We start from the raw sequence: 72,089 nt of genomic DNA, 5'->3' as shown, positions 1-72,089 counted from the left end.
CTGTTCAGTGTCAGACCGGTGTACAGACTTGATCCATGGCTGCAGCCAGATACACATAAAGAGATTGGCTGCAGATGCTCTCTGACTATAAGGAAAGTCGACCTGCATTTTTCTGAAAAGGGACGTTTGTCTTTGTCAGAAAACAGGGACAGCCTTGTTGTTACAGCAACTAGAGACCCAAAACAATGCGAGCGAGAGAAATGTGTGCTAAAAGCACTGAAACAGATAATTATAACAATTATTGTTATGAAATGAAATTTTAAGTAAAATATAGGATCACTGGAAGTTGTTATGGCAACTGATGTTCTGAAGGAAACGGCAGTTGTGAAAATATTCCTACTCTCGTTTTTCCTCCCCTCTTTGCTCATGTGTAGGAACTTAAATAACTCCACGCTAAAATTAGACCTTGTTAATTTTAAATAGCTGGATATATATCTTATCCTATAACTTTACTACCTAGATATATTTTCTCATTAGTAGAAAATTACAGACAAACAGCCTGTGTCTACTAAAAACCACTCACCGTTACCAAATCAGCCAATATATTCCTAATGCAATTTATCAATGGAGGGGAACTGCAATGAGCAATGTAATGCTGTAATCTATTAAATGCTGGAAATGGTTATTAAAAAAAGGAGTTGGCAAGAGGCCGGCAAATTTCCTTGCACACAATGTACTGAGCTCCTTGGGTCTTATCACCATAACCTGTAATCATTAATAACAGTATAGGTATTGGCTAATTTAACCCTTAACTGCCATGGCTGCGTTGCGAGGTGACCTTTAAACGAGAAGCGGAAACTAGAAATGTAAAGGCTTAGTTTATTTCTAAGTTCTTGTTGATATTTACGGTAGCCTACATATCTAATAGATGGTGTGCGGGCTTCGTTAATACAAGCCCCCACTTTGCATTTGAAATGCCATTGTTTGGCTTACAGCCTCCCAAATATAATTAGAAGGCAGCATAATGACTGCCATTAATGTCTCGATTATTCTGAGAACGAAAAGGGAATTTAAAAACATATAACTAAGCTGTCCCTACGTTTAAAGGAGAAATATATTTATACGATTGCCTGAATATGCTTTGTATAATGGGCTGTTGAAGATATTTTAATAAAACAAAAAACAAAACATCATTTTGGTGATTTTTCTCTTTCCTTGTTTAGTACATTCGTTAGTATTGGTCATTAGATAAGTTGACTGCTGTTAATGCTTTTGTTGGGGAGGATTTGGCCGCTGGGGAGCGTTGACCCTTTTGTGCTTTAATATACCACTTGTGCTACACTTCAGATGGAGAAGAAAGTGAATCGATCAAGGAAGACAGTAGGTAGATTTATTGGGGTGAATTTAATAAGGTGCGAGTTCTGTTTCAGATGGGATATGGGCAACGAATTAGATTCTATCTATTCTCTTCTAGAAGGTGTTAAATAATAAAGGTCCCCATACATTAGTCCGACTTGTCCTAAGGACAAGTTGGACCTGATTGTCCCTGCAGCTCCCCGGGAGGGGTCACAGGTGATTGCATTTTATCACATGCAATCGCGATTACGATTTATCACATTCAACTCCAGTGGAGCTGCAGGGGGAGGGAGCAGCGGACGCTGATGATGGGACCAGGGAGCAGGGGACAGCAGTAGGCAGGGGATGGCCACGACCAGAGAGCAGGGTGGAGGGAGCAAGGGAAGCGGTGGAGGAGGACAGGCAGGGTTAGTGGGCGCACTTAAAAAAAAAAGTGTGAATTGGAGGTCTCAGCCAATCAGTGGCTTCCCAATGATTTGTACAGGCTTTTTTTTTTCTCCTGTCTGGCCCCCTGGTTCCCTCCTCTGCCTCCCCAACCCCCTCCCACTCTCTGGTTGCCGGCATCCCCTGCCCGCTGCCGTCCCCCACACGGCTCCGTGCTGCACATAACAATCATCAAATCTAATGTGCAGCCCTTCCGACCTCCCAACTCCTATCCGATCCGATCCCATTCACCCGAATCGGGTAAAATCGTGCCCACATCGCATAGTGTACATTCTGATTGGTTTCCCATAGCAACATCTGGAATAGAACTCCCATCTTAATAAATGTATCCCATAGTTTTTCATATTCAGAGGAGATTTATTTAAAAAGCAAACCATCGCGTCTGATTGTATTTATGCCCAATATTTTAAAGGGCGATACTTTTGGTAAATGGTAATATTATCACCATTTTCAATATTGAGGGCATAATAAGCATCAGAAGCGCTTGGTTATATCCATTTCCTTTATAAATATACCCCAGGATCACAACAAAATGGTAATTGTAAAGCACAGCTGCATTGCTGTGGGTATAGAGTCCTTTCTTATGCTGGGTACACACCAGGACAAGGGTCCGATCCCATCAATCTAGATCCAATTCCAACCGATTGGATGTAGATTGTGTGGTGATTGGGCCCTTTTCTGTCCTGGTGTGGACCTATACCAATCCGATGCGCGGTCCCGTGGGTCGGTCGGTCGTTATTCAGATCCTACCTGCAGCAGGTAGGATCTGGAAACGCCCATACTACCAGGTGCGTGTCGCCATCGGATCGGACTCGCTCACGGTGCACATCGTGAGTGGGTCGTGCCCCCCCGCATCATCGTGAGCGGGTCGGAAGAAACACTGACGACCCACTCACATCGTGCATCGTGAGCGGGTCGTCCTGGTGTGTACCCCACATTATAATGTAAAAAAAACAATTATTCATCCTTTTTCCAAAATAGCAGACTATTTGTGAACCCAGATGCGATACCATTCACGTTTATATTTTCTAGGCTATTTTATATAGTGAAAAGTAGGACTAACACCTAAATCCAATGTACTTATAAAGTGGGAAAACTGCCATTCTGACAACAACTGGATATGAAAGTGGTTAATGGCAAAACACATCTCCTATTAATAACTGTGGCCGCCAGTGCAGTTACGCATAGAGACAGAAAACAAATGATAGCACAATAGCGTGTTGACATTTGAACCTACTCCCAATACCCACAGAATATGTGCAAAGAGGTAATTTCTAACATTAAATAGGCCCCAGTGTTAGATAATCAATAATATAAACCCTCACATTCATCAAGCAGGCGTCATCTTAAAGGTTCACATAGCGGCTATTAATGACATAATGTATGAAATAGATACCGCTTATAAGGGCAAAAGCATGGGCAACGTTAATTCTATGTGACAAGCCAACTAGCTGACATTTTTATGTCCATGATCTTTAGTATTAGACAGGTCACCGTTTCTGCACAGACAATATATCACCACAGCTTTACATACACTATATGGAATACCCAAGGATGGGATGGATGGTGGCAGTCAGTATACTGTTGCCGGCATCCTGATAGAGGTCCAGTAAGTATGTTTAACCTCCCACATTCTTCCACCCCTATTCCTTCCTTCCTACAACCTAACATTAAAACCCCATCCTCACAGCCTAATTCTAACACTCCCCATTAGTGCCTAACCCTAACCTTTGTACGCCACAGCCACCCGACCCATAGCCTAGCCACCCGACCCATAGCCTAACCATAACCCCCCTTCTAAGTGCCTAACCCTAAACCTCCCTCTTCACAGCCTAAGCTTTGCCCCACCCTCACATCCTAACCCTAGTGCCTCACCCAAACAAAAAGTGAATTGTTACTTTCCACTATAGATTGCATCGGTTCGATGCAGTGGCGGTTTTTACATATGGGCTGCAGCCCCCCCCCCCAGGTAAAATCCGCCACTGTAGTGAAGCCAGATGCAGTCTGTGAGACTGCACTGGCTTCAATGTGACTGGAAGTGACTTCCTATTGGAAGTTCAACCTGCCAGTCACCAAGGCAGTGCCATTGGGAGGTGTTTACTTCCTCCGGGATGCCTCTCTATGGGCTGCAGTGCAAAATCTGGAGATTGTGCATACACAGTACCCCCCGATGCCTGTCATCTATATTATACAGGCACCGGGACCGTGATTTCCCTTCTATGGCCAAAGCAGCCAATAGAAGATGGCCACATGCGCAGTACAGAGGTATAGTACAGGTGCCGCTCTGTGTAGCAGGGACAAGGAGGAGGAGGAGCAGTGGCAGCAGCAGCAGGGGAGGGAGGGGTGTGTTTGCAGCATGTCCAGCAGTAGCCCCCCTCTTGCTATAAAGGTACGAGCTGCTACTTGTTCAATGTGATATATACTGTAGCTTTGATGAGTAGCAATTCATGTATACTTACCCTTCTGGCAATGCAATCCTGTATCCAGGGATCCAGTGGTGCTGTCTCCTTCAGCAGGTCTTCTAAGAAGCATGGAACTGTGCATGCATCGGCGCCTAACATCATGGTCAGATGCAGTGGCTGTTTGGAGCTCATGTGGCACAGCAAAAACGGCATGCCAGGCAGAGAACAGGGAAGCATTGAGCTTCCTGGACGTTTTCACACTGATGTTGGTTGTAGAACAGCATTACGGTCTGTGGATGCATACATATATAGGTGACATCATGCAGCTTGAACTTGATAAACAAATATATACAGTACCCCAAGGATTGGGAAAAGTTTATAAAATCTGTGAAGTGAATATGTTTGCTGAACATTATAATTGCAACCCTTCATTTTAGATATAAAACAGGCCAAATTATAGTCCGCAGTCAAACACTCCCTATCAGCTGAGCAGTGAGTACCCAGCATGTCCCCTGTGAGAGGAAAGACCATCTCTAGTGGCCCCTCCATGGAATTAGGAGGGTGACATAAGATGCGACCTCCCGATCATGACTGGGTTATAATCAGTATATAGGTTAATGCACCTACATTGGTACGACATTTACTCCTATATACTGTACAATTGCTGGCCCGTTCACCTGATTTTAGGTGATTGGGCCATGGATTGTATAGATGCCTACCCAGCTTAGCAAAGGGAAGGATCAAATCCAATATCATGCGATCAAGCAACCCATCCTAGTGGGACATACATTTGTAGAAGAACAGTGCACACAAATTTGGCAGGACCATGGACCAATCAGAATATACAGTACACACTATAACATAGAAATACTGTACTAGCCTGGAGCAGACAGCTGGGATGTTTGTTTTCATTGTACAGCTATAGAATTATTTTACAAATAGGGGAGAATTGCCTGTTTCTGAGCCATGTTTTAAGGGGTATGGATCATTAGGTCTACAACTAGAAGGTCAACAAGCATTGGGTCAACACCATTAGGTTGACATGCTGAAAGATCGACATGCTGAGCACTCCGCTATATACATCGTAGCAGTCCCACACCAAGAAAAGCCCCCTGGCCACGCAAACAGTACAGACATGCCTGTGTTGTCCAGACAGCACCCCTGCAATGCTCCATCGATGCCCCCACAATGCTGAGTCCCCGCTCCCATCATCCATAAGACTGCGGTCGCATTTTCCTTACTGCAAGTAGTGCAGTATAAGTGGCACACACTGGCACATTCACAGATTGCAGAAAATCCCTTTAAAATAAACATTACATTAAGTCTCATTTCCTACATGGCCAAGATGCCTTTAAATTGTGAAGCAGAAAGAAACAAGCAAAAATGCTGGTACCAGAGCAGCAATCTGCAGGGCGGCAAGTACAAGTACTGGGAGTGATTAAAACATTCCAGCTGTGAAACTGGAACAAACTGATGTCCCATATTTATTAAGGGAAATGGTCCCATTGGGGCGAAATATTTTTGTGTTTTGATAAATAATAGTGTGGTTGTTTGCCAAAACTAATTTCGAAGTAACAGCAAAAGAATTACATTGGAAGATCCATTATGTGCATCTGTTATCTGCTGCAACGTCTTCCCGAATCTATTTTCTGAGCAGCAAAGGAAGGCAGAGAGAAGGAACGGGCACTTGAGAACAAACACTTCAAAAGCTGAAATATTGGAGCAACTGCTCGTCTAGCTCTGCGGCGATTTATGTATTTGTGTATGGTGCAGGGCATTATGTGCCATTCACACATAATTTAAGTGATGACTACTGTACCATCTATACATCTGATGGGACTCCTTATTGGCAGTTCATATATACAGCGTACAAAAATATTTTTCACTGCACATTTGTAAATAGGCCACAGTAAAGCACTGGGTAAATAAAAATAGCTTTCCATTTCTCTTTCCAATTGTTCTGTCCCCATCTCATAAACAGCCACAATGTGTAAGTATGTAGCAGAGAAAACTACTACTGTTACAGAATCCATTATTGCCACAATTTAACAAAAAATATATACTTCCAAGACCATTTAGTTCTTTTCAGCTGCCCCATTGATACTGTATAGGCAGCACAGGCAGAACTCTGTGAGGCAATGGAGTCGTATGCCACCGGGCTCCTGCTCCCAAGGGGGCACCTCTGTTCCCCTGAAAATTTTAATCAAACAATTGAAAGCTATTTATATTGCTTCTGTGGCTGAATTCTGAAATACATATATGCTCTCTCTCTCTCTCTCTCTCTAGATATATATATATATATATATATATATATATATCTAGAGAGAGAGAGAGAGAGAGAGAGAGAGAGTGTAGGGGGGAGGGGGGGCTAAAATATACATCTTGCCTCCAGGCAACTGAGACAAACTTACACCACTGAACTTGTGTGTGGTTGGCCCTGGTGCACAAATATAATTTCTGTCCCCCCTCCTTCACTACAACCTAAGTTCAGAATATGCCACACTGTAGTTGGTGGCAGCAGTGGGATCTTTAGTCCTCGGGGACACCAGTGGTAGTTCAGCCTCTCTGTATGGGTGCTGTAAGCAGTGCCTGATTATCCAATAGGCTACATCCTAGCCTAGGGAGCCAGGACTGGGGGGGTTGCCTTGCAGGTAACAGCCGAGGAATAAAAGTAAGGCCTAAGTTATTCCATGCTTGTTAGCTATCACCCATCCCGATGTACTGTGTGTGTGTGTGTGGGGGTGGGGGGGGGGGTAAAGCTCTGAATGTGACTGTCAGATAGCTGTGCCAATGTAACTTACTGATGAAACCATTACTTTATGTACATTGTGCTACAGCGCCAGCTGGGCACTCTCTTAACCTTTTATCAGGGCCAGGCTGTAAGCGTTAACTTATCCCAGGCCAGCCTCCGTAGATAGGTAGCTAGCTCACATTAGCAAAGTCGAATTGGAAGCCCAGGTTTGATTGTAAATAATGAAAATAGATGAAAGTGAGTCCCACATCAGTTTTTGGGAAATAGCTGCAAATATGTAGGGGACAATTTATTCAAACTATTTATACTTTGTATATTATTTTAGTATTAGAGTGAAAACTGCTCCAATCCCATTTTTGTTCAGTGATGTGCAGGTTTGGATTCAATCAGATCTCAAAACAGAATCTTATTGGCTATCTGTCACATGTTTTGGCTCCAACATGTGACAGCCTGATAGCCAATAAGATCCCGTTTTGAGTTCTGGGTAAATCTGAACCTGCACATCTCTAGTTATTGTAACTGCTACTAATTTATCATTTTACTGCTACCACATAACTGTTATCTCTGTTATCACTTTACTGCTATCACTGCTAACACTTTACTGCTATTTCTCACAGTGCCATAACTATGGAGGGTGCAGGGGATACAGCTGCCATGGGACCCCAAGCCCCAGCAGGTAAACCACTGCACACTTTTTCCCCCTATATATTGTTTAATATTGCCGCACTGTGCACTCCTCCCCCTCCATTCAGTGGCTACCAGCGCAGATCAGAAGGTGCCAGCGCACAGGACACCCACTACCATCACTGTTGTAGCCAGGGCATAGGAGGCCAGCCAGTGCCGGGGCACAGGACACCAGCCACTAAAAGCACCGGAGCTGGCACAAGGGCACAGGAGGCCTGTCCACCCTTTCCAACCTTTGCTCTCCATCCCCACCTCTCCCCTTGCTATGCCTGCCCTCACCCTTTTGAGAGGGAAGCTTGCATACTAAAGTGAAGCTTGATTACTTAAGTGACTTGTGAGTTGGAAACTGAAGCAGGTGAGTTAGAATACTGAAAAAGGTGAGTTTGAACACAGTCTAAATTTTCATATTCTGTTTTATTGTAATATATTCATCTTCTTTCTGGCCTTTTGTAACCTGTTGCTCAATTTTGACATTTAATTCATTTTATCTATATTTCTCCAACATTGTATTTCATTTTACTCATTCACTATTATTTTCTCTTATCTTTGCCACACATTTATTGCACTCTGTTTCCCTCTTCACGCCTGCTCACATTTGCCTCACTTCTGACCTTCTCTGTTCCCTTCATCCTCTCACTTGTTGTTGTTTCATACTTAATTGGATTACTCAATCAACCTCATTTTACCCACTTGTCTCCTCTGACAGTAGTTCCTTGCCTGTTACTTTCTCTCTCACTCTGTTTTCTACCACATCCTCGCAAATCTACTACAGACGCTGTCTGTCCTCCCAAATCCCTCTGTCTGCTTTCACTAACCTACCCTCTCACCTTCGGTTCCTCATGGCTGTTAATCTCTCAACTTCACTTTCTCCAACTGCTCCTCCCCCCTCCCATCCCATACCTATCCTGACCACTCGCCCCCGCACCCCCACCCTCCCAATGACCCCCCCTCGCTTCTGCAATCCCAAAAACCTTATCCACATAAATACACAACCCACCCCCCCTCTTTCCTGTGCACTATGGAACGCCAGATCCATCTGCAACAAACTCCTTGCCATCCATGACCTATTAATCTCTAGAGCATTCCACCTCCTTGCTATCACCGAGACCTGGCTCACCACCTCTGATTCTGTCTCTCCAGCTGCTCTCTCCCACGGTGGCCTCTCTTTCTCTCACACTCCCAGGCCTGACGGTCGCCAAGGTGGCAGTGTGGGTTTTCTCCTCTCAGCCTCATGCACCCACAGTGTCATTCACCCTGAACCCTCTCTCCTTTTCTCCTCCTTTGAGTCTCACTCTATCCGTCTATACTACCCCTACCACCTCCGTGTCGCTGCAATCTACCGCCCCCCTGGCCCTATCTCCCAATTTCTTGACAACTTCGCCGCCTGGCTTCCACACTTCCTCTCCTCTGACCTGCCATCTGTCATTCTTGGTGACTTTAACATCCCCTTGGATAACCCCGCTGATCCTGGCACCTCCAAACTCCTCCCTCTCTGCTCCTCTCTTGGCCTATCTCAGTGAACAACCTCTCCCACCCACATCCAAGGACACTCCCTCGATCTCGTCTTCTCTCGCTCTTGTTCCCTTACTGACTACACTATCTCGGCTTTTCCTCTTTCTGACCATCACCTCATCTCCTTCTCCCTCACTGCTTCCCCCTCTCCCACCCCCCCTCCCAAGCGCATTGTCTCACGGCATAACGTCAACACACTTGATCTTGCTGCCTTCTCAAACACGCTGTGTCCTCTTCTCGCCCCAATCGCCCTCATGTCCTGCCCGAACCTCGCTGCCTCCCTCTATAATGACACCCTATCTTCGGCATTGGACTCTGCCTGCCCTCCCTCCTCTATCCCCCTTCGATGCTCCAACCCCCAACCGTGGCACTCGCCTATCACCCGATTCCTTAAAAAGTGCTCTCGCACTGCTGAGCGCTTCTGGAAGAAATCACGCTCCCTTGCGGATTATCTCCATTTCAAATTCATTCTTTCCTCCTTCAGCTCTGCCCTTGCTCTGGCCAAGGAATCCTACTTTAAGTCCCTCATCCTTTCCCAATCATCCAATCCCCGCAGGCTCTTCGCCACCTTCAACTCCTTGCTCACCCCCCCTCCTCCAGCTCTTCCGTCCTCCATCGTAGCCGCTGATTTTGCTACCTACTTTTCAACCAAAATCTCCTCTCTCAGGACTGCCATTACTGCTGCCATGACCTCACCCTCTACCTCCTCCCCTCCTACATCTCCACTCCCCTCCTTCCAACCCCTGTCCTCATTTTACCCCACCACTGCTGCTGAAGTCCACTCTATCCTTCAATCCGCTTCTCCCTCCACCTGCCCGCTCGATCCTATCCCCTCCAATATTATCCGTCGTCTCAGTCCGTCAGTCTGCTCTCACCTGGCTCACCTCTTTAATCTTTCCCTATCCTCTGGGATCTTCCCTTCCTCCTTCAAACATGCTCTTGTCTCCCCAATTCTCAAAAAAACAAATCTGGACCCCAACTCTCCATCCAACTACAGGCCCATCTCCCTCCTCCCTTTTGCCTCCAAACTCCTAGAACGTCTGACCTATAATCGTCTCCTAAGCCACCTTACTGCTAACTCCATTCTAGACCCCCTCCAATCCGGGTTCCGCCCTTTACACTCCACTGAAACTGCCCTGACCAAAGTCACTAACGATCTACTATCGGCTAAATCCAAAGGCCTCTTCTCTATCCTCATCCAGCTTGATCTGTCGGCTGCCTTTGACACTGTTGACCACCCTCTCCTGCTCAACACCCTCCGCTCCTTTGGCATCACTGGCACGGTCTTCTCCTGGTTCACCTTATACCTCTCCGATCGCTCCTTCTCCGTCTCCACTCCGAGCTCCTCCTCTCCTACTACCCCACAGCCAGTCGGTGTTCCCCAAGGGTCAGTCCTTGGCCCTCTCCTCTTCTCCCTCTACACCACCTCTTTGGGCACCCTCATCAGCTCCTATGGTTTTCATTACCACCTTTATGCTGATGATACCCTAATCTATCTCTCCTCCCCCGACTTATCCCCATCACTCCTGTCCAAGGTCTCCGAGTGCCTCACGGCCATCTCAGCCTGGATGACCCAACGCTTCCTGAAACTAAACATGGCTAAAACTGAACTTCTAATCTTCCATCCCCCGAACATCCCCTCTTCTCCCACTATCTCCATCAGCATTGGTGAAACCGAGATCACGTCCACCGACCAAACGCGCTGCCTCGGTGTCATCATTGACTCCTCCCTCTCTTTCACCCCCCACATTCGTGCTCTCTCACAGTCTTGCCGCTTTCACGTACGCAACATCTCACGCATCAGACCATTCCTCTCCACTGACGCGACCAAAATTCTCATTCACTCTCTTGTCATCTCCCGCCTTGACTACTGCAACATCCTTCTCTCTGGGCTACCCCTCACCCGCCTCGCACCTCTCCAATCCATTCTTAACGCTGCTGCTAGGCTCATCTTCCTCTCCCGCCGCTCTACCTCCGCCTCCCCCCTCTGTCTATCTCTTCACTGGCTCCCCATTCCTTTCCGAGTTCTCTTTAAACTCCTCACCACCACCTACAAGGCTCTCTCCTCCTCCACAGCTCCCTACCTCTCTTCACTGATCTCTATCCACACTCCCTCCCGTCCTCTTCGCTCCATCGCTGTCCGCCGACTGACCTCTCACCTAATCACCTTCTCCCACTCCCGTGTCCAAGATTTCTCTCGCGCTGCCCCCCTGCACTGGAACAACCTCCCGCCACCCATCAGGCTATCTGATTCCCTTACCTCCTTCAAGCGCTCCCTCAAAACCCACTTTTTTCGACTAGCCTATCCCTCCTCCTAACCTCTTTTGATCCTCCTATCCTGCCTCCGTTCCCCTCCGTTCCTACTTATCCTATTGTATTTCGTTCGTCCACCCACCTATTTTTAGTATGTTAACTCTTATGAGCAGGGCCCTCCTTCCTCACGTACTCACCCTACCTCATTACCTCACCTGTGCTCCTGTCCTGTTCTTCCCTTCCTCTACTTCATCTTCAGTCTCCTTGACAATTTTGACACCTACTTCAGAACTGATGCTGATTTTAGTTCTACAAGCTATACCCCTATTTATACTGTATCTTTCAACACACCCTGTACGTTACCTTGTAATTTTTTTTTTTGCTATGTACGGCGCTGCGGACACTTTGCGGCGCCTTATAAATAAACGTACTACTACTACTACTACTACTACTACCCTTCCTTGCCTCCCCTCTCTCCCCTGACCCCCACCATCACTCCCACCCCCCACCCCCCACCCCCCCTCTCCCACTCCATCTCTCTGTCTCACTTCCCTTCCCCGTCCGATATATCCCCCCCCCCCCCCTCTCCAAATTATGATTTTTCTTTTATCAATTCTCAAGAATGGATGGTTAGGGCTGCAATGCATTCATTTACCCAGTGCCTACAATTCTGTTATGATGCTATCTTAAAGGTGGCCATACACTAATGCGACATATCTAAAGTTGAAGCCCAGCAGCTTCCTGGGAGTCCTGTCCTTAGGATCTTCATTATTTTCACTTACAATATACCTGTAGCTTAACTTATATTGTATGTGACAGATAGCATAGGACACATCTACAGCACACGCATTATACTCATGATTTATCTTAAGATTCCTTCTCATTTGAAATAATAGTCTTAATTGACTCAGCTTCAGATGTATCCTGTGGTACATCGCAGGTAGGAAAAACACACGATGAGCACCGTTTCAAGCACGATTACAAGAAGTCCTTATTATAGCAGTGACAATCTGGGGATATGACACACATGACCACTCATCGGATCGGAAGCGTAAGTAAATGACCAGGGGCTGGCTGGCAACTTTTAGCCTGGGGGGCAAGTCCAGAACACTGGCCCATAATTAACAGCACATCGTTAAATTGAGGTGTTTTTTAAATAAATATGGGTACTTGTGTAGTATCACGGCGCCCATCGCATTGCATACCATAAGGCATGCGATGGTATGCAATGCGATATCGCGCGATGTTGTACAATGTAATACAATTTTAAAATTGTATGGCATTGTATATGGCATACAATGCCATACAATGCGATGGGATGCGATTATAACTTGTATAAGCACTCTAATGGGTGCTTACAATGTTAAATGCACCCCCACGCCACCCCCCAGTATAAACGTGAACCCGAAGCGTGGCCAGCGCTGCGAGCCCGCGAGGGGCGGTGGTACGCGTCCTCCGACCTTTTCATAACCCCACTATCCACGTCGGCGTGGAGTTGATTCTATAAAGTGTGGCGAGTGCAGCGAGCCTTGCGAGGGGACGCGCATAACTTCACAGGTATACGCGGCCCCTTGCGGGGCTCGCCACACTTTATAAAGTCAACTCCACGCCGACGTGGATAGTGGGGGTATGAAAAGGTCGTAGGACGCGTACCGCCGCCGCTCGCCACGCTTCGGGTTCACGTTTATACTGGGGGGTGGCGTGGGGGTGCATTTAACATTGTAAGCACCCATTAGGGTGCTTATACAATTTTTCATCACATAGGGGTTACAATCGCATCGCATCGCAGTGCATCGGGTGTATGGCATGCGGTGCGATGCAATGAAAAATTGTGCGATCACATATCGGGGGCGCCATGATAATACACAAGTACCTAAATATGTATTAATAAAAAAAAGATTAAGCCTCGAGTTGATTATTCCATAGACACTTTATTATTATAACTTTGACAGGCTGCTCCCCCTGCATAATAACACCAGGACACCACAGGCTGCTCCCCTGTATAATAATACCAGGACACCACTGGCCGCTTCCCCTGCATAATAATCCCAGGACACCACAGGCTGCTCCCCTGCATAATACCAGGACACCACTGGCCGCTTCCCCTGCATAATAATCCCAGGACACCACAGGCTGCTCCCCTGCATAATAATCCCAGGACACCACAGGCCGCTCCCCCTGCATAATAATACCAGGACAACATAGGCTGCTCCCCCTGCACAATAATACCAGGACACCGCAGGCTGCTCCCCCTGCATAATAATACCAGGACACCACAGGCTGCTCCCCCTGTATAATTTTACCAGGACCCACAGGCTGCTCCCCCTGCATAATAATACTAGGACACCGCAGGCTGCTCTCCCTCTATAATAATACCAGGACACCACAGGCTGCTCCCCTTGGATAATTATATCAGGACACCACAGGCTGCTCCCCCTGTATAATTATACCAGGACACCACAGGCTGCTCCCCCTGTATAATTATACCAGGACACCACAGGCTGCTCCCCCTGGATAATTATACCAGGACACCACAGGCTGCTCCCCCTGGATAATTATACCAGGACACCACAGGCTGTATGTGTGTTGGTAATAATTATACAGGGGGAGCAGCCTGAGGTGTCCTGGTAATAATTATACAGGGGGAGCAGCCTGTGGTGTCCTGGTATAATTATAAAGGGTAGCAGCCTGTGGTGTGCTGGTATAATTATCCAAGGGGAGCAGCCTGTGGTGTCCTGATCTAATTATACAGGGGGGAGTAGCCTGTGGTGTCCTGCAGTGCCCCCCCTGTATAATTATTACCAGGACACCACAGGCTGCTCCCCCACCCCCGCATAATAACATCCAATAAATGTCACTTCACCTGCCTGTCGCAGGCACTGCCATTGCCTTTTATGTTTCGCTGGCCGGGTCCATGCTGCAATGCTGCTGCTCCCGCCTCTCTGTTGGTCCTGCTTTCCCGCGACGCGGCACCCTCAACCTCCGTCCTCCACCCCTTCCCCCTAGACGCACAGGTGGGCTGGGATTCAGAAATGATTGTTATACAGGCGGCCGCCGGCCGGGCCATGCCCTGCACATATTTATCCCTGGAAGATGGACATGTCCTCATTCAGGACGCCGGCGGCCATGTTAATGTAGCCGCGGAGCAACCTACAGGACGGGAGGACAGGACTGGAGGAGGAGGCCCGCAACATTACCTGTTATAGCGGCCTGGGGGGCACATGGCACCCTGCCCCCCGGCCAAGCCCGCCCCTGTAAATGACATACAATATTACACTTTTCACTCGATGTATCTGCCCGATGCATCAAAATTGTGTAAAAAATGGTAATCACAAGTGTATTGGCTACCACATAACTGCTATCAATTTGCTGCCGACTCTTTACCCATATTGCAAAGTAGTTTTATATGATACTGGGCGGGATGCTCTAACATATGCAATCATTAACGCAAGGGACAGCTCTTGCGATAAGAGCTGTCCCCTGCGATGCGGCGCTGGTGCTGGACTTCTGGGTCTGGGACCCGGGAGTCCATCTGCGCATGTGCAGAGCACGGCGCCGGCCACAGGGCATGCTGGGAGAGATCCGTGGCAGATCCCTCACACAGCGCTGCGGTAAGAAGCCCATAGGCTTCTGCAGGGAAACGCCAGCTTTTGCTGGCGATTCCCTCCGCAGCGGTGACACTGCGGAGGTGGGACAGAGCATACAGAAATGCTGTAAAAACCCGTGAACGGGGTTTTTACCGTATTTCTGTTTTAGAGAATCTCCCCCATAATCTGAATAAAGTTAGCTGGGAGTGAAGGGGTTACCTTTTATATTTTTATCTGTTGCAATTCTTAGCCTTATATTGTCTTCCTAATGTGTCGCAGGAATGATTTGTAGATGTGATATTCATCTCAATGCATGTCTCCTGGCAAACATCTTAGGGAAAGTACAATAACAAAATGTCCTATTATTATTTATTTGCAGATATTGCTGCTGCTTACACTAAACTACACATAACAAAACAATATGGAACAATATAAACGGATGCTTTATATACCAAATGTAATAGCTGAAATACAAAAAGTGTTACTTTTTCTCCAGCCAGTCAGTCATACCCCCAGGCAGCTACTGTGTATTGGTTATTGTTGTTATTATTATTATTATTATTATTATTATTTATGCAGTGATACCAAATTATTAAGCGATGGCCATAGCAAGAAATGTATATTTGGTGAAAACGTGGCCAAAAATGCAAAGATAAGTTAAACCAACGCACAAGTACTTTCCACAGAAAATAATCTAACACTTATGGGCCATTTACTAAGGCGGGAGTTCTATTCAAGATGGGATGTTTCCCATAGCAACTACTCAGAATGTATCTGTTATCTTCTAGAATCTAGAAGGTGCTAAAGAAATACAGTGCCGTCTTTCCCATTGGGCTTAATGGGAAGTTGCCCAGGGGCCCAAGGATACTAGGGGTCCTCCCCAATGGAGAAGATGGCACTGCCCGGGGAGCTGCTGCGGCAGAGAGTGGCGTGCAGTGGGGATCCAGGCAGCAGCGGCTGGGAGCTTGTAGCAATATTTGCAAGGTGGGAAGCGCTGCTGATTTTGAAAACAATGGCTGGACTCTGATTGGTTGGGTCCGGCCAATCAGCATCCGCCCAGTCTTTTCAAAATCAGCAGCGCCGCCTGGCAAATAGCGCTACAAGCTCCCAGACCCTGCTGCCTGTACCGACGCTGCCTGGATAACACTGCTGCACATAGGAGTGGGGGGGGGCGTGGTTGGGGGGCCCCAAAATTAATTTGCCCAGGAACCCGCTCTAATGTTAAGATGGCCCTGAATAAATAAGAAGCTGAATCGGCAACATCCCATCTAAAGCTGGCCATACATCTACAGATTAATTGTCAGATCTGGCTGGTTGGAACAAAATCCTGGTAATGGATGAGAGCAAATGACAGTTGACCATTTGCTTTGAAATGCTGGAAAACTGCCAAAAACTGTCATTCAGATATTACCAGGTTTTTGTTCCAACCAGCCAGATCTGACAATCGATCTGTAGATGTATGGCCAGCTTAAGTTCAATAGAACTCCCATCTTAGTAAATTTACCTCTCAGATTTACTAAGAATTGTGTCTCTACATGTGGAACACATAGACCTGCCAGTAAGCACTGAGCAGAGTGTTGTATGGAAGCCTGAACAAGTCAGTGCGATCTGTCCAGTGCTTCTGTGTGTTAGTCAGTGAATTAATGGTTAAAAGTTAGAAAACAACCAGGGCCGGATTTGTCACTAGGCCCGTGAGGCACGGGCCTAGGGGCGGCACCTGTCAAGGGCGGCAGCTGGCAGGCATGTCGTCACTCAGTTTGTTTTACAGAGCGGCCGCTCGCCGCCGCTCCTCAGTGCAGGGAGGAGCTCTCTAGCCTCCCTGCATCCCCACAGCTGTGCCTGTGCGCTCAGCGCTGCTGTCGGCTGCCACTGTACCTTTCCCTGTCCCTCTCTGGACAGCATCGCTTGCAGCCTGAAGTCCCGTCCGTTCCTCCCTCCCTCCTTCCGAGCAGAGCATACAGGCAATATGCCTGCCCTGCTCGCACACTGACAGCATCCAGCGCCCATCCACACAAGCTGTCTAACACTACCCTGCAGTGCTCTCAGGTTACGGAGCCCTCCCTCCTCTCATGCTGCTGCTACACGGAGCTAAAGGAATGTCTCTGAAGCACTTTAACTGTTTGCATCCCTGCTATGAAACAGTAAGTGCTAATAAATTGCCATGTTAAGTGTGTGCACCCAAGTGTGTACCAATCATTGTGTTTACTGTGATTATATATATATATATATATATATATATATGTGTGGGTGCACATATACATACATATGGGGGGGGCGCGCAAAAATTGTGCCTAGGGGCGGCCTGACCCCTAAATTCGCCCCTGAAAACAACAGCAATTAGATCTTCCCCAAAAGAATAACCAATACTGCGACAATGGGGGAAATTTACTAAAGGAAATTTGTAAAAAATAGGTGTATTTGTATCCAGAAATACACTTATTTTTGACATTTAGGGGGAAATTTACTAAAATGGATTCGTGGAAAAAATTTGTATTTTCCTAGGAAAATACGAATTTTTTGAGTGTATTTGTATTTTTGGCATTTACTATGCCAAAAATACAAATATTCGTATTCATATTGATGGGACATTCGTATTTGATTTTACAAATACGAATGTTTACACCATCGATTGAATACAACAGGAATCACCATTCAAAAGAATGGTGGTTCCTGATTTACTAAGCAGCCGTATTGATAATACGGCTGCTAATTGGCGTGAAATGCCCGGCCAAATAGGACAGGAAAATACAACTTATTTTCCTGTCGTATTTGGCTTCAGCCTGCAGGGATCAGTCAGATCCGTGCAGGCTTCAGTGTTAAAAAAATTGAAAAATAAATAAATTAAAGAAAAAAAACAGCGTGGGGTCTCCCCCACGGCTGTAACCAGCACCAGGCTGAAGGAGTCGGGGCCGGTAATAAAAAATCAGGGAACCCCGCAAATAGGGGTTCCCTGATTTTTTACAACCAGCCCCAGGCTCCATGGCCGGGGCTGGTTCCCAAAATACGGGGGACAAAATGAGTAGGGGTCCCCTGTATTTTAAGAACCAGCCCCAGGCCAAACCAGCCAGCAGGGTAATGCCACAGCCGGGGGGAGACTTTTTATACAAGTCCCCCCGGCCAAAGCATTAACCCTCTGACCAGTCAGCCTGGCCAGGGGCCCTGGGGGAGTGGGGACCCCCCCAATGAAGGCCCCCCCTCCAGGACTTACCTGACCAGGCTGAAGCCTGGTGCTGTCCCCGGTGACCCTGGAGCGGTGGTCACCGGGCTGATCTTTGTGTAAAAAAAAAGAATAAACTATTGTTTAATACTGGTGAACTATGAGTCCCAGCAAGCCTCCCCCACTCTGCAGCCTGCACGGATCTGACTGATCCGTGCAGACTGCCTAAAACATTCGTATTAGCGCCCATATATATGTGCCGCTAATACGAATAGTTACACCATCGGAGGGTTACAAAGCAGTCGTATATGACTGCTTTGTAAATGACCCTCCGGAACACGACTTTGCATACGACTGAAACAGTCGTATGCAGTCGTAGGAAGAATGCAAATACGAATTTACGTATTTGCATTCTTAGTAAATTTCCCCCTTACTATCCCGATAATACTGCAATTCGTATTCATGTTGATAGCACATCAATACGACTACGAATTGCCGTATTTTCGGGATAGTAGATGTCAAAAATAAGTGTATTTCTGGATACAAATACACCTATTTTTTACAAATTTCCTTTAGTAAATTTTCCCCTGTGTGTCTGTTCTGGTCCTGGATATAACTTCACTGCTTTGTCTACCAGTAGGCATGCTTGGTCATAAGGGTATTGCACGCACCAGATGCACTAAGCTTCAAAGTGATAGAATGGAGAGTGATAAACAACCAACCAATCAGCTCCTGCCTGACATTTTCAAACACAGTCTGACATGGCAGGTAAGAGCTGATTGGCTGGCTGTTTATCACTCTCCATTTTGTCACTTTTGAAGCTTAGTGTATCTAGCCCACAATCATTTAAAAATGTCTGTGACAGAAAAAGGCGGCTCTAGGGAAGGCATTTTCCTGCATTAATGTGTCCATGTGCACAAACTGCACATTGGGCCTAATTCAAACCTAATCGCATGCCCCACCACAGTGAAATCCCGCTTTGCGAATATAGATGTTTATTAACTTATATATATAACCTATATAAAGGTTATAAAACTAGCAAAGAAAAAATCATTAGAAAAGTAACTAAGGAAACTAAAGAATAAAGGGATAAAAAGTAAAATAAATATTACAGAGATTTAAATGCTAGAGACAATATTGCTGAGAAAATAGAGGCAGAATTTTTTTTTTTAAATAAAAAAAATACAGAATAAACCAGATACCCCAAGATGGAAGAAACATAAAGGAAGGGCTCAGAAAGAACAGGGTTTATAAGAAAAACTCAGAACTACTGTGGGAAATCATACGTGATACCCCCAAAAAAGGAAAAGGGGAAGAAATTACTGGTCCAGTATAAATTATAGAAATATAAAAGAACAAAATGATTCCAATACAAGTAGAAATCACCCTTTCCAAAAATATCATTCTAGAAATAGATTTGATGCATTAGATAGGGATGAAACACCAAATTCACCTTTTTTTTTAGAGTGGGCAGTAAGACAAGAGGAAGATATCACAATTGATTTCCCCCCAAAAAAACGAAAACTAAAACTGATACAATGCTACAACCGGGTAGCCTTGATATGAAAATCACATATTGAAGCATGATGTTTAGTTAAAATAAGCTCATGTGTCACAATTGTGTAATATAGTACAAGAGGCAGAACTACCATTGGTGCAGCAGGTGCAGTGCACCGGGGGCCCTGAGGATTAAGGGGTTTATTGCTGCCCCTGTCACCCTCTTCCTGTCACCCTCTGCCTCTCCCTGCCACCCACTGCCATTTTGCATATTGTGAACTTGGGTTGGGATGGAGGAGGGGGGTCCAAATTATATTTCTATACCTGGGCCAAGCGTTCACAAGTTCCACCACTGTATAGTACATAGGACACGTCTTGGGATAAGAACATGTAACCTATTTATAGGAATAGATGGCACATGTACATTTAAAGATGACAATAACAAAAATGTGAAAAAATAGAAACTGTTTGTAATTCATTTATTGAGAGTGAAACATTTTTTTTCCCTCATGGTCTGTAGTGCATCGAAGCTCCAGATTTGCGTTCACCTTGTGCCTGTGTCATATGTAAGAAGCTTTTGTAATTATTTCTCTAAGACCAGAATCTTGGAGATCTGCTGGCCAGGATTACACCCCGTTTGCCGGCGATGTTTAAGCTTGATAAGTCTCACTATAGAACTGCTGCATTGTTTTAACACTTCCTAATTCTGCTGCAGATGATGACATTCACTAGACTAAAAGGATAATTCTGATGCTTTTTTTTTAAAGAGAATAAACCTTCGTGAGAACAATCTAGTGTCAAATCCATAAGGCTCATTTTTCCAGTTCATCATCAGCCGCTCTTTGGAATCATACAATAATGCTAGTGGGTTTAAAACTCAATCAAATCTTACTGTGTCTAGAGTTCTATTATGTTTCTGTATAAAATGTATTTTATGAAAAGGCCTCCAATATGGTGTCTTGGAGACAGTCATCCCAGTCTCCTCCTACTGCGCTGTCAGACTGATGCAGGAATCTGGTCAGACATTCCAAACCAAACATACTGTAATAAATGTATATTATAAACACAGGGATTCTCTAAGCTTCAAAAGTGATAAAATGGAGAGTGATAAACAGCCAGCCAATGAGCTCCTACCTGCCATGTCACAGACTGTGTTTGAAAAATGTCAGACAGGAGCTGATTGGTTGGTTGATTATCCCTCTCCATTTTATCACTTTTAAGGCTTAGAGAATCTGGCCAAGGGGCACAATACCGCTGGAGGTGACATATCCTGAGTTTACAAGTTACAATTTTCATGTATAATATTACACTGCAGCATTTGTTACAAAGCACTAATTACAATTTGTCCGTAATTTTAAACGAATAGTTCAGAGGCGCTGGGGGGGGGGGTGATATTTCCTGGTCCCAGGCTTTTTGGGGGATTTCCCCCGCCACCCTACTGACACTTCTACATTTCCTATCTGTCAGCAGCAGCCTCTCTCCCTGTGGTGGGTCTAGGGAAGGTGTTGTCACTGAGCAGCAGTGATATCCCCTGCATACATGATGTGGATCAGGATCTAAAGGCCCCCATACACTAGGGCGACTTGTCCTTAGGACAAGTCGCCCCCGACTTCCCCCTGAGCTTCCCCGGCTGCTCCCCGGGGGAGCTTGATTAGATTGGCACTTGATGTGCCATTTTTTACATGTGATAAATCGTCTCGATTTATCACATGTAAAAAACCCGGGGAGCAGGGGGGGGGGCTACAGAGCAGGGCTGCTGGTGGGAGCAGGGGGGACTGGGGACGCTGCGGGGGACACAGACGGCATAGAGCCGGGCAGAGGGAGCCGGGAGCTGTCAGTGCTAGAAAAAAAAACCTATACAATGAATGGGCAGCCTGTGATTGGCTGAGCGCTCTCTCAGCCAATTGCTGACTGGCTGAGAGAGCGCTCAGCCAATCACAGGCCGCCCATTCATTGTATGGGCTTTTTTTTTTATTCAGTACTGACAGCTCCCGGCTCCCCCTGCCCGGCTCTATGCTGCCTGTGTCCCCCGCAGCGTCCCCAGCCCCCCCTGCTCCCTCCACCGCCGCGCCGCCCCACTAGGTCCCAAGTCGGGTGGTCGGACGTGCAGCAGGTCCGACCACCCGACGCAGATCCGATGCGCACGGGACCGCGTATCGGATCTGAGGGGACATCAAAACTAGCCGATTTTGGTCCGATTTCGGCCAGATCCGACTGATCTGGCCGAAATCTGACCAAAATCGGCTAGTGTATGGGGGCCTTAACTCTGAGTGGGGAGCCCTGTCAAACCCTACCCCTCACCCCCTCCCCCAAGGGGGATTTATACCTCATGAGGCCCCATGTATTATACCGGTTTGGGGCCCTCCCGCAAACAATCCATAGCTCTATCTTGTTGCTGCTGGTTGCAGGCGGCATCGATAGAGTACTTTGGCAAATGCACAGGCTACCGATAAATGCTCAGCTGCATAAACATCAGCTTTGTTAACAAATCTGAATAAGGCCCTAGAAGTAGGCTTAATACCTGTGTCTGCTCTCACACAGTGGATGAGACCATTCTGTGTGTCCAAACAGGTTTATCCTATCAAAGTACATTAAAGAGACTTTTGGAGTGTGGTCAGGTCCATGTGATGTCATGACATCATGATCACGCAGAAGTCACACAATGCACCTCTGGGAACATTTTAAATGGCCAGGATAGAGTTATGGGGCCCCTTGGGACCTACTGGGCCCTAGGCAGGCACCTAGGTTTATTTGGAAAATCCACACCCATCTCCCTCCCCCTCCTGTGTAGCCAAACATTGCTGAGAATACTATTTTTTTCATAGAGTATTATTATTATTTTTTGGGTGGCAGGGTGCATGCCTCCAGGGATTACACCATGTCCTCTACATTACTTTTCTATGGCCCAGTCCAAACAACAGCCTGAGTAGCACACAGGTGTAGCCAGCACCAGAGTTCCGAACGAAAAACCTGCAGCAAATTCTTCAAAATGCCTCTGGAATCCACAGAGGAAAGACAATCTATAGGTTAATAGAAGAAATGCGCTTCATGGTGCAGTATGTAAAAATAAACACACTTTAATATTTTGGGGTCCACAGATAAAGCAGCAGGGACTCGTACCAAAAGATAAAACACTGTGGGCTGGGTACCACACGGAATATACAATAAAACCAAGGCAAGAACTGCTCACGATACGCCGGGGGTCATCAGCCGATTCCCTGGACGCCGGACAGCTGGTTTGCTGCACCGCAGCTGGATCAGGTAGATGGATGGTAACACCGGTCCTCGTGTCAGTCTGTAGAGCGTAGTAGGCCACGCCCTGATGCGTTCCGTCATAAGAATTCGCCCTCTGACGCCTGATCCAGCCCACAGTGTTTTATCTTTTGGTACGAGTCCCTGCTGCTTTATCTGTGGACCCCAAAATATTAAAATACATATATATAGTCACTATCTCATACAGTGGTGTACAGTTTATTTAAACATTCGCTTCAGTTCTTGCACTACTGGAGATTACTGACCAATTCTCTACCCAAATGTACAGAAATTGGGCAATTGTTGGAGTCACACCAAGATGCCAGCACTTTGAGAAAACCTTGGATTGGAGGTCCAGGACCAATTCAAATTGTTTATATTTAATATAAGAAGCAAAACCAGTGCTTAAGGCTTTTAACAATTATAAAATATGTAGACAAACAGAAGCGGTTGTAATCCCTCACCCAGAATGCAGCAACGACCATTGGTGCAGCAGGTGCAGTGCACCGTCCGCCCACTGCTGCCCTGTCATCCTCTTTCTGTCACCCACTGTTTCTCCCTGTCACATTCTGCCTCTCCCTGTCACTCACTGCCTTCCCCTGCCTCTCCCTGTTACCCACTGCCGTGTTGCATTTTGTAAACTTGGGTTGGTGTGGAGTAGGGGGCCTAAATTACAATTCTGCACCTGGGCTCACCACTCTCAGGTTTCCCCACAGTATAAACACAATTTACTTCACGAAATAGTATTCTTCTAAATTTCATAATGAGATAGTTCTGACCTAGGGTGCAGTGAAAACAATTCTGATACTCAAGCGTGCCGTGATCGCAAAAAGTTTGTGAACCGCCGCCATAGTCACATTATATCTTCCTGACCTAGTCTTGTCCTGTGTTTTCCGCAACCTGTAGTGTAGCTGTTTTACTCTCTACAGCCGTAAAACTTTGTAAATGATGCTATTGGGGAAATTAACCTATTTAAAATATATCAATAAAAATGATTAATTTCCAAAATGTTACTGCGATGTCTCCGAACAGGCATGCCAGTAATAGTGGGTGAGCTATGCTTTATTAACTTCACTGTTTCCGCGGACATTGTGGTGGATGACGAAGGTGAAGAGTAACCACTTAGGCCCCCCTCCACACACAAACACACACACGCACACACACACACACACACACACACACATGAAATGAGGTTAATTCAACAGAGAAAAACTATTAAGTTTAAATTCAGCATCAGAGTGGTAAAAATAGCGGATGATGTATTGCTTCTTTTTCCCTCATGTGTAACAAATAATTTCAAATAAATCAAAATTGCAGCCTGCTTTATAGCCTGGATGTTGCACAGAATTCTCACATGTGGGAGACTGTGATGAATAGCTGTGTCAGGTTCCCAATGCTATAATCTTAAGCACCAAAAAGACATCTGAGGTCAGGAGGTTCTAGTCCAGCCTTGGCAGATAATGTGGTTCCTTGCTGACTTCAGCTGTTTGTACTGAGAAGAAACCAGAGGTTTTATTATGGCAGAAAAGCCAGCTCCAGTATTACGTCTCTGATAGTTCTAAAAGTGGTGTTAAATAATTTAACATCTATTTAGTAGCATTTCAAGGGCTGGACCTGCAGTGAGTGAAGGACGGTGATGCGTAATCTACTGTTTTTCCTGGAAGGCATTAAGATACAAGAAATGCATGTGCTTGCTGCAGACATCACAGTGGAAGTGCAGTGATTAATTCACCAAAATAAACATCTTTTTATGAGAAGACTTGTCCGCATTGACGCATTGGATAATAATGCTGTTTTACATAACACCCCTTGCATATATGGCTGCTGTCCATTCAGTTAGTTTCCTGGGTGAGGTGACTGGTGGGTCTACAGCTCTTTTTTGAACATGGGGGGGTAATCAGACCTGATCGCAGCTCTGCGATATCACAAGTTTGACGATTATCGAACAACTGCGCACGCGTATGAAGCATTTTTGATCGCTAGCCATGCACAATTTGACTAACAGGAAGCTGGCTTTGTGGATGTCAACCGGCTGTTTATGGCGAGTGTCAGGAAAAATGCAGGCGTGCCCAGGCATTTTTAGGGAGGGTGTGTGACATCAGCTCCAGCCTAAATCTGCCTGTTTCTATCACACAGAGCAGGTTCTGGGTTACACACAGACTGCACAGACAAATCATTTGATGGTGAGTGAGTTGTGAATGGCTGTGCATTTATTCACCGATCAACGTGAATTTCGCAGGCCATTCGCAGCCTTGCACATGGCGGGTTTTCACTGTAGCGGGGTTTCAAACAGATCAGTGTCCCTGCAAAAATTGTTTTCACTTTCAAAAAGAAGAAACTTGGTCTGTCATGTGGCCTCTAGTGGTTACTGGCAGTACTTGAGGAGGTGAGGAGTGGTTAGCTATATATACACAGAGTCAGCCTTCCCCACATGAAAGTAATGTGGAGTATCCAGACCAGGTTTTGGGAGCAGTAGCAGAATCCCAAGTGTGTAATCAGCAGTACCTGGTATTTCCTGATATAAGGGTTTCCAGGGCAGAGTCACATGGCTCTTGATGGTGGAACAGCTGCCCAAGTGATCAGCTGGGCAGCTTTTTTTTCTTCCTCGCCTTTGTTTTGTACAAGACCTCAATTTCATGTGTGCTAAATACTTGTCTACTTTCCCAGTTCCAGCGGAGACACCCAATTTGTGGTGTATTTCCCAACACCAAAGGAAGAGTAGGCATCCTTCCCACATTCTGCCCACTTCCTAGTGACACTTCCTAGTGAAGTGGGCAGAATGTGGGGATAAATACAGAAAATCTGTGGTACCTACAGAGGGGCGGAGCCTAATGATGCAGTTATATACTAACTACATCATTTTGCCCACACCACTATGCAAATAGTGATTGCTTTCCCATTAAGGGTGGGGCCTAATAACACATGTCACTGCCCACCTGAAATTCAGGTAGGCAAGTATGTGTTATATTATTGAAATGAGTGTATTGTAACTGTAAAAAAAAGTAGATTTATGGAAAGTACATTATTAGGAATTAATCTATCGGTTGGATGTCTGTTTTATTGTCATAACCTTTATCATTGGCAAAAAAAGATACAAACCTAACATGTGCTATTCTAGGCATACTAGATAAACAATTCCGTAGAAATAAAGCAATGTATTTTATATGACACCAGGGAAAGGAGACATAGTAAAGGCAGACATTTGGCCCTTACAGACAGAGTGAATTATCACCTCCATGAGGGTCAAAGGAGTTGTTTACTGGAATAAATCAATATAAATACAGTGGAGTGTGAGCAAATTAGGAAGTAGCATTGGCCTAATGGGGCGTACACATGGGGCAATATCAGCCCCATATCTAAGCGATCTGACTAGAACGCTTAGAAATGGAGCACCGAAAGCTCCTTGTATATCGCTTAGGGCGAAGGCAATGCGCGGTACTACTTGTCGCCATCACCCACAGGGACAGACTGAGCTTGCACTGTCTTTCCTGCTAGATGGTTTGTGAATTATCCAATGGTTGGTGGAAAGCCAATGCACAAGACCCATGCTATACATGTACAGCACCAGTCGGCCTTTGCAGGGCAGGGAGACGAGAGTGATTGGGGCCATGTTATTGCCCCAAATTTGTAGACATGATGAAGACAGTAGAAAAATGGTAATACCACAATGTGATATTATTACAGGCGCTGTAAAGGGATTATCCTCTTAACCAGCAGCTGTTGAGTTGGAGATAGTAGTCCGTCCCTTAAAAACAAGAAAAAAGTAGGCAAAAGGAACAGTGCTATTTTATGTAGGATTAAAAATAGAATATCACCAAACATATCAATTCTTAAGCATGAATGTTAGCAATTTATTAATAAAAACAAATATAATATGAATAAGATTTCATGTAACCATAAAACAAAAATTAAAATAGCAACTTCATGTGAGAAGAGTCACGCCCCCCTTTAAGAAGTAAGAGTATTGTTCCTATTACAGACCTCTCGATTGGCAGCACAGTTAGTAAATATTAGGTACTAGTTCCCAAAATGTTGGCAATGCGCACTCACAATCTCCTGGGGAGTTTTGTTGGTATTGCAGATGTATTGCTGAAAGGCAGGAATATTATCCCTTGGGGTGTCAGTCACGGAATTGGCGATGAATGTCCATGGGATCTATATATCTTGACCTCCAGATAATGAATGCCTCTGAGTCCTGGTCCAGGATTCCTTGGAATGCATAATGATATCCAATGGCATCAGTTGTAACAGGTGTGCTGATAACCTGATGTATTTTACTGGGCAAATTCCTAGCTTTTACAAAGCTTTGAAAATGCTGGGAATGAACCCATGCTTAAGAATTCATATGTTCTATTTTTAATCCTCCTCAAAATAGCGCTGTACTTTTTTCATGATGAGGACAGGGTCTACATCTTCCAATGCAGATTTCCTGGCCCAGCAAAGGAGTTCTGGCGATCATTCTGAGTAAGTTCAGGCTGACTCTTGTGGAAAATGTCTACCGGCTGGTGATCCAGTGTAGCTTCTTCAGATGCAGCAGTGGATCACAGAGGCCATATGTGGCCTTCTTTTCACACAAGATGCCGCTTGTGGCTTTTACATTATGTCTGCCACAAAACTCGTAGGAAGCACCATCAAAACGGGGATTAGTAAGACCTGGTACAGAGTTGTGGAGTCCTACCGTATCATCGGTATTCAACAGTGACCCCCCTAGAGGGATTTGGGCTTCGATGCAGCCGATACACTGGTCGCTGTCCTCTACCCATGTTTCCCTTTTGGAACCGGTATACTCTTGAAGGTTAGCAGATGACTCTTGGGTATGTGTGGTCATCTAGCCAGGTTAGAAACTAGCAGTCAATTTAGGTACTGAAGGAGCAAATGTATCAGGAATCAGGCTGGGTCATACACAAGTAATTAATAATGTGCAGTACAGAAGGATAAGACAGAAGAGATAGCCGAGGTCATTAATTATAATCAGACACTTGGACCGCTGGAGCAGGTGTGAGAACCTATACTCTGGCAGAGAATGTCTGCCAGGAACTTCCTCTTATAGGAGGAGCCTGCTGCAGGACGCTTTAATGACATAATCAATTAACGACACTGCACCTTTAAGAATTATTTCAGTACGGCGTATGCCCCCTAGGCAGAGTGTGCTGACAGCTCACCTCAATAAGACGCCTGCACCACAGAAAGCCAATTGCCTGGGTGTCCCTGCCACCGCCCACACCACCAGTGCCCTCGGACCCGGTAAGTACAACCATGGTCCGAGGGGCTATGCAGGGCCGGCGACAGAGGGGGTCAAGGGGGACAAGTGTAACGGGCCCCAGCGATCTGAAGGGCCCCAATGCCCCGGCATGACCACTGCCTGTACTAGCTGGCCTGTCAGTGACCCTCGCGACCCAGCCGTCTACTGTGCACCATCTGTGTGTGGCTGAGTGTGACTTACTCACTGTGTGCCACTGCCATCTACTGTGTGTGCGCCCTGCCACTTGGCACTCAGAGCCATCTACTCTCTGTGTGTGCATGGCCTGGGGCCGCAGATGCACAGCCGTGAAGTGTGCACCTGAAAGCAGGATCTGGAGCAGTGAAAGGTTCAATGAGGCTCATGCAGAAGAGGGTTGTATGGATTTGGGATTAGGTGGGGGGCCCCAGAAATATCATTGTACAGGGCCCCAAGATTTCTGTTTCCGGCCCTGGGGCTATGACAGTTTCATCCAAAGATGTACCTGAGGTGCAAACAGCATCTACCTCTGAATCGCCCCCAAAGTTGGCAAACATCATGATCCTATCCCAAGTGGAGTCCGTAGTAGCATGTTCCACAAGGATTCATTTCATCTACTTTACTGAAGAAGTTGATGGGATATGGGGCAGCTGTGCTTAAAGTTCTTCATCCATTCAGAACTTTTCTTGTAATCTATTCGCTAATGTCCAATCACTGGTTAATTTGATGGGCAAAAAAAAAGTTCTCGAATTGAAAATCCCCAGGCATTAGAGCCTGTGGCTACCACCTTATTTTATGTTTACCCCCATTAACAGAGCTAATTGAATTCAGCCCTTAGATGCATAGTTATAAATAAAAAAAATAAAACCACCCCAGAGCTGCAAGGCAGCAACCTTTCAGCATTTAAACATTTCAGTAATTAAATGACAATGGACAGGCTTACTGTGTGTGTGCCCTGAAATCCTGGATTTAGTCCTGTCGATGAGGATAAGAGTTGGACAAGTCTGGCATAACTGATGTACTGACTGTACCTGCGTGGCAGCCGTTTGTGTACATACGTCATTCCATCCAACATGACGTGCTTGTTGAAAATATTACTGAAAATAAAATATTTTTCTCCACTTAACAGAGAGGGCTCTCACTTCTGTGAATTGGTGCTTTATTTTTATTTGTATTATTATTTTCTGCACAAGTTTTTAAAATTTCACTTTGTAAGCCAGAAAAGAAAAATAACATTGGCAATATTACCATTTAAAATAGGCAAGTGTGTTGAGCCTTCATCTGTAAGAACATCAGAGGTTGGGAGAGCGTGTGTATGTGTGTGTGTGTGTGTGTGTGTGTGTGTGTGTGTGTGGTTGTGTGTGTGGTTGTGTGTGTGTGTGGGGGGGTGCAGATTACTCCTGTTTCTTCTTCAGTGGCGTAACTACTGTAAGGCAGCCCCAGCAGCCGCTTGGGGGAGCAAGCAGCAGTGGGGTCTGTGTGGGCGCCGGCACCTGCTCGACGCACTGACTTGCTGCTGCCTGCTGCTGCCCATTGACTGAGCACCGGAGGCAAGTCAGCCACAGTGCGGGTGCGGCCATGGCAGAGATGACAAATTCCCCCACTGATTCTATTGACTGTACACAGAGCCGCCATTGGCTACTGTGTACAGGATGTGTGGGCGGATGGGTGTGCTAGGGTGGCCTGGGATGTGTCAGAGCCAAGGGAAGCAGTAGTGTCTGCTGGTCTCTCTTCCTCTCTCCTGCTTCAGCTTCTCTGTTATGTGCGTGACGTTATCACGTCACACGCTGGGGAAACACGCTTGAGAGGAGTTGGGGGGGGGGGCGGTTGGGCACCACAAACTTTTTGGCTGGGGGGAGCAAAATTTATAGTTACGCCACTGTTCTTCTTAGTAAGGTGTCCCTGGTGAAATGACTGGGGAAAAAAAGAAGCAGCAATTTCACAATCTGGAGGCCCGCAGAAGACTTTGATAAATACCACACTGGACATTTTACACTGCTTTAATTAACCACAAAGAAATCTGCTAAGCAACCCTTAAAAACTTAGACAAATCTTCACCTGATCCTATAAGATTTCTGCTATACAGACTGGCCTTCCTCATTATTTTTAATGTAAGTTATATACTATATATATATATATATATATATATATATATACACACATATATATAAACTCATGTATTATAATAAACGGGGAATACTATATTCATTGACCGCAATATACTTTACACTGAGTAACTGCACCAGTTCAGTTACTCTCACACAATTACTCAGAAATATAAATATGATAGTTCTTCACTTTTTTCTACATATAATCTATGTTTTCTCCTTTTAGGCTTGTTTCCACGCAGGCTTTCAAAGACCTGATTTAAAGATATTATTTATTATATGCATTAGAGAATCACTTGACACAGGTTAGAATAAACAAAAACTGGGGTGCAAGAGAAATGCGACCAAATAAAAGAGTGATGTCAACACATTTTTGAAACATAAAAAAAAAATCATAGAAACTCTGCACTCACCAAGGTTTGAGACAGGAATATCTAGGTGGAGAGTGATAAAATGATCTTAAAAATTGACCATTTCTGGGGACTTACTACTGAGAATCGTCTAAACCTCAAGCCTTTGTCCAGATGACTTATTATAAGGATTATATTATCACTTTTTATTCAAATTGCATTGAGCCTTATTAAATCTCATTTAATAATGTTCTGTCTTTGCGTTCTCAAAGAATAATATTGTCAAGGAATCGCTGGAATGCTTGCGAAAATTGCCCCCCTGGAAGGTGGGAAAGGACCCCCATCTTCCTCAGACCCATCAGAATGCATTAACTTTAAAGAAGCTAAAGGTATATTCAAAACTACATTACAGTGAATCAAATACAATACATATTGGAAAAAGCCCTGTATTTACAGTACAAGTACATCTGCCCCTACAGGTTGGGAGTGAGTGCTTAACCCTTTATGTGCCAACATCTCTGTGAGAGATGTTCAAAATATTGGCTAAAATCTAAGCATCGCTCACATTTGTTATATAAATTCAAATAAAAATAGTTGTGTTAAAAAAAGATGATATTCCTGTATAATATAAACATTGCAGGTCATTATGATGGATAACAATGTTTGCTTGGCACTTTTCACACCTTTTTTGCCACTTGGCACTCGCAGGGTTAAATATCAAACTGCTCTGCGTGCAGACCTCCCGCACTGTAGGTTAGAGATTCCCAAACAGTTTCACGAGGATAAAAATAAATACAAACAAGTACAAGACTTCTACAACAGGTCTAATGTGAGCGCAGATATAGCTATTTAAATTGTTTTAAATGATGTACATGGTAATTCAAAGCTAATCACCCAAAGCCCATTTCAGCATTTATTCTTTATTATGTCTCCACTTTGGGAATGCAAAGAGCTGCAGATCGGTTGCTGTGTCCATAGAAACTACTGCACTGATTTTAATTCCAGTTATCATTTGCCTGCTGTTGTCTGGGAGAAAGAGAGTGAGATCCTTTGCAGGGTGCGGCTGTAGCTTTTAATTAGTAATAGATTTTATTATTATTATTATTATTATTATTATTATTATTATTATCATTATTTATTTCTGTAGCACCACAAGGGTTCCGTAGCACCTGACAGAATACATTACTGAGCATAAACAAAAAATGAACAACTTACAGCCAGTACAAGGCAATTTAGGACAAGTACAGCCAACCTTGAGAATGTTGACATTTAAAAAGTGACAGTTACCATGTTAACAGTACTCCGGTTTCCACCCACAATCCAAAAATATACTGGTAGGTTAATTGGCTCCCAATAAATGAACCCTAGAATTTATTATTTACAGTTTCTTATATAGCGCAGCAAATTCCATTGTGCTGTACAATATCTGTGTGTGTGTGTGTGTGTGTGTGTGTGTGTGTGTGTGTGTGTGTGTGTGTGTGTGTGTGTGTGTGTGTGTGTGTGTGTGTGTGTGTGTGTGTGTGTGTGTGTGTGCGTGTACATGTGGTAGGGAATATAGACTGTAAGCTCCACTGGGGCAGGGACTGATGTGAATGGTCAAATATTCTCTGTAAAGTGCTGCGGAATATGTGTGTGCTATATAAGTAACTGGTAATAAATAAATATACTTATGAAAGAAGGTTTGTATAGATCAATGTCTAGATAATTTAGTAGCATGTGTATAGATGTGTATTCATGTTGTACTGTAAAGGTACATGCTGGGGGATATTTTGAAATATATTGTTAATTGTGGGCACTCTGAATTATACCTTTTAAAACATTGGCCAGTGTGTAGGAATGAATGGCGAGTGATGCGCACACTTGCTAGCAGGGGCGTAACTACATATTCGTGGGCCCCATAGCAAAAGTTTGTAAGGGCCCCCTATTTAGCAACTGATGGTGATAAATGTATGTAAAACATATTACTTAGACAGGAAAGGTGGGCCCCCTGCAGCTCTGGGCCCCATAGCAGCTGCACCCCTTGCACCTATGGTAGTTACGCCTTTGCTTGCTGGTCATTCATCCTTTTTTAGCTAGCCAGATCATTCGTCATATGGTTCAGTGTGTATGCACCTTAGACTTTCATTGCCATTGTGTAGGAAACAGGTTTATACTGCTTAGGCTGTATAGTCAGAATACATAATGAATATTACATTGGACATCACATAAATAATCCCCAAACATCCTTGATGTGAGGAGAACTCACACTCTCACAATGGGCTATGGGTCGGCCGAAGTACAATAGAGGACATTTTGCCCTTCATTGCAATTATGTACTGTATATCCTTACTAACTCTCATTGCAACTACGTACTGTATATCCTTACTAACTCTCATTGCAACTACGTACTGTATATCCTTACTAACTCTCATTGCAACTACGTACTGTATATCCTTACTAACTCTACAATCAATGTCTGGTGTAGGATAGATTACATACCCCTCCTCCGCCCCCCTTTAACCCGCTAGAGTGCGAAAGAATGAGACGCTCATGCGCCCCATTCTGTCGGAAGCCCTGCAGCTGGCTGACCATCTCCCCCCCTCCCCACCCCCTCGATGTCCGCTCGCTGACGCTCCCTGCCTGTCACCCTGAAGTTGAGATGAGCAGAGAAGCACCCAGTCCCCGCTCCTCACTGCCAAGTGGGATGCGCAAAAGAGTGAGCCGCTCGTGCAGCACCATTCGCCGCACACGCCCCCTGCCATATCTGATAGATATGTCATGCTGGCGGGCTGGCTGAGGCTTGCTTATCTGGACAATTTAAGCCTCATAAGCCCCATACACACTAGCTGACGGGAGCCTCGGCCAATATAGTTCACACGGTCGGCCAATATTGTGCATCCACACTGAACAATATTGGCCGCCAATATCGTTCATTGACATCACCCTGGCCTGCTTAACATGCAGATTGCTTGGTTATATTTCCATATGACCTGCATGTTCAGTGGATACAATCGTTAATGACGCGTGGGATGATAGACAATATTAAGAACAATATCGCTCAGAAGGCCATTCTAACAATATCGCCTAGTGTGTATGGGGGCTTTAGAGTAGGCAGGTTCTGTCTGGCAAAACAATACAGTCTAGATGTATACATGTATAATAGAGGGAACTAGTTCTTATAATCAGGATGATCTGTATGTACTGTATGTCTGATTAACTTCAGATAAATAACTAGACCCGAGAACATAGGACCAACAGCAGCTTATCCTGCTTAGGGGATACAAAAGTTAGACCGCAACTGGAAAGCACAGGGTGTATGGGACCATAGCTCAGCATGCCTTTGGGAAATATGTACTAGCTGGCCTATTGTCCAGTTATATTATAGGCCAGAGACCATGATAACAAGACATCAATGAAACTACCACCAACAGGTCACAGTTATTCATGCTAACACCCTAGGCACGACTGATCTCTACACATCCAAACAAGTAGTAGTAGTAGTAGTAGTACGTTTATTTATAAGGCGCCGCAAAGTGTCCGCAGCGCCGTACATAGCAAAAAAAAAATAATAATTACAAGGTAACGTACAGGGTGTGTTGAAAGATACAGTATAAATAGGGGTATAACTGGTAGAACTAAAATCAGCATCAGTTCAGAAGTAGGTGTCAAAATTGTCAAGGAGACTGAAGATGAAGTAGAGGAAGGGAAGAACAGGACAGGAGCACAGGTGAGGTAATGAGGTAGGGTGAGTACGTGAGGAAGGAGGGCCCTGCTCATAAGAGTTAACATACTAAAAATAGGTGGGTGGACGAACGAAATACAATAGGATAAGTAGGAACGGAGGAGAACGGAGGCAGGATAGGAGGATCAAAAGAGGTTAGGAGGAGGGATAGGCTAGTCGAAAAAAGTGGGTTTTGAGGGAGCGCTTGAAGGAGGTTAGGGAATCAGATAGCCTGATGGGTGGCGGGAGGTTGTTCCAGTGCAGGGGGGCAGCGCGAGAGAAATCTTGGACACGGGAGTGGGAGGAGGTGATTAGGTGAGAGGTCAGTCGGCGGTCAGCGATGGAGCGAAGAGGACGGGAGGGAGTGTGGATAGAGATCAGTGAAGAGAGGTAGGGAGCTGTGGAGGAGGAGAGAGCCTTGTAGGTGGTGGTGAGGAGTTTAAAGAGAACTCGGAAAGGAATGGGGAGCCAGTGAAGAGATAAACAGAGGGGGGAGGCGGAGGTAGAGCGGCGGGAGAGGAAGATAAGCCTAGCAGCAGCGTTAAGAATGGATTGGAGAGGTGCGAGGCAGGTGAGAGGTAGCCCAGAGAGAAGGATGTTGCAGTAGTCAAGGCGGGAGATGACAAGAGAGTGAATGAGAATTTTGGTCGCGTCAGTGGAGAGGAATGGTCTGATGCGTGAGATGTTGCGTAGGTGAAAGCGGCAAGACTGTGAGAGAGCACGAATGTGGGGGGTGAAAGAGAGGGAGGAGTCAATGATGACACCGAGGCAGCGCGTTTGGTCGGTGGACGTGATCTCGGTTTCACCAATGCTGATGGAGATAGTGGGAGAAGAGGGGATGTTCGGGGGATGGAAGATTAGAAGTTCAGTTTTAGCCATGTTTAGTTTCAGGAAGCGTTGGGTCATCCAGGCTGAAATGGCCGTGAGGCATTCGGAGACCTTGGACAGGAGTGATGGGGATAAGTCGGGGGAGGAGAGATAGATTAGGGTATCATCAGCATAAAGGTGGTAATGAAAACCATAGGAGCTGATGAGGGTGCCCAGAGAGGTGGTGTAGAGGGAGAAGAGGAGAGGGCCAAGGACTGACCCTTGGGGAACACCGACTGGCTGGGGGGTAGTAGGAGAGGAGGAGCTCGGAGTGGAGACGGAGAAGGAGCGATCGGAGAGGTATGAGGTGAACCAGGAGAAGACCGTGCCAGTGATGCCAAAGGAGCGGAGGGTGTTGAGCAGGAGAGGGTGGTCAACAGTGTCAAAGGCAGCCGACAGATCAAGCTGGATGAGGATAGAGAAGAGGCCTTTGGATTTAGCTGATAGTAGATCGTTAGTGACTTTGGTCAGGGCAGTTTCAGTGGAATGTAAAGGGCGGAACCCGGATTGGAGGGGGTCTAGAATGGAGTTAGCAGTAAGGTGGCTTAGGAGACGATTATAGGTCAGACGTTCTAGGAGTTTGGAGGCAAAAGGGAGGAGGGAGATGGGCCTGTAGTTGGATGAAGAGTTGGGGTCCAGATTTGTTTTTTTGAGAATTGGGGAGACAAGAGCGTGTTTGAAGGAGGAAGGGAAGATCCCAGAGGATAGGGAAAGATTAAAGAGGTGAGCCAGGTAAGAGCAGACTGATGGATTGAGACGACGGATAATATTGGAGGGGATAGGATTGAGCGGGCAGGTGGAGGGAGAAGCGGATTGAAGGATAGAGTGGACTTCAGCAGCAGTGGTGGGGTAAAATGAGGACAGGGGTTGGAAGGAGGGGAGTGGAGATGTAGGAGGGGAGGAGGGAGAGGGTGAGGTCATGGCAGCAGTGATGGCAGTCCTGAGAGAGGAGATTTTGGTTGAAAAGTAGGTAGCAAAATCAGGGGCTACGATGGAGGACGGAAGAGCTGGAGGAGGGGGGGAGAGCAAGGAGTTGAAGGTGGCGAAGAGCCTGCGAGGATTGGATGATTGGGAAAACAATCACATGAAACCAAATTGGCCACCATGCGTGCCACCTTAGGGCAGAACAGTAAATCATGTGTTATGATTACATTGGAAGCAATGGGAATATGCCAGTTTGACTTGGTGGTGACTGGTATAGAAAGAGAGCAATAGCAAATAAGTCAGTAGGAGAGGGATGCCATGAGGAGGTCAAAGGACCAGAAGGAGTGGAGATTGAATTAAAAAGAATCTACTGTAGTTACAGGAGGAGGAAGGAGAGATGAATAAACACAGAAGAAATGAGCATTAGGACGGTACAGGCCCATACACACATGACAATACGCTCCATGAGTGATATTATCAAGCATTTTACATTGCAAACAATATAGGTAACACTGAATGATAAAGGCTTAATGATATCATTAACTATTTTGTTCCGTGATGTCACCGGGAACCCACTAAGTACATACAGTCTTTGACAATATAGCGTTCATCGTTTGTTTAGCACACACACTAGGTGATAGTATGAATGATATCACTCAGAAGGGCTAAAAGGAGCAATATCGTTCATTATGTCACGCAATGTGTACTCTCCTTTATTATATACTTGTGAATGAACAATTTATGTTAGTAGTTGTCTAGGTGACATATTGTTAGAAGCTGCATCATGCTCTCAGTAGCTGTGCAAAATCGTAGAAAGCTGTAAATAGTCAGGAACACAATGCCCATCATTTCTGCAATGCTGTGAGCAGTCCCCATCACTCCCTTGTGTACCTTCTCTATGACCTCATCTTTATGACCCTTAAAAAACTGGCCATTTTTAATGAAATTCACATGTTTTGCTGGGCTTTTCCAGTTATAACAGAATTCAGTGGAAATGGAGGCAACACGGGAAAAACCTGGGACTACAGCGCATTGAAAACTGGTTCTAAGTCAGGTATGACCCTGCAAAATCACGGGTAAAAAATCACAGGTCAGACCCAGGATTTGGGTGGAAGTTTGTCAAATTGTTCTCCGGTGATTCCCCCTTGATCCACCCAGGAAGGTTGCATGCAATATTGATTGTCGTAATCGCAGGAAAAGAGTCCAAATGCAGATTAATTGCATAGTGTATGGTTGCCTTATGAGACATTGGTGGACAGGGTTATCTCATGAAGATTTAACAAAATGTTTATTACAAATACTACAAATTGATTTGCATTTACTTGAACACTAACATATTGTTCTTGGCTTGGATTGGCTCGGCCGACCTCTCGAAAAGTCAGATGTGCTTACATGTAAATACAGACATCTGGGTATAGTGTGCAGGTGCAGTAATAAAGTGTATATACAACTGCAAATCAAACCAATAAAACAGACATGACCTCCCGGCTGTGTCTAATTCTGAATTTCTCCATTCCATTCCATTAAATATGTTAAATAAAATAAAAAAATGTACATTGTGTCACTTATTTCATTTGTTAGTACCACAGAGAAAATATAAAGATATAAACCAACTGTTTGCCATAGGCCATAGGGTTGCCATAACTAATGTTACCGACTCAGAAATAGAACAGCAATTCAGAATTCTAAACAAGCTGAACTACTTTCTGGAAAAGCCCAAAACTTATCCAGAATATATAGTGGAAAGCCTACTGTAATTTCTGGATGCTCTCCTATTGAAAATCCCGGAACAACATAATAATGTGTCAGTAAAAAAGAATTATCAGTATAACATTTTTCATTTAAATATATTTGCAAAGGTTAGTATCCTTCCATATCAGCATATCAACCTCCCAATAACAACCTATATAAAATTGTTAAATACCCCATAGATGCAGTTATCTCAAAGCATGGATTGTTATAGTTATATACTTTATTTTAGAGCTGTAGAAGGTATTAACACTTTCTAAATTAAAATATACAATGTATAGTTAAAAAAATGTGTTTGCTTTAAATATTCTTAACTTTGTGTGGCACTAATAACTCACCAGCTAATTCTGATTGTTTTTAGGGTGCGTAGTGCGTACACACTAGACGATTCATTCTATGAGCGATATCATCAACGATTTTCAAAATATATAGTGCATACACACTAATGATATCATTCATTGACGTTACTCAGACCCCCCCTCCTAACATGCAGTCATTGACAATATATTCAAATCGAGTTGCATGTACAGATGGTAGGCGGAGTCATTAACGACCCACAGGATATTGAACGTACACCCTAAGCGTTATTTTAAATTTCACTCGGAATGTGGGAGGAAACCGGAGTACCCGGAAATTCACACAAGCACCAGGAGAATATACAAACTCCACACAGTTAGGGCCATGGTGAGAATCGAACCCATGACCTTAGTGCCGTGAGGCAGTAATACTAACCATTACACCGTCCGTGCTGTCATTATATCCATTATATGCCAAAATATCACTTAGAACCATCCAAATTGTCTTCAGTGAATTCAAATTAAGAGGGATATATTTTTCAAAGCATCAAGAGCGATAAAGAAAAGAAAGATAAAGGAGAAACCAATCAGTTCAAGTAATTTTGTAGACACCACATATAAAATGAAAGCTAGAAGCTGATTGGTTAGGGCTTTATCTCTCTCTACTTTTCCTCTCTACATGCATTGCTAAATCTCCGCTCAGCCCTAAACACCCTAAACTAAGTCCTGTGTGAACTCATTTTGACTTCTAGCGATGTTACATTAGTTCTTGATGGAGTAAATCAAAGGAAAACCAATGTGGCAGAGCAATGAAGAGGGACTAGCATCATTTTTCATCCACCAAATATACAAAAAAAAATTGCTGACCAAAGGGCTCTCAAATGTAAAAGAAAAAAAAAGAAATTGCTAAAAATAAACAAGCCTCAAACTAAGCAATAAAGAACTGTTTGAAATGACATTCTATTCTAATTCTGCCTTTAAAGTTTTAATATTGGCTTTTAATTCCATTTATTTCTTAAAATGTTTATTTTTATCCGTTCCGCTATAGAAAGTACCGGCAAGTGACCAGAGTGTGCAGGGAAAATTTTGTGTGAATACCATGGTTGATTAAGCAGCATTTAAGCTTTGTTGATCCCTTATAAGTACAGTATGTTTAAATCGGTGACATACATCTGAAGAATGGCCTTAAATGTTCAATTTCCGCAATAAATGCAAACCCTTATTATGCCTGATTGATGCTTGCACAGTGGGCGGCGATGCTTTTCTTCAAATAAGCATTAAACAACAAGTTCTTCATCATGGTTTAAACTACAATAAAACACTGCATTGTCCATTGGTATTCCTCATTCTTAAGTAATCTGACTAATTCAACAATGATTGGGAAACATTCTGTTTTTGGGCAACACTGATAAAACAGGACAAAAACATCCAGAAACGCTCGGCTCCGATTATCAGATTGTGCAAACATTTCCAAAAAACCTTGGGTCACGATATCATGTACAGTAGTGTGCTAGCAATCTTAATAATCAAGCCATAATTACTATGATTCTTTTTGTTTATCTCATTATCCTTGTGGGCGGGCATATGCAAACTAACCATCCATGCACCTGAAAATTGCCAGATTTTTCAATAAAATGGTATAGTGGTGTGTACTTGCCGATATCGGGACTGAAAGAAGATTTGTGCTGTTTGTAGCCGGCTTAAGGGTTAAGGTGCATACATACAATGCAATTTGAGCTTCCGATTCAGACTATAAAGTTAGCACAAATCGTACAGTGTGAATACAGCTTGCAATGCCGATGCGCGCCACCGTGGGCACAGCATCGCAAGAAAAAAATAGGCTGTACAGGTATGCCAATTTTTAGAATATTGTATACAGCCTAGTGTTCTAGTATAGTCATAACTGTCCACGGTCAAAATCTCAAGTGAATATAGTCAAGATTGTACAGTTCTGGGCTCTGTGGAATTCAAGGGAAATCCCATTGTCAGAATCTTACACAGCTAAAATCTCACTGTGTGTATGTACCTTTAGCACAAAGACAAAGGGGGTATTCAATGTCAGGGGCACGGCTGTCGAGCTTGCCCCTGTCCCGTTCTCGCTTTGAAAGGGGCGTGGCCGCGAGCTGAGGCCGGAAATAGACCAGCTCCGGCCGGGAGCTCATCTATTTCCGGCTTTTCTCGGCAGAACGAGCCCGACAGCTTGTGATGTCGGGCTCATTCTGCCGAGAACCCCTGTTCAATGCTGTCGGGGAAGACAGCATTGAATAGGGCCCCGCAGCCATCTCCCCTGTCGGGAGATGGCTGCGGGAGCACGACAAACATTGAATACCCCCCTTAGTATAATATATAACAGATGTGCCCTCATTCACCTTGCGTTTTCCGTCATATGGTGCGAAGGCACGTGACCCAAGACGCCATAACACAGCCAGTTTCCTTTCACATTGTAAATCTTTATTGTACCATATACCACAGTCACAAGACTTGTAGTGTACTGGGGACTCCCCCATCTCTTGCCTTTTTCTCAGAATAGTGTGTTTTATGCAGTGCACTAGTTGTGTACGGAGGTACATGTAGCATGTGCTTTTGTAGGGCTTTGCATTACAAAATTGTAATAAATTATTTAACAAACAAAACATGGGCCCTTATTCTGATTGACGCGGACTTTACCGCGTACTTACGGATCACGTCTTTACGGCGTCTGCGCATGCGTGGAGAACGCTACGCGCATGTGCCACGCCTTGACTCGGTACCAGTTCGGGCAAATCCCGTCCAAAACTGTTCACCGCTATCAGTCGGGAAATAGGGGCGTATTATGGGCGTCATGCGGAATGACACATGGGCGTAGTTTCAAAGTGGGCAAAACGGGGCGGAAACATGGGCGGACACGGGGGAGTACATTTATGTTGGGGGGCGTACATTCGGAAACCACTCCGAATGCACGCGATCAAAAAGGGCAGAAATGTGCGGTGTCCACAAGTGTACTATTGCTTTGCGGACACCACTCGTTCATGCGGTAGGCGAACGTACGCCTAATGACTACAACCATTAACACCTGAACCCAATAGAATCTACTCCTTTACTCATTACTCACTAATAGGCCGCTTGTCAGTGCTTTAATTGAAACCATTGCTGCTTCAAGGAAACCTTACTAGTCCCCCACATATGCTGTACTTGTCAGACACTTTCAAACTGCTAACAATGGACATGACAGAATATTAATACTAGCAATACAGAAGATATATAATAGTGGGTTGTTTGGCGTAAATACTCCGCTTACGGGCGGTAGCACCGCTTGGCTCCCGTTCGGATGCGGTATTCCCGAGCATACTCTGTAATACTCTGTAATACCGTGCCGAATCGGAGTGTTTCTCCCGCACACGCATGGTTTGTATGTCGTCCGTAAACACGCCCTGTTCTTAAAGAGTGAGTCCGTCCGAATGCGGAGGACACGTGGGCGTTTCTACGGACGATGGCCGCATGCGGCAAAACACCGTGGCGTGCGGACCGCTCCGTAAGAATGCGGGAATATCCGCACAGATCAGAATAAGGGCCATGATGCTGCTCAGTCACATTTTTAATGGTGAACCAAGCAAGACTATTTTTTTTACTATATCAGCAGAACCTCCAGAGGTGTGTCATACAGTATGTGATGATGGGAGCGGTTATCTGCTCTCTAATGGATAGGACGATACAACCCATTGTAATGAGATAAACTGTTTTACTAAACAGATTACACTACACAGACAGCAATATATCAATAGACAGAGATTGCAATGAAATCCATCTACTTTTCTGATAAGAGGAAAACATCCCAGCAATCCCCAGATGCCCAAAACATGGAAGTTCAATCTTTCCCATTGAATTACCAATCCATTACATATTGCATTTACACAAGACTGATAAAGAAAAATAAGGATATTAGGATGGAAGCAGTGCATTTCATTCCATATTTTAAACAGGCCTGGCAAACCTGTGGCTCTCCAGATGTTGTCAAACTACAAATCCCATCATGCCTTGCCACAGTTTTGCTATAAGGGAGTGTTAAAACTGTGGCAAGGCATGCTGGGATTTGTAGTTTCACAACATGTGGAGAGCCACGGGTTGGCCTGTCCTGTATTAGAAATATAACAATATACTGTACATTTAACAGACTAAGGGGGGTATTCAATCTAGGATCACGGCTGTCAATCCCTGCCGACAGCCGTGATCCTGGCCCATTTGTGGTCAGCCCGACAGCTGAATGACAGGCGGGATTCAATGTCAAAGGGGGCGTGGCCACGAAAATGGATGTGGATTGGCGATCTGTGGCCGGGATCGCAACAATCCATGGCCGTTATCGGCAAAATGGCCTGACAGATTCCAAAGTCGGGCCCATTCTGCCGTGATCCCGCTTCAATGCTGTCACTAAAGACAGCATTGAATAGGGAGCCGCTGCTATTTCCCCCGTCTGAAATAGCGGCAGCACATTGAACACCCCCCACTCTGACATAAATGAGAAAATGGTTAATATTCTTCATTTTATAAAGCGGGGTGCACACTTACCCAGCCCGACATCACCACCAACGGGACCCGGTATGCGGCAAGTGCATGCACACTTGTTGATGGTGGATCTGATTGGGAATAGCTCACAGCATGTCATCACTAGCGACATCTCCAGTCTGCCCTACTCGCAGTAGCACACATATCATGGGTACACACTAGACGATGTACCCGATAAAATATGTTGCCCGATCGCGAGGATCTTGTGACATACAAACATCCCTCACTTAACGACCTAACTGTTTATCGACCACCCAGACTTACGACCCTGGCCTTCGTTTAGCGTCCGTGCTGTGACTCCTCGGACTTACGACCCCGCCTGCTCTGATTTACGACCTGCCTGCCTCCCCTCTCGCAGTTACGACCTGCCCAGCCTGTGTAGCGACCCGCGTCTCAGAAGTATTAAGGGGTTTTATATAGGTTGGGAACAACCAATTCGCTTAACGACTGGGTCGTAGGAACGGAACCTGGTCGTTAAGTGAGGAATGTCTGTATTGTCTAATCATGTATGTATACCCAGTTTAAGTTTACAGAGTTACTGGAAGAGACGTTCTCTAACAAAATAATTACTGTAGGTAGCAGTAGAAAATATCTGCAGCCATAACCAACAAGCAATTTGGGATTCTAGCTGCTTGACCATGATATTTACATATTTGCATCTAGGACAGTTACCTGTATAATTAATGTAATCTCTAAGTAGGTTCACTGCTAACGCAGTAATTAATGTAGTTTTATAATCCTTAATAAACCTTGGCTATTTTACTATATCTTGCTGTAGCTATAATTTGTTGCATCATACAGTATGTGAGAGATTAACGCAATTTCCTTCATGTTTCATTGATTTGCCCAAAACTACCACTATTAATATGGTAATAGCCTTCTTAAGCAATTATCGCTTGGTGCTGATCAAAGTTCCAAACACAAACAGACTATAAAAAGCATCAGCAATGACATAAAAGTACATACTCATCATCTACTAGAGAACACATACGACGAGCAAAAAGAAAACAATTCTGTCTCTAGGCTATACATGCAATCTGTAACACGGACCCTGCAAACAGTGATTGCCTTGTAAACACTAAACGCCCATATTAAATATAAGGGAAGTAGATGGAACAGATATCTGTCTTCTAGACATGCCTCGTACTGTCTGTGAGACAAGGATTTCCCTGTTTTGAAGGGCAGCTGAGTTAAGTGGTGTGTAAACGGAGACACACAAGGACAAGACAGCTAAATGGCAGTTCATTAAGACAACAAGTCCATTAGTTGGAGCAGACTGGCTGCTGTGTCTGAGCTATTATCAATTATAGGGTCAGAGAAATGCATAATATTTAAGAACGGATATGGGATAAATGAACTAAGTGTGTGGCGATATGCAGAAATGTATTTTTATTTTATCGTGAACCAAATGCTCTGCACCACAGAGGGTTAAATTCCCTTAGTTGAGCATCAGGGTAAACCAAGTTCAGGGGGATTGGACCAGATTAGGGAAAACAGCTGGTGTCAGATGGATTTCTTTGATTAATATAGTCCTCTATTTAGTACTTTTTTTTATATATATAAAACTTAAGGGAGTTAATAGGGTCTTATGAAGGCAGAGATTAACATAAATCTTATAATTATTTTCTGATATATGTATAAGTATGTTTTTGCTTTTTTACTCCTGGTTGCCTGCACTGTACTTGAAGGAAACATTGTACTATATTTACTTACCAGGCTAGGTATCGAAACAACTACATCTATGCTTAAGGAATACACTACTTACAGTGGCAAATGCAGGATTTTTAGAGGGGGGTTTCCAAATGTAATCCAAAAACTCCCACTCTGCAGCGCATTGGAGTAAAGCTGGGTACACATCTATACAATCCCTGTTTTCTTGTGAGCGTTCAATCGACCATACACGACCGGCAGTCCACAAACACCAGCTGATACGCACGTACACACCTATACAATTTTACTTGCGACGTCCGATCTACTCCCGTCCAAACAATTGCAACAAAAAGATTGTACCACTGTACACACTCTCTCGATTGTCATTGTCATTGCATGATGGTTAACACCCCTGCTGCACAGGTACTTGTAGTGCGACGTAAAAAGTTAAGTCTGGCAAACTGCTCTGAAGAACGGTGTATCTGGCCGTCTAGATGTAGTCAGCCGGCAGAGTGACGAGAGACAGACATACGGCAAATAGCTATGGTGCGCGTCTAGATGTAGTCAGCCGGCAGGGTGACTAGAGACAGACATACGGCAAATAGCCGGGGTGCGTGTCTAGATGTAGTCAGCCGGCAGGGTGACGAGAGACAGACATACGGCAAATAGCCGGGGTGCGCGTCTTGATGTAGTCAGCCGGCAGGGTGGCGAGAGACCGACATACGGCAAATAGCCGTGGTGCGCGTCTAGATGTAGTCAGCCGGCAGGGTGACGAGAGACAGACATACGGCAAATAGCTGGGGTGCGCGTCTAGATGTAGTCAGCTGGCAGGGTGACGAGAGACAGACATACGGAAAATAGCTATGGTTCGCGTCTAGATGTAGTCAGCCGGCAGGGTGACTAGAGACAGACATACGGCAAATAGCCGGGGTGCACGTCTAGATGTAGTCAGCCGGCAGGGTGACGAGAGACAGACATACGGCAAATAGCTGGGGTGCGCGTCTAGATGTAGTCAGCTGGCAGGGTGACGAGAGACAGACATACGGAAAATAGCTATGGTTCGCGTCTAGATGTAGTCAGCCGGCAGGGTGACTAGAGACAGACATACGGCAAATAGCCGGGGTGCACGTCTAGATGTAGTCAGCCCGCAGGGTAACGAAAGCCGACATACGGCAAATAGCCGTGGTGCGCATCTAGATGTAGTCAGCCGGCAGGGTGACGAGAGACAGACATACGGCAAATAGCCGGGGTGCGCATCTAGATGTAGTCAGCCGGCAGGGTGACTAGAGACAGACATACGGCAAATAGCCGGGGTGCGCGTCTAGATGTAGGCAGCTGGCAGGGTGACGAGAGACCGACATACGGCAAATAGCCGTGGTGCGCGTCTAGATGTAGTCAGCTGGCAGGGTGACTAGAGACAGACATACGGCAAATAGCCGGGGTGCGTGACTAGATGTAGTCAGCCGGCACGGTGACAAGAGACAGACATATGGCAAATAGCCGAGGTGCGCGTCTAGATGTAGTCAACCGGCAGGGTGACTAGAGACAGACAAACGGCAAATAGCCAGGGTGTGCGTCTAGATGTAGTTAGCCGGCAGGGTGACGAGAGACAGACATACGGCAAATACCCGGGGTGCGCGTCTAGATGTAGTCAGCCGGCAGGGTGATGAGAGACAGACATACAGCAAATAGCCAGGGTGCGCGTCTAGATGTAGTCAGCCGGCAGGGTGACTAGAGACAGACATATGTCAAATAGCCAGGGTGCGCATCTAGATGTAGTCAGCCGGCAGGGTGAGGAGAGACAGACATACGGCAAATAGCCAGGGTGAGCGTCTAGATGTAGTCAGCAGGCTGACTACATCTAGACGCGCACCCCGGCTATTTGCCGTATGTCTGTCTCTAGTCATTCTGCCGGCTGACTACACCTAGACGGCAAGATACACCGTTCTTCCCATGAGCGGTTTGCCGGACTTAACTTTTTACGTGGCACTACAAGTACATGTGCAGCAGGGGTGTTAACCATCATGCAATGACAATGACAATCGAGAGAGTGACTACATGCTGTGCTGTAGGAGAGATCATGCAGCTAGTCAACGCCCACATGGGCGTTCCAGCTTTGGGAGTATAATCGCAAGAATGGCCAGTATATCGATCGAACGTGTGTACACACTGCGCTTTTGTTCCGATATGGGCCCGTCCGATCGGATGAATATTAAACAGCACTGAACCTTCGACCGACCGAGTATGGACGGACAAGACCGTTTTTGCCCGTTAATCGATCGTACAGAAGGAGTCGGGACAGTGTACACACCTATTCAATGGAACGGCCGTTTGTCCCAGAACGGAAGAACGGCCCAACGATTGTATATATGTGTACCCAGCTTAAGTACGGGAGTCTGGGAGAGCGGTAACAGTCCTGAAAATTGGTATTTTTACACACTGGATAAAGTATGTAATATAGTATTAATATTTATCAGTACAAACGGTCTATAGCAGTGGTGGCCAACCTGTGGCTCTTGAGCCTCATGCGGCTCTCCCCCTTGTAAAGTGCGGCTCCTGCTCCCACTGCTGCCCGCCGCCCACCGTCCGTCCCAGTCCCCCTGCTGCCGGTTCCCTGAATCCCTTCTCCTTCTGAGGGGAGGAGAGCGCGCATCGCGCATCTCTCCTACCCCTTACTGTGCATCCTTGTGACTGGGCCATCCGCCAAGCAGAGCTCGTGGGCCAGCAGCCAATCAGGAGCCGGCCAGCGAGCTTTGATTGGTGGGCGGCCCAGTCACAGGGAAATGAGGGGAAAGGAGACGCGCAGTGTACCTGTGCTCTCCTCCCATCGGTGACATGACAGGAGGACTGCAGGGGGACACCAGACTGTCCTCTCCCCACCTGGCAGCAGCAGCAACAACGGTGAGTGCTGCTGCTGGGAAATTTGCACTGTGGGGGCATAGCAGTTTGTGGCACTGTGGGGGCATAGCAGTTTGTGGCACTGTGGAGACATAGCAGTTTGTGGCACTGTGGGGGCATACCAGCTTTTTGGCACTGCGGGGGCATAACCGGCACCGTGTGGTGCATACCTGGCACCGTGGGAAGCATATGTGTATCTGGCACTATTGGGGGCATATGTATATATGGCACTGTACTATTGGAGGCATATTTGTATCACACCCACCCAAGGGGTCAAAATAGACTACATCCCTTTTTTTGGCGCATGCGCCTTCGGCGCGCACATGATGTCGGCTTTTTAGCTTGACTACCGATATTTTTCAGCTCTTTACCTCTGACCGGTTGGCCACCCCTGGTCTATAGTATAGGCTGTTTCAGGGAAAGGTTAAACATATAATAAATAAATACATAAAAATAATAGAGCCAGTACTGCACTTTCTAAGCTCACAATCTCCCACTTCATGGAAAGGCTCCTGTCTCTTCCTCCTGGCAGCTACTCTCTGGTCCATTGCAATGTTTGAGGGCTCAGATCCACATATACAGAAAAGGTGGTAGAAGAAGCTGGTACACTAGGCATGTGCAATCAATTTTAAATGCTGCTGCTAGGCTGATCTTCCTTGCAAGACGCTCATCGTCTGCTGATCCGCTCTGCCAGTCCCTCCATTGGTTGCCTGTATATTACTGTATTCAATATAAAACACTTCTACTTGCATATAAAGCTATTAACCATACTGCACCAGCATATATCTCTGCACTTATCACAAAATATCTCCCATCTCAACCACTACGCTCTACACAAGATCTGCGTCTCTCTTCTGCACGGATCACTAGCTCCCATTCACTATGACAGGACTTTAATCTGGCTGCTCCCATCCTATGGAACGCCCTTCCACGCACATTAAGACTCTCCACCAGTCTCCAAACTTTCAAGCGTTCCCTGAAAACTCACCTCTTCAGGCAAGCCTATCATATTTAAGTTCTACATGCATAACCCTCCGAGGCACTTATGTATTATATAGCTTCCCTTCTGGACTTGTAACTTGGTGGGACTGCTATGCTATTACTGGTGCCTGTCCTTGTGTTTCCCCCCTATATCCCTATAGATTGTAAGCTTGCAGCAGGGCCCTCCTACCTCCAAGTCTGTCTGTTGTTACCCAGTTTGTCTTATCACTGTTTTCTATTGTAAAGTGCAAAGGAATCTGCTGCGCTATATAAGAAACTGTAAATAAATAATAAATAAATGTGCAGCAGCTCTGCTCTGTCCCTTACACTGCATGATGTGGTGGCAGCTCTATTGATCATAATATATACCAGTGCTATTGTTGTCACTTGCCAAGAGGTAGGGGGGTTTCCGGGCAACCATAAACCCCGCTCCCATTATACTGTATGTTGTGGCCATAGTTCTTGTATTTATACTGTTGCGGGGACAGCATAGTTCCACATGAAGTGAATGTGGAGCAACAGGATCAGGATTTAGACCAGCAGCAGCAGGACTGATTAGGTCCAGTCAAAGTTTTCATATAAGATCTGCTGGAATCATGGTTTTGCTAATTAACATCACCTGTGGTTTCCTGTTAGACATCTGTTCAGAGCAGAGGGTCAGGGTTCCCAATGCCAGATAGTGGCTGGGTAATAGGCTTGGGGTGTGGGGATTACACTAGGGACCCTGGAGTGTTGGTGCCACATTGTGAAGCCTGAGTGCATATTGCCTGCTGAAAACCTGCAATGCTGTGACTTGCCAAACTGTCAAGCCTAAATGCTGTTTACCTGCTATAAATAAAATAAACAACTTTGTTTTTATCCAGTGTAACCTCTGGTTGGGGAGGTGGGGTTTTCTGGGTAACTGGAAACTACACCTCCATTTGCCTATGAAGGTTATACCTCTAAGTGCACTAAAGGCCCATACGCACTGGGGGACTTTGAGCTGAAAGCAGCTCAGTTTACTGTCTGAGTTGCTTTTAGCTCAAAAGCCGCCCAGTGTGTACGGGGCAGCGATAAGCGGTGATGCGCGCTCCTGCATCATCACTGGCATGGCCGCTCATCTGCTGGTATTACCAGCAGATGAGCCACGGAGTGGACAGATTTCCATAGCATCCACCCCAGGAAAAAATCTCTAAAATGAGCAAAAAAGGCTCATTATGAACTGAGCATTTTTTAGCGATTTTTCCCATCATCTGTCAATATACACATTGGGCAAAAACACCCAGTGTGTATGCACCTTATTGTCCACCCAGCTGTATTCTGGATCATTTAACCACAAAATGTATATACTCAGAACATAATTTACATTAGTTTTGCATTTTATCATTTTGCACTGCTCCCCAACTTTACTCATGATCAGGGCCAGATTATGCCTTCGGGAGGCCCGGGGCACTTTAGACAGGGGGCCCCCTCCCACTTGTCATTACTGTCCGCAAACTGTACAGGGGAATATTACACTGTCAAAACACAGAGTAAAGGCAGTATAAACTTGGTCAATGGGGGGGGGATATATATATATATATATATATATATATATAAATATTACCACATGAAAAGCCTGTGTTTGTCCCTATGTACCTTACTCTGTAGAAGCCCTGACAGGTTCAGCGCTGCCCCTGATTAAAAACCCTCCCATGACAAGGCCGCTGCTGCTGAGATCAGCACAAGCCTCTTTGCCTCTGACCTCTTGTGCAAAGTCTCATGGGACTTAGTCAACTCCCAGTAATGCACTGCACACTTGTGCAGTCAGTGTGCCTTGGCTCCCGATACTCAGCATCATTAATCATTGTCACATTTGCAGATAGGTGAAGCTGCGGCACTACCCCACTCCCATGCAAAAAAAACCTTTAGCTAAACAAAAATATATATATTTTTTAAATACATGCCAACCATGGGGTACTGACCCCCTGTGCCCCGCCCCCTTGATCAAGCCCTGCTCAGGATAACTTTGCTATTAAAACTGGGTATTTTTTTTTTATAGAAAAAATGTGGCACACTTCCACGCAATACAGCGGTTAGAAAGACAAACAGCTTTGCATAGACAGTAACCCGTGACACAAACATAACTTTTACAGAAAATGTTACAACTTCATTTATGTTGGGATAACATTGCTTGTCATTCATTAACGCTCACAGACCCTCTGCTGCATTCTAAATGCAAATGGCATATGCAAGAATAGAACAGTGAGAGCTAGACTTTGAAATAGTGTGCAATTGCCTAGACTCCAGAAAAGAGTCTGGCAATCTCCTTGAAGCTGGTCCAGACACAGAAGCGATGGAGGAACCCAGCGTGAATACATGATTCACTAACGGGAGGGCTGAAATGTTGACTAATATGGTGATAGGTTTACAGACATTGTTCTGTAACATCAGCTTGTGCATAACTTATTTTTTTAGTATATTAAAAAATAAAATACAGAGGGTAGAAAACACCTGTGTTGTCTAGCCACAAACTATACCCATGTTCACAGTTTGCTTGCCAGATGTTGATAGAGATGCAGTATTTTATTAAGACTTTGTAAACATAATTATTCTATAAAAAAAAGAATGCAAAGTATAATACAAACCGGAGCCAGTTAAATGAGTAATTGCAACTCATACAGAAAAGTTCGAAAACCCAGAGATTTGTCATTACAACTGCCTGACGAGCAGCTCTCCGGTGACAGGAGAAATAACCCCAATTTTGAATCTGCTTTCAGGCCAACCTCTTGCAGAAATTGCACTTAAATTGTTATTATAGGCTATACTCTGCCACGTCTCACCACTGCTAATCCAGTAAAAACAGGAATACAGAGAAGGTTCTACCGTAAGCTAAAACACTGCTCGGTATAAACTGGTTCAAATAAAAATTGACAAAAAGTAGATAAAACATGCCCATCCCCCTTTTCCGTTTACCCTCATTTACAACAGTAGCTGCCCATTGGCTAGACACATGTAAGGTTACAAAGTTTGAACAAATGTAACTGCATACTACATTGCTCAATTTGTGAATTCTCTATTTAGTGATAAATGCTGAATTAGCCCCAAAGACATTGCAGTTTTCTTACTAATTAGGTGATTCGGTACTTATGTAGTATCTGGGCGTCCGATTTAGAAATCGGATCGCATCGCATTGCATCGCATGCGACCAAATCGTATGCGATGCGATGGTCAAGATTTTTCCATAGGATTCAATGTTAAAATGGTCTGAGTCCATTTTAACATAGAATTCAATGGGAAAAAGGGGTCCTTTTCCTTTCCCCACTATCCAAGTGGGCATGGAGTTGGATATAAACCTGTGGCGAGCGTAGCGAGCCACCGTGCCCGAAGCGTGGCGAGCGTAGCGAGCCCCGCGAGGGGACACAGAATACTTTTTAAGAAATATGCATATTTCTTAAAAAGTATTCTGTGTCCCCTCGCGGGGCTCGCTACGCTCGCCACGCTTTGGGCTCGGTGGCTCGCTGCGCTCGCCACGCTATATAAAATCAACTCTATGCCCACTTGGATAGTGGGGAAATGAACAGGACCTTCTTAACATTAAATCCTATGCAAAATCGCATCGAATCGCATCGCATCGCATCTGATTGTATGCCTTAAGGTAAGGCATACAATCACAAAATCGGACGCCCAGATACTACATAAGTACCGGTGATTCATAGCGCCCTACGGGCGCTCTTCACACGGTCGTAAGGGACTGCGCCCCCTTAAACTGTGAATATTTTTATTGCGTTAAATATAATTTATTTATCATTATGAAGGATGTGTTTTTTATTGCAACTTTAGTAAGATGCTGTGGGTGTGGGATGGGCAGGTGTAGGTGAGCTGTAGCTAGGAGAGTATGCGATGCAGGGGATGTGGAGGTGTGGTGGGTGTTAAAGGGGGGGTGATGTAGGTAGGGGTGTGGTGAGTGGTGGAGGGTTGGGTGCAAGGGTGCTAGGGGTGTTGAAAAGTGTTAGCGGTTGGTGTGTGTTGTGAAGTGGTGGGTGTGGGGATACTGTGTGTGGTGAAGTGTATGTTGGGAGGTGGGCCATGTGGGTTGGTCAGGTGCGGGGGTGCGCCGTGTTTGTAAGGTGCATATGCGATGGAACTGCGGATGTAGCAGCAAGGGTAGTGCTTTTGGGAGAGGGATGGGTGCGCGGGTAGGTGATGGGCGGGTGTTGGCATGGGTGGGTGCATGGATACTGCGGGTTGAGGGGGTTTTGGTGTGCTGTGGTAAAGTCCGCTGTACCATTGGTGGTGGAGTGGCGGGGGGGGGGGAGTGCTGTGGGTGGGTGAGGGTGGTGTGCGAGTGTACCATGTGTAGTGAGGGTGTTTGTGGGTGGGCAAGTGTCAGGTGGGGGGATTCTGTGGGTGTTAGAGTTCCACGTAAGGTGTGGGTGGTGTATGTTGGTTAGGTGGGGGGGTGGACTGGTTGCGTGACGGGCAGTTGCATGGGTGTGTGAAGTGTGGGGGTGGTGGTGGTTTGTGTGGGTGGGGGGACGGATGGGTGCATGTGTAATGTAGGAGGGGAATCTTGTATTGAGGCGGCTGGTTGCAGGGGTACTGCGGAACAGAAAAAAGGATGCAGGCAGTTGGATGGGGGGTGTGAGTGTAGTGCAGGCGTGTGCTGTGGGTGGGGGAGGGTGCTTATTGGTGTGGGGACGGTGGTGGCGTGGGAGGGATGGATGGGTGGGTGTGTAATGTGGTTGGGGGATAGGAAGGTGCAGTGTTGCGGAGGCTGGTTGCAGGGGTCCTGGGGGTTAGGAGGTTTGGGTGTGGTGGTGGTGTGGTTGGGTGCATTAGTAGCGCGGTTGGGGGAGTGTGGTATGCGAGGTGGCTCACTGTAAAGTGGACCTGCGGGTGTGGTAGGGTTGGGTGTGCTGCAGGTGTTTTGGGGGTGGTGTGGGTGGGTGGATTAGTAGCGCGGTTGTGGGAGTGTGGTATGCGAGGTGGTTCAGTGTACAGTGGTACTGTGGGTGTGGTAGGGGTGAGTGTTCACTGCACCTGTGTCACTTGGAAGGTGTAGTGTGCAAGAGTGTGTTAGCATAAACAGTGTGCAATATTTACCGTCCTTTACAGAGCTGGAGTCCCGCAGAGGTTTTCCTACCTTCTGTAGGCTTGTAATGCCGCTCTGTAGAGGCAGCAGGTCCTGTGTTTGCGGCGGCAGCGGTGGGCAATGAAGGATGGTGTTGCCTTTTGTTTCCTGCAGGCGGTGCGGGGTGGCGCTTGGTCTGGTTGTGGCAGCAAGGAGGAGAGGCGGGCTGTGTAGCGCAGGCTCACTGCATTGGCAGGTGAGAGGATGGTGCGGCAGGGATGTGGGCGTTCGCTGCCGCTTCCAGGGGGTGAGTGTCAGCAGGCAGCAGGGGCGGACTGTGGCTGTAGCGGGCAGTGCGGGACGGGTGCTGTTTATGGGGCTGTGTGGCAGTATGGTGATTGCTGCAGAGCATGAGGTGCTAGGGACACTGGCGGTGGTGGGGGTGGGGCAGGAGGGAAGAAGTGAAGGCTCGGGAGTGTGCTTCCGGGGATGCTGTTGGGGGATTAAGGAGGGGTTGGGGACACTGCCGGGAGTTGGGGGGGGGGCTAGCGGCTATGGATGCTGATGGTGGATTGAGGGTCTGCTGGGGACGGGGGGGGGGGTGGGGGTGCTGTTGGTGGATTGATGAGGGACTGTGGTAGCTGGTGGTGGATATACACACAGCTGTATGTGTAAGTATTGCACAGTGTGTGTGCTGTATGTATGTAGGTAGGTGTGTGTGTATGGTATGTATGTATGTATGTATGATATGCATTGTAGTGCATCTGTGTGGGTGTGTTACCTGGAAGGCGCATACCCGTGGGAACGTATGGGAACGTCCCTCCAGTGTCCAGCAGTGTTCCACTGTAGGGGGGGGGGGGCAGTGGGGAGTGCCAAATCAAAGGCAAACTGAACGGGCGCTCCCGCGGGTGTCACTCTTCAGCAAATAGAAGAGTTGGGGGGTATGCAGGCAGATGGTCTGCATGAAGATCAGGTGCGGTGCTCCCTGCTGTCAGGGCATGAAGAGGATATACAGTACTCCGGCTAGTCTCCGGGAGGTCCCGCTGGATTTCCGGCTGCTCGGGTACTGGGCAGGGGGAGTGGTTGTGGCTGGGGTGGTAACACTGTGCGGGGGGCCGGATCTGTGTATGTGTGTAAGGCAGTCTGTCAATCACCCGGGTGTGGGGGGACGGCCCTTGTACGTGAGTGTGGGCAGGAACTTGGGCGGACATGGGGAGTGGTGGGCGAGGAGGGGGCGGATAGTGTGGGAGTTGTATTGTGTAGGACACAGGGCTGTGTAGAACGTTAGGTCGCAGGTTTTGCAGTGTGGATAACGGTGAACGGGCCTGTCAATCACCCGTGTAACCCCGCCCAAAGTTCTCTACACTGCCTTGAGTGACAGATCTGGCTAAATATATAAGAGATACCCCTTTCACAACAGCCTAAATTCCCATGACTAGTATTGGTTTGTAAGGTTCCCGGGCCAAAATCCCAGGAAAATTTGCAGGGATTTCAACCCTGTTATGGAGCAGGGTTGTTCCTGAATTCATCCCGGGGTCCTGGCAGGTGTGAAAGGGGAAAGGGTACTCACCCGGGTTGCTGGTCCTCGGTGCGTGCGGTCAGACGGCGTGCGCAGATGACAGGTCAGGCAGCGGATGAAGATGTCGCAGCTCTCTGGTGTCCTCACCGCAGCCGGAGATTTAGGTATATACAGTAGTGGTATATTTGTTACTGTGCTTAGATGTATATGGTAATCTTCTTGGAAAAACTCCTTTTTTGTACAGATTATAAAAATTTGAACGGCGCCCAGATTTTCTACGTATGCTAACGTAGTGAAATCGTATCACATCGCATGGGCCATTTTAGTGACATGCGATGTGATTTTTTTTTCATGTAATTTATTCACTGCTCTGTGTGCCCCAGGGGATTGCATCGCATCGCAACTCCTGCAAAATCGCATGCAATCGCAATGCAATGCAATTACATTAGCTATACAATAGTATCATTGTATGACATACAATCATGTTTTACGCCCCCCTTACTATCCACGCCACCCCGAAGCATGGCGAGCGGCGGCGGAACACGTCCCAGACGTTTTCATACCCCCACTATCCACGCCGGCGTGGAGTAGATTTTATATAGTGTGGCGAGCGCAGCGAGCCCGAAGTGTGGCGAGCGGACGAGGATTACTTTACATGTATTCTGTGTCCCCTCACGGGGCTCTCTTTGTTCGCCACGCTTCGGGCTCGGTGGCTCGCTGCGCTCGCCACACTATATAAAATCATCTCCTGGCTGACGTGGATAGTGGGGGTATAAAAAAATCAGAGGGCGCGTTCCGCCGCCCCTAGCGGGGCTCGCTGCGCTCTCCACGCTTCGAGGTGGCATGGATAGTGGGGGGTGCGTAAAACCTCTTTGGATGACATACAATCATATTATTGCATCGCACAGCACTAAAATGGCCCATGCGATGCGATTTCCCTACGCAGAATAGCCATGTATTTGCTTAGTGGGCGCCGTGCAAATATATATAAGTACCATATATATATATATGTGTGTGTGTATATGTATATGTCTATATATATAATAGGGTTAGAAACAGCACTCTCTAGTGTATTAACTTATAGTAATAAATCAGAAGTTTTCTAGGGTAATATGCACATCACAAAATCATTTTAAACCAGGGATTTTTCTTGCATCCTTTTGACCTCTCTAGTATATTGGATAATGGTCTGGTTTACTCCATTCACAATTGGTTACCTAGACACATGTCACAGATTATGGGGGTTATTCTGATTCACTCGGAAAGGCACAATCAATCTCTAATGGACAAAACCATGTGCACTGCAGGTGGGGCTGATGTAATATGTACAGAGAGAGTTAGATGTGGCTGTTTTATTGTTTCTGTGCAGGGTAAATACTGGCTGCTTTATTTTTACATTGCAATATAGATATCAGTTTGAAGTAAACCCCCACCCAAATCTAATTCTCTCTACACATGTTACATCTGCCCCACCTGCAGTGCATATGGTTTTGTCTATTAGAGAGTGATTGTGCCTTTCCAAGTGAATCAGAATAACCCCCTATGTGGGTTACAAAATATTCACTGCTAAAGTGCATTCATCTTTCATGAGCAATTCATTTGTGAAGTAAAGTGTCAATGCAGTTCCAGCTAATCCTCAACGCGGTTCATCACTTATATCCCCACCAGGTGGGTTAGTTTGTTGTAGTGAGTGCTGGGCCCCCGTATTTGTATTTACTAGAGTGTGTGGTCACAGGCCACTGCACCCCAACCTGGGAAGTGTGGGTGCTCTTTGCACCCCATTCACAGCTGCCCCTTTAATACTAATTCAGGTGCTGTGTTTGGGATTGTCTCACCTTTAAAAGCCATAAGGTACTTGGTAGTTGAGCTTTAACCCAAGAAAAAACACATGTTCATTTTAGCTATGATGTGTAAGCAGTTGCAAGGTTCCTAAGAAAACCAGTTGTTAGTGTAGGACTTGCAGTGAAATGGGGTCCCCTGGCGATGGGCTGCAAGCTTAAATGCATAAATAAATTCATGAACTAAAACCCCATTATTTATTGAATTGATTATTTGAATGTTAAGGTGAGTTAGTTTGTTGTAGTGAGTGCTGGGCCCCCTGTATTTGTATTTACTAGAGTGTGTGGTCACAGGCCACTGCACCCCAACCTGGGAAGTGTGGGTACTGTTTGCACCCCATTCGTAGGAATGGTGAGTGTGTTGGTACTTCTGTATCTATATATTTGGGTTGATTTTTAATTAACCTCTGTTACTGTGATCATAGCTTTCTCATGCACCCTAGATAAGCTCATTTACCTGAAACCTGTGACAGCTGCCCCTTTAATACTAATTCAGGTGCTTTGTTTGGGATTGTCTCACCGGTACTTGTGTATTATCATGGCGCATGCGATGCAATCCGACCCGATTTTTAATTGTACAGGCACCCTGATGGGTAATTACTATGTAAAATGCACCCCCATTGTTAAGGCCACCCCCACTATCAATGCCAACCCGAAGCGTGGCGAGCGCAGCGAGGCAGTGATGGGCGGCAGTACGCGTCCTCCGACCTTTTCATACCCCCACTATCCACGTCGGCGTGGAGTTGATTTTAGATAGTGTGGGAAACGCAGCGAGCCACTGAGCCCGAAGCGTGGCAAGCGCAGCGAGCCCCGTGAGGGGACGTGGATTGCTTCACATGTATTCCACGTCCCCTCGCAGGGCTCGCTGCGCTCGCCACGCTTCGGGCTCGGTGGCTCGCTGCACTCACCACACTATCTAAAATCAACTCCACGCCGACATGGATAGTGGTGGTATGAAAAGGTCATAGGACGCGTACCGCCGCCCCTTGCGGGCTCACTGCCCTCGCCACGCTTCGAGTTGGCGTTGATAGTGGGGGTGGCGTTAACAATGGGGGTGCATTTAACATAGTAATCACCCATCAGGGTGCCTGTACAATGAAAAATTGGGTCGGATTGCATCGCATCGCATGCAATGCAATGCAATATTTTATTGTACAGTGCGGGTCTTACGACCCGAAACTCGGGTCCCATCGCATACCTTAATTAGTGGCACCGTCTCACCTTTAAAAGCCATAAGGTACTTGGCAGGTGAGCTTTAACCCAAGACAAAAAAAAACACATGTTAATTTTAGCTATGATGTGTAAGCAGTTGCCAGGTTTCTAAGAAAACCAGTTGTTAGTGTAGGACTTGCAGTGAAATGGGGTCCCCTGGCGATGGACTGCAAGCTTAAATGCATTGATCAATTCATGAACTAAAACCCCATTATTTATTGAATTGATTATTTGAAAGTTAAGGTGAGTTAGTTTGTTGTAGTGAGTACTGGGCTTGTATTCAGTGTATACAGTGAGTAATGTATTTGTATTTACTAGAGTGTGTGGTCACAGGCCACTGCACCCCAACCTGGGATTTGTAGGAATGGCGAGTGTGTTGGTACTTCTGCATAAATATATATATATATATATATATATATATATATATATATATATGCGCTAATAGGAGTTTCACCAAAAATATATGTACAACCGTAAAAAAAGTGTATATCAAATTTATTCCATATAACAATATAAAAACAATAATAAATCTTCATAAAAGTTTTCACATTCAGTATGTCCAGTGCTTGATACCACTTTAAGCCAACGCTTTCCTGAAGTCACCCTACGCGTTTCATCCCAAAGGAACTTCTTCATGGGTAGCAAGGTATCGAAATGGTGAAACAATGCCGTAAAATAATCAATAGGATATGACTTTTAATATCTCAATATGCTGACAAAGATTGTCTAGGAGGAGACATAGACAAGAGTCCTAGAGAATGGGGGAGGGGAGTGGAGGAGGAGGATGAATGAAGAACCCCTTCTCCCATTCGCCAGTGTCTTCTATTAAAAAAAAGGGGGATTTAATACATACCAGTCTACCACTAGATCTTTCAAATAGTAGAATAACCAGAGATGGACAGAATCAAAAGTATGAATGTGACCAGTACCGTAATGCACTGTCAGAGCATCTACAAAATTAATTAGTGTATACGTTAGAGTGGTATGTGAAACTAAAGGAACACATTTATCTACGTAAATTTAGTATATCCAAGTATCATGTTCCACAATATTCAGAGCAAACCTACATCAATAACCCTGGAAGAAGGTGGCATAATGTACACACCATATTCTCCAAGCATCTATAGACAACTTTCCGACTGGTGTCTTCACGGTGTGGATATTCTGTAATCTAATCTACAAACAATAGAATATTTTTTTCAACAGAAAGGTTCATTTGTACTTTTAACAAGGAGTATGACAACTCCAATATAGGAGATAAACCAACATGCCCTTCAAGTGGTTCATTTCATACCTTGATGCCAGATTTAGCATGGCGAATACACCTTAAAGTAGAGTACCATACATAAAGCTTCTAACTAAGTTCCTAATTCTGTTCCATATTTTAACTTCCAATCGTAACCAAGTTTATCAATACTTTGACATGGACATGGAAAATACACCTTAAAGTAGTATACCATACATAAAATTTCTATATGGGTTCCTAATTAATTTTCACATTTGAGCTTATGACCATATTAAAGTTAATTTATACTTTGACAGCACTGACATGGAAGGTGAGCATTAAGATAGCATACAATGCATGTTGCTCCAGATAATGGTTCACATTTAAACTTTTCAACAATATAAGGTTATCAAACTACATTTACATGTCATACAACGACTATATAAGACCAATATAGTGCAACCTACTGATGAAGTCTGGGAACCGTGTCAACAGCCAGAGAGCAATATTGTTACCTGGCTGAACTGCTGGGGTTTAAATACCCCTACAATATCTGACCTCACTTCCTGTGCCTAAGATGAGAGGTGATTGAATGATGAGGAATGGCCCATAACAATCTAAATATACTAGTCCCTGTGGTAGTAATAGGTGTCTACATAATGGCTATGACTAATAATAAGTGGGCAGGAGTGATAGATATAAACCAATCCTCCTTACTCTGTGAATGCTGGTGGCGCGCGCGCGCTTACTTCCGGGACCGCTGTGCTTTCCAAATATGCATTCCACTGAAGCTTCTGGTCCTGTTTAGAATATTGGGTACTTATGTAATATCTGGGCTCCCGGTTTTCTTATGAGACCGTGTCCGCTCGCCACGCTTCGGGCACGGTGGCTCGCTGCGCACGCCACACTATATAAAATCAACTCCATGCGTAGTTGGATAGTAGGGGTATGAAAAAATGGGGTGCATTTAACATGGGAGTCCAGATAATACATATTTCCGAATATTGGTGTGCCTGGGGGGACAGATTTAGCTGGAGGACCCGTTTACTGTGCTTCCAGAAATGTCAGGTGTCCTCCCATAATATCTGGACATATGGGGTGAGATTTAATAGGATGAGAGATTCAGAAAGTGAGAGATTTGGTAAGAAATCTCCAGTTTTTTTAAAGCGGCAATCATTTACACTGCAAAACCAATTTTGATTTTGCAGTGTAAATGATTTGCCGCTTTAAAAAAAACTGGAAATTTCTTACCAAATCTCTCACTTTCTGAATCTCTCATCCTATTAAATCTCACCCATGGTGTGTTACAATCTAAATGTCCTGGGACCAAGTACATTCTAAGGGACACGGAATGGTGGGGTTTCACACACCCCTGTGTATATAGATGCAGTGGTCTGGCACTCCAACTAGCTATAATAACTGACCCGGTGGCCCCGTCCAGAAGAGAAGGGTATGTATATTGCAGCAGTGGTGTGGCACTCGTGGTGACAAAAACAAAGCAGACTCAAATGTTGCTATATCAACGTTTCATTCTCAATTTCTTTCCAAAGAATGAAACGTTGATATAGCAACATTTGAGTCTGCTGGGGACCCCACTTTTCTGCAGGTCCTAACACTATTGCTCAAAATTATTACAATAACTATAGCTATCACATTAATGTTTGAGGCATGCTATCTGGTCTAATGCTCACAGCAGACTAAGCTTTTAAAGGTGAAGCAATTACCAACACAGCTGTTGCGAAGCATCTAGTGAAATAGTTAACATAAGATATGAAAAATAAGTTAAAACAGGGTGCATGAGAGAATGTGACCACAATGAGACTAATTCAAAAAATTAATCTAATAAACAATATGCACAAAACATCGGCACTCACCTTTCCTAGTTTTGGTGCCACCCCAAAACGAGGAAAGCTGAGTGCCCAGGTGTATCATCTAAGAGCTCCCTGGTGTATTCACTACTAATATCGAAAGAATTTAGCTCTCGCTGACCCAAGGTCTTCATACCTCCCAACTTTAATATCGCAGGACCCGGGACACTACTGATGCGCGCTGGAAATTTCGGGGGCGTGACCTAATTTAGGGGGCGTGGTCTATACTCGCGGCTCCCCCGCGAGGCCACGCCCCCATTTTGCCGCTATGGAGGCATGACCCAGAGGCTCTGTGAGCCTCTAGCCATGCCCCCGGGCTGCGGGAATAGACGCTGTGCACATGCGCACAGCGTTTATTCCCAGCTGCTTAGCAGCCGACAGGGGGGACTCCCAACAGCCCCCCTCACCGCGGGACACTGCCGCCCGCTGGTGGGACAGCGGGACAGGCCCTAATAATCGGGACTGTCCCGCTAAAATAGGGACTGTTGGGAGGTATGGGTCTTGCATCTATTATTGTGGTTGTTCATTGAATAAAGAACATCTAGTTCTATGCCTAATTCTATTTGAAACAAACCATCTCTGATGGAAGATATATTAATATTCCCCTGATGAAGTCTATATTGACGAAACCCGCTGGGGTGTTTCTGTACTGTACCCTTGATTGCGGAACCTCTTGTATACCTTGTATCAACATTTTGAAGGACTTAATAATAAATATGCCTTTTGGATGAACAACGTCTTTTCCACGGAACTGGAGTTTTTGACATTAATACCTGATTTCTATGGTTTAATTTGTATATTTAACGTGCCATTCCACTATTGGGTTTTACATATATATATATATATATATATATATATATATATATATATATACTTCTTGTGGCGGCCCGGCACTCTCCTACCTTCACAACTGCCCCAGTGCCTTCTGGAGGCTAGATATAGAGTGTGATGGAACAAACAGCGGCACTCGCAGGGAACTTTTCAAAACGTATATTAAAGCATAGAAACCAATCCAACGTTTCGGGGCTTACGTGGCCCCTTTGTCAAGGTGTGGGTAACAACAGTGTACAAACATAGTGCTTACCTTATATGCAATACAAATTAAGTGTCTAATCAAACGCACGCTGCATGTTCGCGCCGGGTCCGGGGCTGCCGGAAGTGTTATGACCGGAAGTGTCCCTCTCAGTTGAGCCTCCGTGTGTGAGCCGCATCGGGCTCTGCTCTGATGGTTTCCTAGGTTACCAGACGCTTGCGGTTCATAGCGATCTGTGACACTGCTGATGGAGTGGGAAGCTGGCAGTTCCCCGGTCCGCGGCGTATGCATGCTGCGTGAAACAAAAAATATCGTGCAAATTAACATCTATACAAAGTAAATATACATGTAGTTAGTGTGTAAGGCAAACGCCTATTTAGATAGTGAATATTAAAGTCCGTTATCAAACAGCGGGTCTGTGAGTGGGAATATTGGTCTGATAGGTGATCAGCCTGATCCCTATTAGTTATATGAGTGATTCTAATTGCAAACAGTGTTGTATAATAGAGGTGTTAAGCACGGGAGTGGGAATTAAAAAAGGTGAGCCCGCATAGGGGACACAGTGCTTTGGGTCAGTTATAGATGCATGTCAATAATCTTATGTGTCGACTGCTAGCCTGTTGACAGGTCAGGAACATGAGCGGGTTACCATACACCACGGGGTCTTAAGGGCCTACAGGTCGTCCGAGGGTACGTCACTATACGGGTTATAACTCTCATATCAATAAGAAAATATAAAGGGATAGCAAGAATTAAAGTTAAGAAGAAGAAAAAAAAGAAGAAAAAGCACACCAGTCTGTCGCCTGACAATCAGCGTCTATATCATGAGTCCCAATAGGCATAGCAATGTTGGCTACAATTAGATAGCTAACTGTATTGTGGTATCGCAAGTGGAATGAAACACTAACCTATGGTAAGAAAATGTAAAGGGATAGCGAGAATACAAGCGGAGAAGAAGAAAAAGCACACGATTTAAAGACATTGGGCCTTCCACATAATGATGAATGCTGTTTTAAGTCCAGCATCCATTAGTTGTGTGGTGGGCCATCCTACTGAAAGCTTACATATTACAGTATATCACAATCAGGAAAAATGTAAAGGGATAGCGAGAATGAAGCAGAGAGAAGGAAAAGCACACAATATAATGTCTCTGGACATGTCAAACCACCTGGGCTGTGATCTCCATTTCGTTGACCATCTTGAAGGGACAGCCGGGGGAAAGGTACGGCCACCCTGGATGGATCTGGGAACGACTTCTTGGAGTTCACCGGACGGGGTCTGTCCCGTGCAGTCAAACCCTAGATTAGGGTATATACTACACTTTGGACTAAACACATGTTCCGGTTATACCCACTATTTTGTCGGAGTGTTTATAAGAGAATGTTCAGAGACATCTTTTCATTCAATCCGTGGGGGTTTATCGTATTCAGGCGGTGTATCCACACGGCTTCTCGCTTTAGCAATTTGCCATCTCGGTCTCCTCTCCTCAAGCTATCCGGAACATGATCGATTATCATGTGTTTCAAATCCGAAAGCTTGTGTCCTTTCTGGGCAAAGTGCCTGGCCACCGGTTGGTCGTTTTCTTTATTTGCTGTCAGTGCTTTGGAAATAGCCGACCTGTGAAGGGCCATTCTGATTCTTAGAGTTTTAATAGTTTTCCCCACATACAGTAGTTGGCATGGGCACTGTATGACATATACCACATGTGTCGTGGTGCATGTGAGGACGTGTCTGATGGGAAAGCTTTTATCAAGGCCAGGATGGTGGAAGACTGGACCTGTAAGCATATATTGGCAGGTGGTGCACTTAATGCATTTATAGCAACCTTTGCCCCTCCCCAGAAACCTCTGGGGGTCGTGCGTGATGGAAGTAAACCCAGTGATGTCGTTGTGGACAATATGATCACGTATATTTCGTCCTCGTGTGTGGCAAATCATGGGCATTTTGTTGGCAAAGCATGGAAGATCTTTGTCGCTCTTTACTATAGGCCACAGAGCCATGGATGCTCTGGGTAGTACATGGCTAGAGATGTTATATTTGGTGACAAACGGTAGGGCACTTTCCTTCTTCACAATGTCCTTTGCTGTCATCTTCCGTGGAACCAAGAGGGAGTCCCTCGGAATCTGCAGGGTCTCTTCTTTTTGCTTAAGAAGCAGTTTCTTGTCGTAGCCCCTCTGCAGAAATTTCTCGACCATATTGTCTAAGACTTGAGGCAGCGTGTCGATCTCGCTCACTATTCTCGCTGCCCTGGTCATTTGAGATTTTGGCAGTGCTTTTTTTAGTGGGATGGGGTGAAAGCTGTTGGCTTTCAGGATATTATTTTTGTCCGTAGGTTTAGTGAATAGTCGAGTGCTGATCTTTCCTTCTTCCAATACCACTAGGACATCCAGATAGCTGATACTGCTTGAGGATGATTGATATGTGAACTTAATCGGAGACTCTTCCAAGTTGATGTTATTCATCAGGAGTTCAAATTCCTCTGTGGTGCCTGCCCAAAGCATAAACAGATCGTCTATGTAGCGTGTGAACGCCACAATTTTATCGCAAACTTCCGGTTTCTCAAAGAACATCCTCTTCTCCTCCCTAAACATATATACATTGGCGAAGGAAGGGGAGACATTGCTACCCATTGAGCATCCAGAGAGCTGTTTAAAAAATTTCCCGTTGAATAAGAAATAATTTTTAGTCAGCGTCAGTCGTAACAGATCGATGAATAACCCTACATCTAGGGTTTGCATCTCGTTGGTAATTAGAAATTCTTCCATTGCTGACAAGCCCCCTTCATGGGGAATTGACGTGTAATAGTTCTTGACGTCCATAACGCACATAATGGTGCCAGGTGGTAGGATGGTGATGTTTTTCAATATGTTTAGGAAGTCTGTGGTATCTTTTATATAGGTCGCCTGTGTTTTAATGATTGGCTGTAGGATGCTGTCTAGAAACTGCGATATCGGTTGGAAGATTGAGTTTTGGGCGGCTATGATAGGACGGCCGGGGGGGTTTTCAAGGTCCTTGTGTATCTTCAGCAGAGTGAAGAATATAGGGACCACCGGGTGGTCCTGCGTAAGCGCTGCTCTTAAATTCTCAGAGATGTGCCCCTGGTTCCGAGCCATTAGAAGCCTAATATCCAGCTCATTCTTGTAGGTCAAGGTCGGGTCATTGGGTAGCAGCTCATACACTGAAAAATCCGAGAGTTGACGGTTGCATTCGGTCACATAAGCCGTCAGGTCCTGTATGACCAACCCACCCCCCTTGTCCGCAGCCCGGAAGATGACATCGCGGTAATTATTAAGTTGAGTCAGAGCTTTCTGCTGGCTCTGGGTCAAATTATGGTGATTGGGATGGGGAGCAGCATTGTATCGGGCTATCGAGGTGTCCAGTAGACGGGAGTAGGTGGCAATAGAAGGATTTTGCGATGTAGGATCAAAGTTAGATTTCTTCTTTGATCTGATAAAACAATGGTGGGGTTCCTCAATGGGAGTCTCAGGGCGATACTGGAAGTACTCTTTCAGTCTTAAATTCCTGGTGTGTCTATGGAGGTCGGTCTTCCATAGGAGGTCGTCAAAGGGGGTTGTAGGTACAAATGCGAGGCCCAGTTCAAGTACCTTTAATTCCTGTTCACTGAATTGTCTTTTAGATAGATTGTACACGAGTGTGGTTACTGGTTGGCAGGTTTTTTGAGCCTCGAGTTTTGTCCGCCCCTGCGGGTGGTCTTCCTACTCTTCTTTTTGTGATTATGATTGGGGTTTCTTTCGCGGGGGTCCCTAAAGGGATCAATTGTTCCGGTGTGTCGGACTCAACTGCGAAGTCACTGTCGCTGTTGGAGGAGGCTTGTGATTTCCGTTGGTTGGGATTCCGTGCCCTTCTGAACGGTCTCTGTCTTTGTGTATTGCCAGACTGGCGTCCGTCAGGGTCATTACCCGATAGCCACCGATACACTCTATTATTATCATAATCATCTTTCACAGTGAAATACTTATTACGCTTGAACTTGATAAAGTCCCTTTGATAGTTATCCACTTGGGTCTGTATTTTAGTGATCCAATCTTGAGAGGAGTCATTCGCAAAGTCCTGTTTGTATTTGGATTCAAAGTCAGCCACTAGGGTCTTTGCTGCCTTCAATTCAATGCCGCTTCTTCTATCACTAGGAGAACTAGGTCTTGGCTACACTTGTTCAGTATGCCAATCCAGCGGCGGCAGAAATTGGGACTGTGGCGTCCTATGGTGGGTTTGTTCCTCACCCTAAAGCCACGGGGAATCATCTTCTCTCTATGATATTCTGAGAGGGATACCCCGTGTAACAGATAGTCCAGCTCTCTTTTCTTCAGGCGGTACCATTGTCTGTAGAGGACCTCCAAATTCGGGTGGTCTTCCATCATGTGGAGCCTCTGCTTAAAGTATAGTTTTTCAGTGTCGTCTTCAGAAAAACTGAAGAACTCGCCTTTGTCGACCGTAATCCCATGGTAGCCCGGTGTATCCTGTGCGGAGGATGCTGGCCCTTCCGCTTCAATGCGAGCGGTCGCTCCTTTAGCCTGCATATCTGGGCTGGTGACCAGTAAATGAAGCAATCAAGATTCAATTAGCAGCAAAGCGTAGCTTGTGTCGACCTTTGGGGATCACCTTGCACTTGTAGGTAAACACCACACAAATAATGGGGGTGCCTTGGCTCCTGAGGACACTGGAGTGTCACAATGGAATACTTCTTGTGGCGGCCCGGCACTCTCCTACCTTCACAACTGCCCCGGTGCCTTCTGGAGGCTAGATATAGAGTGTGATGGAACAAACAGCGGCACTCGCAGGGAACTTTTCAAAACGTAGGGCTCACCTTTTTTAATTCCCACTCCCGTGCTTAACACCTCTATTATACAACACTGTTTGCAATTAGAATCACTCATATAACTAATAGGGATCAGGCTGATCACCTATCAGACCGATATTCCCACTCACAGACCCGCTGTTTGATAACGGACTTTAATATTCACTATCTAAATAGGCGTTTGCCTTACACACTAACTACATGTATATTTACTTTGTATAGATGTTAATTTGCACAATATTTTTTGTTTCACGCAGCATGCATACGCCGCGGACCGGGGAACTGCCAGCTTCCCACTCCATCAGCAGTGTCACAGATCGCTATGAACCGCAAGCGTCTGGTAACCTAGGAAACCATCAGAGCAGAGCCCGATGCGGCTCACACACGGAGGCTCAACTGAGAGGGACACTTCCGGCCATAACACTTCCGGCAGCCCTGGACCCAGCGCGAACATGCAGCGTGCGTTTGATTAGACACTTAATTTGTATTGCATATAAGGTAAGCACTATGTTTGTACACTGTTGTTACCCACACCTTGACACAGGGGCCACGTAAGCCCCGAAACGTTGGATTGGTTTCTATGCTTTAATATACGTTTTGAAAAGTTCCCTGCGAGTGACGCTGTTTGTTCCATCACACTATATATATATATATATATATATATATATATATATATATATATATAATGTGTCTCTGTGTGTGTGTACTGGATGTGTGTGCATGTGTGTGTATACAACATATATATATATATATATATATATATATATATATATGTGTGATTCATAAATACAACGTAGAAACATATGTACTCTGACCTAGTAATACAGGCCACGAGCTATGAATGGTTAAATTACATCAAAGTATTATGCACAAAAGCTTATATCAAACTTTCCTTCAGCTAAACAGTCCACTAAACCTGACATTATTGTAGAGAATATGCACTCCCCCGCCATGCAGATCTGTGTGGATTAACCTCAGAAGAGTAGTCCAGGATTCTAAAATTTTCAGTTTGTAGTTTCAACTTTAGCGATTAGGAGTCAAGAGGATACATTAGCATTAAACTTACCAAATCCTCTCAAAGCAACTGACAGCAGCGGCTTTCCTGTTTCCTCATTGCAAAGTCAATCTCGGGGAGGAAAAACAGCGCAGTTATACAAGATGTATCTGTGACATGGCAGCTGGTTTAAAAGATAAACTTTATGGGGTGCATTAGAAGACTGTGCTTCAATATATAACATTACAACGTGCAGCATTTACACACTCCACACTGTGTTTTCAATGTGCACTTAAAGAGTAAAGTCCCAACCAATGTTATCTGCTTGGCTTTAATGGAATCTGGTTATATACTGTAGTATGAAATGCACCATTCACAAATATGAGAGCGTCGCTTTACACCACTACAGCAAATACTGTAAATATATTTAAAACATTATTGAGGACAAAAAACATGTAATTTCAGTACTTGTTTCCTAGCACGGCCACACCGATTTGTATCGGGGTGATCGTGTCGAAAAAATCGCGTCGGTCGCATCGCATGCGACCAAATCGCATGCGATGCGACCGACGCGATCGACCCGATTTTTACATTGAATCAAATGTGAATAGGGCCCCTGGGACCCTATTTTACATTGGATTCAATGTAAAGTATTCCCCAGACCCCCAATTTTAGCCCCTCAACGGCAACCCACGATTGACGCCAACCCGAAGCGTGGCGAGCGCAGCGAGCCCGCGAGGGGCGGCGGTGCGCGTCCTCCGACCTTTTCATACCCCTACTATCCACGTCGGCGTGGAGTTGAGAATATAAAGTGTGGCGAGCGCAGCGAGCCACCGAGCCCGAAGCGTGTCGAGCGCAGCGAGCCCCGCGAGGGGACGCGTATAACTTCACAGGTATACGCGTCCGCTCGCCACGCTTCGGGCTCGGTGGCTCGCTGCGCTCGCCACACTTTATATTCTCAACTCCACGCCGACGTGGATAGTAGGGGTATGAAAAGGCAAAATGGACCTGATTTCAAAGGAAATCGGGTCCATCGCGTCCATCGTGTACCTTAACTTTAAGGTACACGATGGACGCGATTGTGGCCGTGCTAGGAAACAAGTACCGTAATTTCTTCCATTACAAATCCCATAGAAGTCACTGTTATCATGCAATTCCATTCCGTATCCTATATCGCTGAATTAGGACAACAAATAAAATGTTGTTATTGTAGTTGTTTACTACCAATTTGCTCCTCACTTGCTTGGTTACATATTGGGCCTTATTCAGGATCACTCCTTCTGGAGAATTAGATTTGGGTGAGTTATTTTGTTTCTGTGCAGGGAAAATACTGACTGCTTTATTTTTACACTGCAATATAGATCTCACTTTGAAGTAAAACCCCACCCAAATCTAATTCTATCTGCACATGTTACATCTCTCACCACAGGTCAAGATGGATATATTGACAGCAGGTAGGACCAGACAGTATTCCCCTTACTTCACCAACGCATTATCGACCATATGGTCCTTCCTCATCACTGTTGAAAAAGCGGAGACATCGCACAAAAGGACCTTAGTAAATCGAGGGAGTGTGGAAGTGGACAGCGCCAGGGGATTACACTGTGTATTTGTGTATATCTGTTTGAAAGGAGGTGGTATCCCTTATTGATTAACCAGGCTGCAGTCCTGAGGCGCAGGAGGTGGTGACTTTTTTCTTGTTCACATATAGGGATGATCTGGTTCAGATCTCTGAGATCCGAATCCCCGTGCTCACTGATCCGAGCCCGGTACTGAGTCCGGATTGGGTTTTTTCGGCCAGACCCGGATCTCTGATTGAGGCAAAAAACAGCATCCCAGATTGAGACGTCATCATCTCGCTGTTGGATTCTCACAGGTTTAAGATTCTGTATAAATTTCCAACAGATCAGTGCCATCTTCCCTGCAGCATAGGAGAGTGTGCAGGACTGACCTCTGTCTGTGGGTGGTGGTGTTGAGTGGGTTTGCTGTCTTACTCCATGTTGCCCTGTCTGCTCTGCTCTATCAGTCCAGGGGTGCCTGGTCTGCCACATACCTGGATGCTGCCTGTCTGCCCTATAATCGGGTGCCGTCTGTCTGCCCTAGCAGTCTGGGGTGCTGCCCTGTGCGGCCATAAAGAAGTCCAGAAGTGATGCCCTGTGCTGCTGTATATTAGTCCAAAAGTGCTGCCATGTGCAGCCATATATAAGTCCAGTAGTGCTGCCCTGTGCTGTTGTATATAAATCTAGTAGTTCTGCTCTGTGTTGCAATATATAAATCCAGAAGTGCTGCCCTGTGCACCCATATAAGTGCAGTAGTGCTGTCCTGTGCGGCCATATATAAGTGCAGAAGTGCTGTCCTGTACTGACGTATAAAAGTCCAGTAGAGCTGCCCTACAATACACACCACCAACTCCCTTATTGTCAATTTCCTATTGGCATAACTGACTATTTCCTCCAGAGGATCCTTGAGTGCTACGCCTACTGCTGCTGCTGTGAGTCAACCGTTATCCCAGAGAGTAAGTCGCAAGACCACGTCTACTACTTTAACTAAACAATTGACTGTCCAACAGTCCTGTCACACACTGCTGTGCGGCGACACGGCGGGCACAGTACTCACCGATCCGTGGCCACGGCCGGCTGGCACCTGTCCGGTGGAGTCCTGGCTGGCAGCAGCAGGTCAAGGCGGCTCAGGGTGCTTGCTCTGAAAGGCTTGTTGGAGGCGTGGCAGTCTGACTGTGTGTTGGTAGGTCCTGGGAGGCCGGCGCCACCATCTTGGAAAAGGGTCGGAGTCTTTCCCTCCTCCTCTGTCGAGGTGGCCAATGGCAGCAACCCCCTGCCTAGGCTATCCTGAGTCAGTGCAAAGAGTCTATTACATAAGTTTTCCCCTCCCCCCTCTAGTGTGTACTCCTAAAGAGTTTTTAGTGCAGCCGGGAACCTTGTCAGCAATTGGTGTAGGAGGATGCTTCTCATGGGAAACTACATTTCCCATGATGACTAGACAGCAGAGAAAGACAATATCAGGTACAATAAGACTTTTGGCGCCCCAGTAATTACATCACTTGCGCTGATGATAGTTAAACTCTTGTATTGAACAACTATCCAATTTAAGATAAACTATCCTCTCCAAAAACTTAAGTTTACCTGATTCCCCTCTGTTTATCTCCAATTATTTCTAATAACCCCAGCTGGAAACTAGAGCGGTATTGTTGAAAGCCCCAATTACCGGACACATAGTGTAACCCCAAGAGACTATGTTGATCATAATTAGCCTTCCCTTTTACAAAACCAAAGACGCTCTTACACCCAAAATAGAAAAAAACATCATAGTAAAATACCTCTTTATTAAAGTGTCCTAACACAAATTGTATTTACTCAGCTCTTGTATTACTTATCTCTACAAATCTCTGTAGCATTACGGACAAGCCTCAGTTCATTTTTTTTTTTTTTTAACAAACGATCCACACAGAGAAGTGAGACAGAGAAGCTATTTTGCAGAGACATAATTTTAGGTGCTGGGTAAAGTGGAGCACACTAATAAAATATGATAATAATGAGTAGGAATGCAGTGCTGAGCTTTTGTGGTTAGCAATGCATTAGAAGAGCACAAGGAGCCTGTAGCCAAAATCTCATAACCTCATTCTCTGTCTGCAAGAGAGGTAGGAAGCAGAATGTCTGCTCATTTAATTGCACAATTAGAAAGGCATAGCTGGGCATTGAGAGATAGATGATAGATAGATAGATAGATAGATAGATAGATAGATAGATAGATAGATAGATAGATAGATAGATAGATAGATAGATAGATAGATAGATAGATAGATGTATTAGATTAATGATGTATTTATAATGTCGGAAGCATAGGCCAATTTAATTGGAATGAATCGACATGATGGAAAGGACATTAAAAAAGTCAGATTGTCAGTTCTATGTGACATGTTCCATTTGTAATGGACATGTAAGCCGACACATTCCTTTTGTATATGTTTATATATGGATAATAAGCTCCAAATTGTCCTGTCTACATGTGGGTGGTTAAGTGGACAATGGGTACAAATGCATGTGAGGACACTAATGACACTTTTTTAAATGTCCCTTGTACCGGCTGGAAATTGCTTGTGCAGTGAAGTTGGATCTAGAGTGGGCACTCAGTATGTCAATCAACTGTGTAACAGCACCATAGTTGCTATGGCCTCGGTCATTTGCTTTGCGACGATAAGGCATTCGAAAATTGAATTTTCCCACCAGCCAAGTGGATTACTAGACATCGCAAACCATGGACGCACTTGGACTCTGCTTGGGGATTTGTGATATCTGAATGCACAGGTCAAGCCTTTCCTTGCCACTTTCTGTTGTAAATAGCATGTTACATTTAGGTTGGATTTTTACATTCCCTCTATGACATTGTGCATCGGCCTGAGCAGACAATGTTGATGGACT

This window comes from Crinia signifera, chromosome 2 (assembly GCF_055691185.1).
Source record: "Crinia signifera chromosome 2, ASM5569118v1, whole genome shotgun sequence".
Classification (NCBI taxonomy): domain Eukaryota; kingdom Metazoa; phylum Chordata; class Amphibia; order Anura; family Myobatrachidae; genus Crinia; species Crinia signifera.
This window is presented reverse-complemented; position numbering follows the sequence as displayed.